Genomic DNA, 72,089 nt, shown 5'->3' with positions numbered 1-72,089 from the left:
CACCAGATGGGTTAAATGCAGAGGTGTATAAAAAAATGCTTTTGAGCTTTTGATGATTCTGGAAACAAAAATAAATAATAAACTCTTTTTTTCTCTCTTTCATTCTCTGTCTATTTCCTTGGAGAACATGTAGTGTACTCTCACTTATAAAAATATTCTGTAGAAATTTCAGTACAACTGGCAGCTGTTTGCCAGTACTGTAGATTTAAATTGATGTTATTTACTGACAAAAGTTTGTTTAAAGTTAAATGAACAATAAACATTAAGAAGTCTTTGTTATTACAGAATAAAACTAAAGTAACAGCCTCATGCAAAGCATTCTGGGAACCAAAATCTGAGGAAAAAATCTGAAAAAAGGTTGAATACTTTGCACTTCTATTTCTAAAAGTCTGATTTTACATTGCTCCTTTACAACATTGCTCCTTCCCTCTTCTGTCTCAGTTACTCTCCCATTCTCTGATGATGTTTTTTCATATTTTCTTTGCCTGGTGGTCTCTTTCTCATTCTCCTGCTGTTGTTTCTAGCATTATTTTTTAACCTCCTGGATATTCCAGGTTCATTACAAAAGTGGACAATTTTTTTTTTTAGCAGGTTATACCATTGAGCAGCTACAGGCTACAATCATTCTGAAATCATTTTAATACTGAGTTAACTGCTTTAACGATCTTTCACATGTTTACATTTTGACATAACGATCATAACTTACTGTAACCGCACTATTTTGGGTAGGATAGGTTAGGTTGTTTTTTCTGTATTTTTTTTATTTTAGTGCTTGCCTCTTAATATCCGGTACTATGAAACTAGCGCTGCTGGCTAGTGTCTATGAAAACAATCTCCTCAGCAAGACCTAAAACAAAACAAAAAAAGACAGAAAAACAGTAAAAATCCAGCAAAGACCAGCATAAGCTGATAGCTGATTTTAGCTGGTTTAAGGTGGCTGTCTCAGGCTCAGCCAATTCCTTGTTGTATTGTTGATTGGTTCCAGTGTATTAAAGAGTTTCAACAGGCAGGGCACTTTGTCCTTCTTGTTATCCATTTATTTAAGTTTCACATCAGTATTCCACAATAAAAAACATGAAGAAACAGGAGCCCAAATTTTGTTTGAAAACTGTGTCTCTTCCACTGGAATGCTCTGCCGGCTGATTAGGCTCAGCTGTTATATATTCTCCACCATGCAGTGACCGGTATGCCAGTAGATGGCAGCAGAGTACTCAGATTTTTTTTTTAAATATAATCATAAATCAGAATAGTGGCTAAGACAGTGGCAGTAGCTGGTCCAACCAGCCTGGCAAAGCTGGTCCAGCTGAGTCCAGCTATACCAACCTAAAAAGTGAACAAAAAACAGCTAGACCAGCTTAAAAAGTGACCAAAACACAGCTAGAACAGCTTGCTACACCAGCAATACCAGCTAAAACCAAGCTGGGAGACCAGCTTAAACCAGCTCACCAGCTTAAGCTGGATTTTACAGTAGGGTGAACTTGCCTGAAATTCGAGCTGTCGATCTTAAGGTTTCTTAAAAACTTCACGTTGCGTGCCATAATCCTCACTAACTAATCCCTGGCTGTTTCTGAATTCTAAGAACGCAAAGAACGGACTTGCGTTCTCGTGGAGATCGGTCTTGCCAGGCGACCTTAGAGGAACGAACTCAGAAGGTCGCGAAAACACAGAACGCACTTGTGAGAATTGAGATGTGTGCTATCTTCCTGCTGGTCACGTGATCTCCCCAGATTTCAACGCGCAAGTCTGCACTCGATGCATCCTCGATATCAAGAACACATCCGGGTATTTTCACGCGTCCTCTCTACTTGCGTTCTTGAGAATTGGAATTGAACTTCGACTGTTAATGAAGACGTGGAGCGAGGACACAGTGACGCAAGATTCCTGAAGAACGCATATTGAGAAACAGCCCCTGTCTGAGAAATCACCCCATAAAGTTAATCCTGATTGGTCCTCTTCTGTGCATTCAGAGTGCTGATTAGCTTACGCAGAGAGAACCTTATAGAGCCAAGTTAGAGTTCAACTTTGTAGATAGAACCTTTTTGTTTTTTTAATAAAACGTCCCAAAATGTACACAACTTTATAACAAAAAACTTCACATAATTTAAATACATTTATAAGAATAAGAATATGTGAATAACTCAATTTTGACAAAAATGTCAGATAGAACCTTATAATTCCAAGGGGATGATTGGCTTTATGTAAGACTGTACAACTTAAGAAATGTTTTATCAAGGATGCATTTCAAGAAGATCTCTGCTGCATGTTTAACATATTACATACAATTTTCAACTTTATACAACTGAATTAGAAAATATTAACTTTTTTATTTGCGGTTTTGTGTTAGGTTGTCAATTCAGAAGGAAAGTTTGCCATTCTCCCTCTGTTTACAGAAGGGAGTTAAGCTCGTGAACGCGCCAATGACGTATGGTGTCTGCGTGAACAAGCTGCGCCGTGGCATTCACATTACCCTTACGGATGAGGGACAAAAATGGCAATGTCAGACCGAGATCTATCATTGGTTGAAAATTTTTTTGTCCTATATGCCTTTCACGGATGACATAAATTTCTACAAATACATTTAAACAACTTAACATAGTGATTGCTATCAGGATGTGAGGAGACTTTTAACCAGCATAACTAAAAATGTTTCTGGATCAAATGAGATACCCTGCCTTTAATGTAAAGCTGCTTTGAGACAATTACCAATTGTGAAAAGTGCTATATAAATAAAATTGAATTGAATAAACCCAACTAAACACCATATCCAAAACCCCACAGATGTCAAATATAAATATAAATCTCACCATGTTGTTCTTGTGTATCTACAGTTGATCTTTAAACTCTCCTTTCTTTTTGTTTCTTCCCCAAATGTTAATGTTTTTGATAAACAGAAACAATAACCTACCTGTATATACATTTTAGAATGTTTCATATGCATTTTCCCTGTTTACAATCTGTTTTTGAACATATAAATACAAAAGAACGAAACAGATTGCAGATTCATGAATCACCCTTTTACAATGATGCAGGTGGGGTTTACGAGAAACCCTCATGTTTTAACCTGTTCAGTTTCAGTTTATCTAAAATGAAATAATTTTTGGTTTTCCTGCATAACTATAATTATATTTTTTTGGATTAAAACCTTTCAGTGATGAAAGTAAAAATAGCAGGCTTTTAATTGCTGTAAATGTATTGATATCCTACATAATCACTGCAATCTCATAAAATAATTTGCAAATATCATGCACAAAAAGGTTTGTACTCTAAAAATACTTTATTTGTAACAAACAGGAGATAAAGAATTTAAAAATGTGCGGAGAGCCGACTCAGCACTCGGACAGCGCCATGTTTTTTCTAAAAGCATTGGTAAATGGACTGCATTTATATAGAGCTTTTAACAGACCTATGGCCATCCAAAGCGCTTTACAAGGTGCCTCACATTCACCCATTCACTCACACATTCATACGCCGACGGCGGTGTCAGCCATGCAAGGCATTTATTTACTTACCAGACTACAGGTGAAGCAGGGCCTTCTAACGTCTCATCTGTGCTACTTTATGTCCAAGATACTCAATAATAATCTTTTACGTTTTAATAATTAGATTTTTCATATTTAAAAGCATTTTTGTGCTGCTGCGCATCCATGTGTGTGATAAGCAAACCCGCGTTGTTGTCCGGTTTATAGGCACGTATTTCTTACACGCTCATTAAATAACAAAATCAATATTTTGCGCCATTGACTTTAGACTAGGTTTTTGTTAGTCAATGGCACAATCTATTTTAGTCACGGCTACAATGCACCTAAACACACCTCGATTCTAGACCAGAATGCCTGTGGGCCCAAAATGGGGCGCAAATGCATTTGCTATTTAAACAACATTGCGCTAAATGTGAAAATGATAATTACATCGGGTTGAAACTAGCATAAGACACTTGTATAGAGCCCAATGTGTTAAAGTGATGTTCTCTCTCTCTGAACTTTTAAATTATAAACCTTTTGATCTGGTGTACACTTACGTGTTTAAAAGCATCTCACTTGCTGTTTACACTTAGTTTTAAGATGTGTTTTCATCAATCGGATGTTAAACATTTAATATTAAGAAGTCTTTGTTATTACAGAATAAAACTAAAGTAACAGCCTCATGCAAAGCATTCTGGGAACCAAAATCTGAAGAAAAAATTAGGAAAAAGGTTGAATACTTTGCATGAGGCTGTTAATTTATAGTTTAATTGTGTAAAGACAAAGACTTGTTAATGTTAAATGTTCATTTAACTTTGAACAAACTGTTGCCAGCAAATAACATTTAAATCTACAATGCTGCCTTATTTTTTTGTTGAATCAACTCAGATTTACAAGTCATGTCAACTTACTATTATTTATCTTGACAAGAGATTAGTTGCTACAACTTTAAAGTTGACTTTTCAACTATATTTTATATGTTATAACAACTTAATTATAGTTAAAACAACTAATCTCAAGTCAAGATAAATAATAGTTGATCAAATTAAATAAATAAATAAAAATGGGAAGATATTTACATGTAAGTTTTTATAGTTTTACTCTTTGTTTTATAATTTATATACTGCCTTAAATTTTTCTGTTAAGCAGTTTAACAGTGTTGTTTTTTTAGCACTTTGCACCTTGTGACAGTTTTCAAAGCAACAAGTGCTGTTTAAAATTAGCACATTTTGGCAAAACAACTGATCTAGAGATTCATTGCATTCAGAGAACATTAAAACAATCTACAGCAGAATCTATAGCAGCCAGGCATTTGTCGGTCCTGTACTGTAGCCACAATCCTGTAGAGTTTAGCTTCAGTTCTAATCAAACACCTAACAAAGTCTGAAGGTTCATGAGAGAGCTACAGGTTTAGGGTGAGGTTTTATCAGGGTTGGAGCTGAAGGACTCTCGCGTAACAGAGCGATCACACTAGTCAAACAAACCAGGCTTTGGGGGTCAAACGCGCCCGAGCGCGGTTTGGTTTGGATAGTGTGAGTGTGCCCTAAAGGAATCAGGCGTTGCCTACGTCTTGTAACCCAATGAACATATATATATATCCACATTCTTCTTGTAAATAGGAAGCATAAAATATTTCATTTATTTTGTAAATAGAGTTTTACATAATTTTGTAAATACAAGTAATCAAGTTGGAACATAAAGCACCAAAGTTGTGCAAGTACTTTGTAGTTCCTCTTTGTTGTCATCTATTTATAGATACTTGGCCATCTGTGACCCTCTAGTCTACGGTATAACATGAGGATCACAAACAACACTGTGACTGTATTTATCATCCTCACATGGATCTTTTCATGTGTGTACAGTTTTAGCATTGTGTTCAGGGGTGAACAAAGGTGGAACATTCATTATGCTGGTTTACTGGGAAGTTGTGCTCTGCGTTTTATAGGTCCCGTTCTTTCTCTGTTTTTGAAGCTTTGAATGTGTTTAAAGAGCCCAATATAACATGTGTTCATGTTTCATGTGAAAAATGCGGTATTGTGTTGTTTGTTTGGTGTGTTGTGATTCAACAGCAGCTTAGCTTAGCAGAGCCATTTGAACAAAAGCTGGTGACTGACGTTTTCCTGTCAGTGGAGTTTAGTCAAAAACTGTTTTATTGACGTCATTCAGTCAGGAAGTAGAGGGCTGTAGTTCAAACCGGCCGTTCGCTGTAGGCTTTGAAAGGGGACTTCTGTTAAAAAATATATCGCCTGGCATTGAACTTTGAACTTTATCATTCTGCAGGTTATATTTCAACCCAGCTATTATAGCAACATTACACACTAAAAGTTTGAAAAATGGGATCAGAAAGAACGTGACCTTTAACAGATAATGGGGTTTTATTTGTTCATATGACATTGGCTTTATGTAAGACTGTACATCTTAAGAAATGTTTTATCAAGGATCCATTTCAAGAAGATCTCTGCTGCATGTTTAACATATTTACTTAACATTTTCAACTTTATACAACTGAATAAGAAAAGATTTACTTTTTTTATTTGCGGTTTTGTGGTTCCAGTGTTAGGTTGTCAAAGCAGGAAAGTTTGCCATTCTCCCTCTGTTTACAGACGGGAGGTAAGCTCATGAACGCTCATGAATGGTGTGTGCGTGAACAAGCTCATCGTGGCATTCATATTACGCTTACGGATGAGGGACAAAAATGCCAATGTCCGTTGGGACCGAGATCTATGATTGGTTGAAAATGTTTTTGTCCTATACGCCTTCCACGGATGACATAAATTTCTACAAATACATTTAAACAACTTAACATAGTGATTGCTATCAGGATGTGAGGAGACTTTTTTACCAGCATAACTAAAAATGTTTCTGGATCAAACATACCCTGCCTTTAATGTAAAGCTGCTTTGAAATAATTACCAATTGTGAAAAGCGCTATATAAATAAAATTGAATTGAATAAACCCAACTAAACACCATATCCAAAACCCCACAGATGTCAAATATAAATATAAATCTCACCATGTTGTTCTTGTGTATCTACAGTTGATCTTTAAACTCTCCTTTCTTTTTGTTTCTTCCCCAAATGTTAATGTTTTTGATGAACAGAAACAATAACCTACCTGTAAATACAATGACCATTCATAAAAAAAACATTTTAGAATGTTTCATATGCATTTTCCCTATTTGCAATCTGTTTTTGAACATATAAATACAAAAGAACGAAACAGATTGCAGATTCATGAATCACCCTTTTACAATGATGCAGGTGGGGTTTACGAGAAACCCTCGTGTTTTAACCTGTTCAGTTTCAGTTTATCTAAAATGAAATTATTTCTGGTTTTCCTGCATAACTAGTTTTAATCAGTTTTTTAAGATTAAAATGATATTTTTTTGGATTAAAACCTTTCAGTGATGAAAGTAAAAATGGCAGGCTTTTAATTGCTGTAAATGTATTGATATCCTACATAATCACTGCAATCTCATAAATACATTTGCAAATATCATGCACGAAAAGGTTTGTACTCTAAAAAATTTTTTATTTGTAACAAACAGGAGATAAAGAATTTAAAAATGTGCGGAGAGCCGACTCAGCATTCGGACAGCACCATGTTTTTTTTTAAAGCATTGGTAAATGGACTGCATTTATATAGCGCTTTTAACAGACCTATGGGCATCCGAAGCGCTTTACAATGTTCCCTTACATTCACCCATTCACTCACAGATTCATACGCCGACGGCGGAGTCAGCCATGCAAGGCGCCATCCAGCTCGTCGGGAGCAGCTGGGGTTAGGTGTCTTAACTTAACAAAGTTAAGCATTACTTAAAAATGTTTCTCACCATATCCACAGGTACAGAATCATCATATACAATAAATCTGTGTGGTAGCATTTAAAAAAACATTAAGAAATAGATGCATTTGTTTAAAGCAAAGCATTTATTTACTTACCAGACTACAAGTGAAGCAGCACCTTTTAACGTCTCATCGGATTAAATAGACCCTTTTACTGTTTGTACACAATGATGACGTGGCAGCGTATGCGCGCGCATTTAGGCAACGGAAGTATCGTAAGAATCAAAAGTGAAGCAACACAAACAGTAAGTTATTTTAAAAAAGCTGACTTTATGAACATTTTCAACACAGCTACCAGATCCGTGTACTATAGGGGAGTGGATAGAAGACGTTAGCAGATGGCCAAAAATAAAGTTGCCAGATACATATATACGTATATTAGTATATTATATTTGTGCAACCAAACGCAACAACCAGACAATTTGATGCTGGGAAACCGTTTTAATAAACTTTCTGAGTTGCTACCACGTTAGAACCAATGGGGAATAACACCACTTCCGTTGCCCAAATGCGCGCGCAGGCTATTTGATCACGTGAGCTGTAAAAGGGTCTATAACAAAATCGTATAACCTTCAGAAGTTGCTTATAAAACAAGAAAAACTTTTCAAATTCTAGGAAAAAGATGACAATACTGAAAATGCTAAACATATATTTTTTATTTAATACTAGTAATAATTCCTGTTATTGCATAATTTTGATATGTTGACTATTATTATAAAATCAAATATAAGTAAGTGACCCTAAACTTGTCAGTTGTAGATGTGTGAAGAAATTGCGCCGGCTGCGCGCTGCGGCTCTGGGCGGTGCGGCTCTGGGCGCTGCGCCGGCTGCGCGCTGCGGCCCTGGGCGCTGCGCCGGCTGCGCGCTGCGGCTCTGGGCGCTGCGCTGCACCGGCTGCGCGCTGCGGCTCTGGGCGCTGCGCTGCGCCGGCTGCGCGCTGCGGCTCTGGGCGCTGCGCCGGCTGCGCGCTGCGGCTCTGGGCGCTGCGCCGGCTGCGCGCTGCGGCTCTGGGCGCTGCGCCGGCTGCGCGCTGCGGCTCTGGGCGCTGCGCCGGCTGCGCGCTGCGGCTCTGGGCGCTGCGCCGGCTCCGCGCTCTGGCGGCTGCGCAGATGGAGGTTGTGGCGGAGACGCCACCACCTCTTCCCTCCTCTTCTTCTTCTTCCGGTTCTTGGATACGGGACGTGTAGAAGGAAGAACAGGAGTAGGTGTGGGTGAGACAGGTGTGAGAGAGCCCCTCGGAGTAGGAGAAGCGGGAACCGAACTCCCCAGTCTAATCGATCCCATGATGAGACCCCTTGGAGCAGATGACTTTGGACCAACCATCAAACTCTCTCAGGGCCCTTGCTGTCGGCCGAGATGGTCCACCAGTTCCCAAAACGGTAAGGAGATGAGACCAGCTCGTTCCGAGATAGGAGGAGGGATATCGAGACCGGCCAGGAGGTACCTGTTGACCATACGGTCAGAGAAGAAAGCCCTTCTGTCCAAAACCTTCTGGGCATAGTCCTGCAGACTACGCACCCTCTGGGAAGGAACAGAGGTGTCAAGTAACGAAGTACAAATACTTCGTTACCTTACTTAAGTAGCTATTTTGGGTATCTATACTTTACTGGAGTAATTATTTTTCAGACGACTTTTTACTTCTACTTCTTACATTTTCACGCAATTATCTGTACTTTCTACTCCTTACATTTTAAAAATCGCCTTGTTACTTCTATTATTTCGGCTTGTTTGCTTTTTTCATTCCGGCTTGTCATCGTTAAAAAAACCTATCTTGATAAATTGCATCATCCAGATAAATGCGATTGTGGTTGGATGAGAAGTATAAACATGCACCATTCCGACACCCTATTGGTTTGTACGCAATCCCCGCCCCCCAGCTGACTGCAGATGATCAAAAGTTTGTTCGATGCTGCTGCACAGAGAAACATAAAAGAACCGCGAGAGCGATTAGAAAGCATGCGGAGCAGTTTGCTCTCGCGATGCTTTGATATCATCCGCCATCCGTTTGTACATTAACAGAACGCGGCATTCTGTCTTCAAATGGAAAAGTACGAAATAAAACTCGCGCATCACTTTCAGGTCAGTTCACATTCACAAGCCTGTGTAAATATATAGCTGTCTGCTGACACCAACTCATCTGTGTGATTTAAATAGTGTAACAATACCAATTTATATCATATAACTTCAGTTGTTCAACTTAAATGACATTGTGCTGCGTTGCGTTTTGAAGCATGGCAAAGATATCTATGCTTAAGACATCTGTTGTTTTGTATATGCTTATAACTACCCTAAATTTTATTTGCATTAACAAAACCTACTTAGCTGAATGCTTGAGTGTTAAATCAATCAAACACATAACCATACATACCAACTTTTGCTTTTGTTAATAGACATCAGCTGTTTCCTTAAACCTGACTTTTTGAATTTACTTACAAGAAAGACATTTAGTAATTCTCCTTAATTGCTTGGATTTATACTGACTAAAGTAAAGTATACTAAAGTCCATTAGCTACACAAGTACAGATACAGGAATATAGGCTATAATATATAATTGCATATTTGTATAATTGTAGTTTGTGTTGCTGTCAAAATAAAATTTTAAATGAAAACAATAATAGCATATTTCTATTCTCACGCATACTATAGTTGTGTGAGATTTTGTTGTTTTTTAACTAAAGAGGGCACCACTGTAGAAGTTTTGCCAGCAGCGGCCCTGCTCTGAAGTTTGACTTTTTGCACCATTACAATATTTATAGGCAACTAGTCATCATATCTTCCTCTCTATGGAACACATGTTAATGCTCAGTAGTACACATATGTGGTTCTTTAATGCAGTGGTTATCATTTTTTTTCGCGCCTCCCTTGAGTACAGTGGATTCCTTCGCGGCCCCCCAAAGAAAATGTATGACATAAACATTCTAAAACTTTCAATTTGAATTAAACAAAACATATTAAATTATACAATGTATTGCTTTTGTTTAGTAGCCTTATTTTTTAAGGTTTAATTACACAGAATTTATAATAAAGTAATGTATTTCATAAAATATTATAAAACTGGGGCCCCTGGCACCATCTCGCGGCCCCCAGTTTGAGAACCACTGCTTTAATGTATTTGTTCGCATTGTATTGAAATGCGTTCATTTTTAATGGGCATGTACCGTATGTGGTTGAAACAGATAGTTTAGTGCAGGGGTAGGCAACATGGAGTGCCGATGTCCTGCAGTGTTTAGCTCCAGGTCTAAACAAGCAGACCTGAACAAACTAATAAAGGTCTATAAAGTCACCTGAAACTACAGGTAGCCAAGGTTTTATAAGGGTTGGAGCTAAAATCTGCAGGACATCGGCACTCCAGGACTGATGTTGCCTACCCCTGGCCCTTGTGCATCCCAAATTGTTTAACATTAACATTTTTAATATAACACTATAGTTATTATGGCCTTTAGAAACATGTTTTAGAGGAGATAGGGTAGTGCAGAAAAGGCCCCTGTGGTGCGGCCTAGGCTTTTTTCCGTAATGACATTTTTTCCTTACATTACTTTTACTTTTATACTTTAAGTAGTTTTGAAACCAGTACTTTTTCACTTTTACTTGAGTAAAAAGCTTGAGTTGATACTTCAACTTCTACAAAAGTCTTTTTAAACCCTAGTATCTATACTTCTACTTGAGTAATGAATATGAATACTTTTGACACCACTGGGAAGGAAACATCCCCATTCCAGAACGTGAATCGGCGATGAGTCCATTCCACCACTCTGGATCCTCGGCTATAGTCTTGCTGGGTTCTGTTTAGGCATGTTCGTTCTGTCAGGATTTTTTAACACTCAGACACGGACCCAAATGCAGACGTTGAACAACAAAGGAATTTATTGGACAAACCGGGTAAAACAGAAAAACAAAACCCACGAGGGGGCAAAACATGACAGGGAAACACAACACTAAACTGACACTAAACTTAACAACACTAACAATAAACTTTTCCGAAACATGAAACAGACTAATACTAAGATATTTACTAAATACTTACAATCAAACCGACAGGATATGTGACAAGACGAACGTGCAAATACGTGGAAAATAATCACAAGTAAGGGATCAGGGAAAAAGTGACGAGACCCGGGAAATGCGTGGTCAGAATAAACCAATACAAAACCACGCATCTCCCACAGAGAACATATGTACTGTCAGAACCCTGCCATGCTAAACTAGATCCTAATACCAACAAGGATCTGGCAGAATTCTGACACACACTCTCAAAAAGGATATTTGTGTAATGATGTTTAACACATTATGTGTCATTTTGTGTTGATATATACTGTATGTTTTTGGGTCTTTGCAGTAACCTGCTTCTGTTCTATCCAGATATATTTGTTTCGCAATGCATGCTGTAACAATCATGTCAGGGCAATACTGTAAAATTTCTGAATGAAAATCCTTAAATTATAAACCTTCTGATCTAAAGGTGTATGCTTACATGTTAAAAATCTCAAGTTGAGACCTTCAGTTAAAACAAAAATATTTTTACAGGCAAAGTATGACAATATTGAAAAAGCTAAACATATTTTTATTTAATTCTAGTAATAATTCCCATAGTTTCATTTGGGTTTTTCCATAGTTTTGATATGTTTACTGTTATTATAAAATATGGAGAAAATCAATTAATCGATTAATTTGATTAATATTTATAAGTAAGTAACACTAAACTTGTCAATTGTAGTGTGGTAGATTTATGATGAAACTGCAAGTGGAGAGACAAAGGCACTTCCCAATCTTTGAAGGCACAAAAGTTTTATTGTAAATGGGAAAAAATGTAAGGTTTCATTTCTCTATAACAGCACGTCCCTCACACCACACCTACAGAGGGTTTGGTTTAGAGCTTCTATAAATGACTCTGAGTTTAGGATGTGCTTTGGCACTTGCTGAACAACCAAAGGTACGGCTACATTTTTGTATTTAATTTCAAATTCATTAGTATTATTATAAAGAAAACATTTTTTCTTAGGTAGCAACTTAAGTTACATTTTATGTATCTCTAGATTATTCAACAGTAACTTTGTATGGAGGGAAATTCTAATATAACATTTTTATCATTATTTACATATAGAGGAGACTGAGGTTAGTTGTCACATGGGGAAGGGCTATGTCTCAGTAACTTCAAAGCCCCAATTTTTGGTGTATTTTACTGTTTACATTTAAGCTTTTTTGTAAAGACATTTTACTATATTTGGATACAGAAATGTACTCTATCCTGAGATTTATTTAGGGTGTGACAAGTAGCCCTGGTCTCCCATAATAATTTATTGTAGTACTGCAAAATTTACTAATAATGTTAATCCTTTTTTCTATATCCTTTTGTTAATTAATCAGAGGGTAATTTCAACCATGGACATTATGACAATTGTAAAAATTAGCTTTCTCACATTTATGTTAATAATGATAATGAAAGATGGCTTCAGATTTGGAGATAATAACAGATTCCTCCTGTCTGTTAGGGACGGGATGGTTAGCGTCGAAATTATCACACATTCTACATTCACTTTTAACTTAACAGAATAAACTGGTCAAATAATGAACAAACTTGGATTCCTATGGCTTTGGATTTCATTTTAGGTCTAATGTCATAGTCAGATTTATACATCAATCTGTCTCATATGTTAAATTAATTAATGAATTATTTATATATATATATGTATATATACATATATATATACCTGGTTCATAAAAGTTGCAGTTGTCATAGAAAGTCCATGGTTGTAAAATTACCCACTGTTCAGCAGTGTCCCGAAGAGAGATTTTGTCAATCCGAAACAACACCTTGTAAGTTTTTTTAAATATATTATTAAAACACCATATGTGCACACATTTTGTACTTTACACACACACACACACACACACATATATATATATATATATATATATATATATAACTGATTAGAGTAAAACATTTGTAAAATAAATGTTATGTACAGGTGTTCGGTTGTCTGGAGCAGATATCTAGGGGCAGGAGAGGTGCTGAAACCTTGGACAAAACATCTACATCAAGGTAGATACATAAGGATCACATTTATGTTTTTTTGTAGTTTTTTATAAATTTGTTTTCATTTATTCTCTTTCTCTCTCTCTCTTTTCTCAGGACCTGTACCTCTCACTGCATCTCTGCACCATACTGGAAAACATCTACAGCAAATCTGCTCCATGTCTGCACACTTGATGTGTGCGTGACTTGACAATATTCAATCTCTCTTCGTGGGGAGTCGTGGCCTAATGGTTAGAAAGTCGGGCTTGTATCTCGAGAGTTGCCAGCTTGAGGCTCACGGCCGGCAGGCTACGACCGATGTGCCCTTGAGCAAGGCACCTATCCCCTATTGCTCCCCGGGCTGCAGTGACAGCTGCCCACTGCTCCGTGTGTTTTTATCACTCACCGGATGGGTTAAATGCAGAGGTCACCATATATTGGTCATTATGTCACCTTACATGTATAACAAAAAAATTAAAAATATAACACTTTTGATGATTCTGGAAACAAAAATAAATAATAAACTCTTTTTTCTCTTTCATTCTCTGTCTATTTTCTTGGAGAACATGTATACTAGTGTTCTCTCAATGATAAAAATTCAGTAGAAATTCCAGTATAACTGGCAGCTGATTCCCAGTAACTTACTGTAGATTTAAATTGATGTTATTTACTGACAAAAGTTTGTTTAAAGTTAAATGAACATTAAATATTAAGAAGTCTTTGTTATTACAGAATAAAACTAAAGTAACAGCCTCATGCAAAGCATTCTCGGAACCAAAATCTGAAGAAAAAATCAGAAAAAAGGTTGAATGCTTTGCATGAGGCTGTTAATTTATAGTTTAATTTTGTAAAGACAAAGACTTGTTAATGTTAAATGTTCATTTAACTTTGAACAAACTGTTGCCAGCAAATAACATTTAAATCTACAATGCTGCCTTATTTTTTTGTTGAATCAACTCAGATTTACAAGTCATATTATGTCGGAGTCCACTGCTTGTCTTGTAAGTAAACATAATAATAATAATAATAATTCATTACATTTATATAGAGCTTTTCTCAGTACTCAGCGCTTTACATATGAATGGGGGAATCTCCTCAACCACCACCAATGTGCATCATCCACCTGGATGATGCGACGGCAGCCATATTGCGCCAGAACGCCCACCACACACCAGCTTATTAGTGGAGAGGAGACAGAGTGATATAGCCAATTAGTATGAGGGATGATTAGTAGGCCAATTGGCAAGTTTGGCCAGGATGCCGGGGCACACCCCTACTCTTTTTCGAAGGACATCCTGGGATTTTTAATGACCACAGAGAGTCAGGACCTCGGTTTAACGTCTCATCCGAAGGACGGTGCTTTTTGACAGTATAGTGTCCCCATCACTATACTGGGGTGTTAGGACCCAAAAAAGACCACAGGGTGAGCACCCCCTGCTGGTCTCACTAACACCACTACCAGCAGCAACCTGGTTTTTCCCAGGTGGTCTCCCATCCAAGTACTGACCAGGCTCAGCCCTGCTTAGCTTCAGTGGGCAAGCTGTCTTGGGCTACAGGGTGATATGGCTGCTGGCTGCACATTGTTTTGTACATGTATATATGTTAGAGCTTTCTCTGATATTTCAGCGCAATTTATGAAATGGAATTGCGCAACTTTCACACGCTTGCAAAATGAAACTTCGGAGATCAGCTGCTTTAGTCAGAATCAGAAAAGACATAAAACAGTACCTTAGATTATATAAATAGGTGGAGAGAAGGCGGTCACGTGTGGCTGTTTGAACACATTCAACCACATTTGCGTTCCGCAATTACAAAAGCGATCCGATCGAAAGTGGTTTCGACTACCTCTGGATGTGGTTGAAACTTTTCGAAAGTGGACGAGCTCAAAACACTTTGAACACCGTTTACACCTGGCATTAACGCTTTCCACTTCCGATCGATGAAAACGCATGTTAATGCCAAGTGTAAACAGCCTCATGAACACGTTATATTGCGCTTGCTGCTTTGAAAACTGTCCCAAGGTGCAAAGTGCTAAAAAACAACACTGTTGCCTTGATTTTTTCGTTAAATCAACAAAAAAGTCATTTTAACTTATTATTATTTATCTTGACCACTAGATGAGATGTTATAAGTACAATTAAGTTGTTATAACATATAAAATATAGTTAAAAAGTCAACTTAATTTATAAGTTGTAGCAACTCAACTTAAATGACAGCGGAGGGACTCGCCCACTGTCTCGACAGACCGCCCCCTCACAGTATTCAGGACAGAAGCAGTCGAAAGTGGACAAAACAGACGGATTTAAATATCAGGTGTAAACGTAATGTGTCTCTCTCGTCCACTTGTGATCCGATCGATGAAAACACATCTTAATACCAAATACCAAGTGTAAACAGTATCCATGTTTCACATGTGAAAAAATGCGGTATTTTTCACACAATTTACTTAGCTTGTGTTGTTTGTTTGGTGTGTTGTGATTCAACAGCAGCTTAGCTTAGCAGAGCCATTTGAGCTAAAGCTGGTGACTGACGTTTTCCTGTCAGTGGAGTTTAGTCAAAAACTGTTTTATTGACGTCATTCAGTCAGGAAGTAGAGGGCTGTAGTTCAAACCGGCCGTTCGCTGTAGGCTTTGAAAGGGGACTTCTGTTAAAAAAAATATATCGCCTGACAGTGAACTTTGAACTTTATCATTCTGCAGGTATTATTTATGCTATTATAGCAACATTACACACTGAAAAATGGGATCAGAAAGAACCTGACCTTAAACAGATAATGGGGTTTTATTTGTCCATATGACATTGGCTTTACGTAAGACTGTACAACTTAAGAAATGTTTTATCAAGGTTGCATTTCAAGAAGATCTCTTCTGCATGTTTAACATATTTACATAACATTTTCAACTTTATACAACTGAATTAGAAAAGATTTACTTTTTTATTTGCAGGAAAATGTGTAAACGTTTTGAATGAGCTTTTCAAATGTTAAACTGAAAGTATGATTGGGAGTAATATGACAAGTACAATTACAGGAGATCATATGTCATTTATGGTTGAAAATAATAAACTGTAAAAACAGTAAAAAAAAAGTAGATACTGCAAGGCCTGATTTTTCACTCTACACTGTAAAAACAGTTGGTACAACTTAAAAAAGTAAGTTACCTGGTTGCCTTAAAAAAATTATTAAACTTAAAAAAAATTAGTTGACATAATTTTTTGAGTGAACTAATATTCTTAAGTTCAATAAATACCATTTTTTCAGGCAAACCAGGCAACCAGGTAACTTACTTTTTTATGTGGAACCAACTAATCTTTTTTATAGTGTATGTGTATGTAGGAGACATTCTTTTTTGTAGGAGACATGGTTTGTGCAAGCACCTTAATACGGCGTCAAGGTACGTGTAAGGGATTAATGCCCAGCTGCTTATACAAATAGTGGTTATACTTGTGTTAATCCATCAGATTTGACACATTTTATTTTCTGCATTTATAAATGTTCAAATAGTTTCATCAACATCTATTGTTTTAAAGATATTTCGGAGCATCTAACCCCACCCTTACCCTAAATCCAATTAGTTCTCAACCATGTAAAACACATCCTGCAAGTAAAAGTACAATCACAGGTATTTATTGCCGTTGTTCCCATTCGGAAAAAGAGAGATAAAGAAAAAATGCCAGCTCCATGGTATGACCGTCACACCGCAGCCCTTAAAAAAGTAGCTAGAAAAATGGAACGAAATTAGAGAAGCACAAAGTTAGAGGTATGGCGTGCAGCATGGAAAGAGAGTGTTAAACACTACAAACAGGCTATAAAACCCGCCAGATCTACCTATCTCAGCAAGCTCATTAAAGAAAATCATAATAACCCGCGTTTCCTCTTTAGTAGACTTGCGAAACTGACTAGGAACAAAGAACAAACAGAAATCGTTACCAAATTTCAACACAGTAGTAACAACTTCATGAACTTCTTTACTAACAAAATTACGATTATTAGGGAAAACATCGTAGCTACACAATCAGCCACCACTCTACACAGTAGTACATGTAATACTAATAAATAATGTTTTTATTTAGAGCAGAGTCCTGTCACAGGTGACGGTTTGTAAGGGCGGAACCAAAAGCGCGGAAGACGATGGTTCCGCCCGGACGCTTTACTCTGAACACCGGAATTCCGGGGTTTCCCCGAAGACGAAATCAAGCCTGATTTCGCCCAGGTGGGGATAATTTACACAGCGGTTGCTGATAGGCTGATGAGGAGAAGAGGTAGAGGATATAAAGACCTTTGAAGACATCAAACGGTGTGCTTTGTATGTACTTTGTGTGCGTTGTTTTGCTGCTTTGCAGACGCTTGTGCTGACTTGTTCGTTCCTTCGGGGAAGTAAAGGAAGGAGAGACAGCTAGCGAAGGAAGATTGGGAGAGTTTTTCACTCGTGAGTGAGCAAGATACAGAGCCAACGGGATTATAGATACAAGAGGCTATTGACAACAAAGAGTGAGTAACTGCCATTGGGTTCATCGTGTGATATTTCGAAGAGGAGTTGCTTGGTGTGTGTCTTTCTTGTGTTTGAGGTCCCTGGCCCCACCGGAGAGGGAAGAGTGGGCGAGCCGTGGGTTGACGGAAGCACGGACGAAACATTTGTATAGGAAGCGCCGTCTACGCATCGATCAGTGGCCCTGCGGGACAAGAAAGCGTGGGTGAGCCAGAGAAGTAACAAACAACACATCGGGGCTGTGAGTATTATAAGCCTACTCTCAACCGGCGATCAAAACATTGCCCAGCTATCCTCTCGAGGGAATCGAAGCCTGGTGGCTAAGTCCATATTTAATATCACGTGAAATGTGTACAAGAGTGTCGTGGGTGAGTTACACTTATCACTTGGTGTTGTGCCGTGCTTGCTGTGTGTATGCTGTGCTTGTAGCGACCAAACCGCCCGGCCTCGGACAAATCGTGAGAGGTTTACATCTGTTGTGGCCCGAGTCCTACGGAGAGAGTGAAATTCAGCCTTGGCCCCGTGTGTTAGAGAGAGCTTCACTCCTCGATAGAGCGGGCAGTGGTGAAACCCAGTGGTGGATAGGAGTGAGTATTTTTGGAAGTGCACTGTGCGGACTGAGGGTCATAGTTGTGTGTGTGTTCGACCTATCCAACAGAAGCTCGTGGTGGCGGAGCCTCAACGAAAGTTCGCCCCAACTCGGGACCCCGGTCGTGGAAACAAGAGGGGGAGTTCGGGAAGCGTTCGGCTCCGTGCCACTGGACCCATCAGTCCCTACGACGCCCGAGAAGTTGAGTGGACGGGTGAAGGAACACGGTGCACCGACGCTGTAGCGAAAGCCCACTGTCTGTGAGTAACTTACCTCTGTGAAGTATTATTGACCTGTGCTTACAGCAACCACTTACCTGTGTCTTAAGGAAAGCTCTGTGTGAACGAAGATCCCCAGTGTTGTGAGTAACTTACCTCTGTGAAGTACTATTGACCTGTGCTTACAGCAACCACTTACCTGTGTCTCAAGGAAAGCTCTGTGTGAACAAAGATCCCCAGTGTTGTGAGTAACTTACCTCTGTGAAGTATTATTGACCTGTGCTTACAGCAACCACTTACTTGTGTCTTAAGGAAAGCTCTGTGTGAACGAAGATCCCCAGTGTTGTGAGTAACTTACCCCTGTGAAGTATTATTGACCTGTGCTTACAGCAACCACTTACCTGTGTCTCAAGGAAGGCTCTGTGTGAACGAAGATCCCCAGTGTTGTGAGTAACTTACCTCTGTGGAGTATTATTGACCTGTGCTTACAGCAACCACTTACTTGTGTCTTAAGGAAAGCTCTGTGTGAACGAAGATCCCCAGTGTTGTGAGTAACTTACCTCTGTGAAGTATTATTGACCTGTGCTTACAGCAACCACTTACCTGTGTCTCAAGGAAGGCTCTGTGTGAACGAAGATCCCCAGTGTTGTGAGTAACTTACCTCTGTGGAATATTATTGACCTGTGCTTACAGCAACCACTTACCTGTGTCTCAAGGAAAGCTCTGTGTGAACGAAGATCCCCAGTGTTGTGAGTAACTTACCTCTGTGAAGCATATTGACCTGTGCTTACCGCAACCACTTACCTGTGTCTCAAGGAAAGCTCTGTGTGAACAAAGATCCCCAGTGTTGTGAGTAACCTACCTCTGTGAAGTGGGTGATTCTCACGAAAACTTGGTTGTAAAAATGTCAAGCATGAAAATGTAAAAATTGCTTAAATTTACTTTTTTTCCCACCAGACATTAGAAACAAAGTCTGAAGTATATGGGAACATTAATTTAAAAACTTTTACTTATCATTTAACACTTTTTGTAACATAATTTCAAAAATAAGTCCTAAAAAATCTCATTACCGCAACAGTCAGAAAACATCAACACTGTTAGAAAAGCTAATATATTTTCACATTTTTAAAACTTGATTATTAATAGTCATGCACAGTAAATTGAAATTCTGAAATAATATTTATTTTAAATTTAACGTTTTTTTATTTTGTTTTATTTAGCTCATATACCGCAACACCTTCCACTATTTACAACTATTTTTTTTTTATATTTCGAAGAAACCTGACACATTTTCAAAATGACATGACAAACCTGAAAGAACATAATTTGGAGATTCTGCACATGCATTTAAAATCAAAGTATTATGCTTCTATTAATGAAATTAACATTTAATAAGCATCTGTTGCGGTAATGATACATAGGTTTCGGAAATGAGGTTAATTATTTCGGTAATGAGAATACGTATACTAGCCTGAGATTTTGTTAAAAACAAATTTTAAAGTAGAAAGTCTGATAATATTTACAGCATCATGCGTTCGAGTTCAAAACTGTTTTATTGTGTAGTCTTTGAAAAAAATATTAAAGAAAAAACATGAGAACAGGAAGGCTTATATTAATATTCCTTTGTGTCATATTTAAGTCCCCATTTATGCATTTAACATACTGAAATAAGATGGTCTTGATGACATATGCTGCCTACAAATGCGAGCTCTGAAGGCTGCAGCCATCAGATTGAGAAATGGCCAGCTAATGTCAGCTGGATATCACAAAACATTTGTGTAAATAAGATGAAAAATATTTCCTTGCTGGATATGATTTGGTCTTCTGACCTTTTACCATTCTGTATCTGTTTCGATTAGAGAGAGAGAAAGAGGGAGAGAGAGAGATAGAGAGAGAGAGAGGCTGTATCCGAAAGTTTAGACAGCTGACTTGTTCCCTCGCTGCCTTATGAGACAATGACTTTGGCTGCATAATGGCAGCTCCGAGAAATGCTTTAGGACAGACTTCATAGGCAGCAAAATTGAATTCAGGTTGAAATGTAAGCAGCCCTCTCTGTGTTCCGGGATGTCGCAAATCTGCTTGAGGTGCGGAGGTCTGATCGACCCACCCAATTCACATGAGCTCTGTGTGCTCTGCTTGGGGCTTCTCCACCCAAAGGCGGCAATTGTTGGCTCAGGGTGTCCCTTATTGTGAGGATCTCCCGATAAAGGTGCTCAGGACCCGGCTCAACATCGCCCTTGGAGGTTTCTTACTGAAGTGTCCCACTGCCGGCAAAGAGCCGCTGGTGGTCGTCCTCCCCTCGCTCAACCGGTTCAGTTTGTCGCCGAGAGCCTGTGTCCTGAACCGGGAGCCGCCAGGTCTGTTTCCTTTGGGTTTCCGGCGGAGGAAGATGAGATGTCTCTGACAGCGTTGGATGGAGACTGGAACCAGGCTCCACGTGGTGCATCAGACACACAGCCATCCTTCTACAAGGAACTGGTGCGCATTCTCTTCAAAGCCGTGCAGGACTTGGAGATTGAGTGGAGCACCCCACAAGAACCCCAGAGAAGCAAGCTTGACTTTTGTTTTCTTCACTCAGGCCGCCCCGCTGATGCTTGGAGGAAAGTCACCGAAGCGTGGGCTACCCCTCCCCCCATTTTTTTTCTTAGGTAGGCTACCTGTGTATTCCCCCCATCAAGGACGCTGTGGCTGCTCACCTCTGCCCCTTGTCCACTTCCTTGGATGGTGTGGCACAGCTTTGAGGGTAGTGAAGCCTCATGATAGCACACCTGTCCGAAAAAGCATACCCGTGCCGAGAGAGGCTCTGTCTGTATTGCACACTATGGCGGTCCTACAGATCTTTTAGGCGCAGGTGCTTAAGGCTCTGGATGAGGGTAGCACGGATCTAAATACCTTCAGGGATTTGAGAATGGCTACGGATTTCACGCTAAGGGCCACGAAGACCACTCATGGTGGTCATGCACAGTCACGCCTGTTTCTCCATCCGGCCTGTTTGGCGACACGGTGGGCACAATCACGGAGAATTTCTCGAAAGCGGTGAAGAGCTCTAAGGCTGTGAGCCACTTCCTACCTCACCACCCTGTGTCTCATGGACCAGAACCGGTGGTGCATCACAAGAGTCCCTGGCACAAATCCTCCAGTATATGATGCAAGAAACTGGGTCCTGGGGGACTGCCGTCTGGAACGAAGCCGCTCAAAAACAGAGCATTTTTCTCCTCAGTTGGTTTTGTGTTGCTCGCCCCAGGGCCCGTCCTCACATAAGCGTCTACAACACGCCCCCCCACTCTCGAACACGGCCCACATGCTGCGAAGACAGCAGAGGCGGAAAGGGTTAATGCACAGTCCTAATGAATTGCGCAGCAACCCGCTTTCTGTCACAGCGCCGGGCGCTTTTAGGCCATCCTCTCTGGTGTCTGTGACTCACGCACTGCGCAGAAAGGAGGTGCCGCCTTTAGTCTCCCTTTGTACCTCGCCCCCAGGCAGCAATCTGACGCTGCAGACAGCGCACGTTGTGCGGTCGCAGGTAGCTGAGATGCTGGCACGCATGGGATCCAACTTTGTGGATCTTGTGATCCAACTGATGTTGCAGCGCCTAGATGCGTGGCGTGCCATCGCTAGGTTGTTTTTGATACCTGAAAGTGGAAAGAAAGCATAACATTAAATTAACATGTCTCACAACATGGGAGAAAAAAATGTATGTACACATCATCATATAGTATAGACTTATTGCGTTGTGTTGTGTGTGTGTCATGTACATTTCCTAACACTGTAGTGTGTTTTTTGCTAATTACACCTGCTAGTAACATCTTCAAACATAACCTCTCTCTCTCCTTCCTTCTGTACTCCTCGAGCCATTCTGGGTTGCTGTTAAGTTTCTCCCTGAACTTTGTCAACCTGGCCTTTGCTAAAGCTTTTTTCTCACTTGCTGACTGTCTACAATGAAGCATCATAAAGCAAAATATCAACAGTTATTACATTTTAAATTTATATTAAATTCATAAGAGATATTTAAATGTAATAAACAATATGGTTAAATTCTCATTTCCGAAACAGAAGTTCTCTTTACCGCAACTGCTATTAAATGGTTGCGGTATATGAGAATGGTGTTGCGGAGGATGAGGTACCCCAGTATGTTTTGCTAAAAATAGAGAAGCCACGTAGGCTTTGCTCATTTTTTATTCAGTGCATATAATTAGACTTTAATAAAGAACATTTTCATAAAAATTTTTAAATCAAAAAATTTTCGAAATGTAGAAAACTACCTGTTTCGGTAATGATAATCAAAATGTCGTGTAAGCATTCTGACAAGAGAATCTTTCAAATTTAACTGGAAAGATATAAAGAGATGATCTTACCTGGTAGCCATCTTGAAGTAACTGGTCCATGTGCTTGGTCACTCAAAATCAAACTTTATTAAAATTCTGTATGTGTGCTTAAACTGTTCTCAAAAAGTGTTGCGGAGGATGAGAACATCAGGCATGGACACATCAATTTCCTAATTTTTCTTCATTATTATTATACATGAATATTCAGTAAATTATTTTTCTGTCATCTAAAGTAGTCTAGCAAAACATCCATTTATTTTTTTTCTAAATATTTTTGTTTTAATATGTTTAAATTACAGCATAACGCATGTTCAAACACAGCCGGACGCATTGCGGTAATGAGAATTTCAGCAGAAAATGAGATAAAATTGACAAATTATAAATTCTTATGTTGAAATCACACATTGTGCAAGGTAGAACACAGTATTGTGTTAATTCTGAGGCTTTTTAATATTACTATATTACACATTTCATATCTAAAATCATTAGTGCCGTGGTGTTTCAATGGTTTCGTGAGAATCACCCAAGTATGATTGACCTGTGCTTGTAGAAACCACTTACCTGTGTCACAAGGAATGTTCTGTGTAAACGAAGACCTCCAGTGTTGTGAGTAACCTACCTCTGTGAAGTGTTATTGACCTGTGTCTACAGCAAACACGTACCTGTGTCTCGACGAATGCCCTTGTGAATGAGGAACCCCAGTGTTGTGAGTTGTTTCCCTGCATGGTCCACTAACGGTCTCTGCTTCCAGTAGAGTCCGCAGAACAACGAACCTAAGGCAGAGGAGAGAGAGAGAAGACGGGGAATTAGAGCAGCAGTAAGATCGCATCAAAGCACATTGTGATAACCTTTCTGTTCTTGATTCTGCCTCCAGGAAGAAGTGGAGTGCGCCACGGGTTCTAGGACCAGTGCCATAAGGAGCCCCTGTCCCCGGTCCTTGTCACGAGTGGCCCTGGAGGGCAGAAGAAGCCATATTAGTTTTTAACCTTGCCCTTTCCCTCTTTCCCTTTCTTTCTTTTTAAATATTTAAATAAAGTTTATTTTAAACGTAGTATACTCGTCTGTCTGGTCATTGGGGCGGTCTTGGGAAACTCCTTGAGGTGGAAGAGTTGAGAGGGGTGTGACCTTTAGTATATTTGGGTCCGCCCCTGGCCGTGACAGTCCCATTCGTTTGAATGGAGAGGGCGGGGTTTATGACTTGTACTGCAACCAGCCACCAGGGGGCGATCAAAGAGCCAGAGGCTTCACTTTTCAAGGCTTATGAGGCACACCCGGTATATTATTTTATTACGTGCACTTGACTTTCAGCTTCACGAACAGGCAGCTCAACAGAAATGATCCAACCTTATTTAATTAAAACCATACAATTATAGTTGGAATAAGCCTCGCCCTTTCATGGACGCAAACTTCTCTGCTTAATTGATTTGCGCTGTATATTTTCAGCTGTCTGGGCTGACTTAAAAAAAAACAGCTCAAACATTCTTTTAAATTTAATTATTTAACAAAAGCAAAGAAGAAAAAGTGTCTGACTGACACTGAACCGAACTTATAAATAACGATGGGGCCGCGTTTTTTCAGCACCGTAGACCGCTCAGCTGGTGGCGGGCCTAGATTTCACCTGAACCCTTTTTAGAAATCTACCCTTCTGTGTTTGAGTGCTGAGAATGCCCTGATAAGTTCATCTTTGTCCAGCAATTTTGTCGCCTCGTGCTCAATTAAAATCTGAACGAGAGCTGACGGCATCTATGTTCAACAGGCTATTATAAAAACAGGAAGATTTCCAAGCCACAGTAAAAAAATCACCCCCCCGTTTATCTAAAGTTCTTGGTCATTATGTTCATTTAATGGAACATTGTGTGGATGTTGCGGTAGAGGAAAATGCAGTCATGCACAAAATATATTAAAGGCAGTCAGTAAATGCACACAGATGTTAAACACATATTTTTTAATACAATGAAATACTGCATTAAGGTTAGTATAAAATCCAATCATATTATTAAAAAAAATCAGCCCCTAAAAAAATTTATTATTAAAAACCTGGAATCGCACTTGACAGCCAAGCCTGAACAGAGAGAGCATGGTCGAATTCAAAACTGCGTTTTTGCGCCCTTGAAGGGCACTTCTGATAGGGAACGCCGCTTAAACTCACTCCAGATAAAATGAAAATGACGTTGTTTTCATTTCTCTGTTCTCCAAGTGTATTTTAGCGGTCACAGTCACGCAATGAGAGACATAATTACGCAACAGCTATGATCTTCGAAGGGAATAGGGCATAGGGATGAGTACTTCCAATTGGTATTCTCTCCATTTGTGACGGTAAATTTGTCGGAATGAATGCGCACGGGGCTAACTACGACAGGTAACACAATTAAGAAATGTCGGTTTTCACAAAAATAAGGCTATTAAGCTCTCGTCTAGTGATCCCGATGCTATTATTAAACCTCTAGAATTATCCACATGTGCACGTTTTCTGAGAGTTTTTATGAAGCACTGTGATGCTGCTGTAAACGATTTTACATTGATTTATAAAAAACATAATTTAAATGACATAACCAATATTAATGCAGTTCTACAGTTTTATTGTAGACTAAATAATATACATTAATTTCATATTAATAATCCGATTTCTATCATAGGCTAAAGCGCGTATGAACGTCCGAGAGAAAATAAAGAGCAGAAATTAATTGATTTAAAATGAAAGATATGTGATTGCTTAACATCCACTGGCACTGACACTGTGAGCTCCCCCGTGCAGGAATCATAGGCCCCCGTTCAAACGTTCTTGCGCCGGGCTGGGGCCCTCCTTGGAGGACGGGGCCCGTTTCAATTGAAACGGTTGAAACATAGCTAAGGCCGCCTCTGTAGCCAACGAACATCGTAAGTTCCATCAGTTCTAACATCATTCAACAATTTGGTGTTTCCCGAAACCATTGTTCAAATTAACATTTGCAAACTGCTTCTCTAACTTGTGTCATTGGAGCTGTCGTTAGAAGCATAGTGTTATAAATGGGATGCCATGGACTAAGTTGTCCAGTAGAGGGCAGCATGGGACTGTTTATGTGACCTTTCTCCTCTTGCTACACTAGAGTGAGAGCAGGGTTGTCGAGTCAGTATGTTGTAACTGAGCACCGTGTTAAGATGCAGGTTGTCCGCTCTACATATGAATAAAGATTTATATTAATCTTTCTCCCTGGCTCCACATCTTTATGTACCAAAAGATATTACATAAGTGGCGACGAGGATAAAAAGGCACCAAGGAACCAGGCTGAAAATTGTACACGGAGTACAGAGCACGTGCAGAGATAAACACGATGGCAGCGCTGGTAGGAACGGTGAGCCCTTTTGATGGTGAGACACAATTATGGGAGGAATACATCGAAATGTTGGAGTTTTTCTTTCAAGCGAACGGGATTGAAGACGCTGGGAAAAGGAAAGCTGTGCTATTAAGTGGGGTAGGTGCAACCACTTATAGTTTATTGAGAAGTTTACTGTGCCCGATGTCTCCATGGGAGAAAACTTATGATGAGTTGATAAAAGTGCTCAAAGATCATTACAATCCAAAGCCGAGTGAAATCGTTCAAAGATTTAAATTTAATTCACAAAGTTACAAAAACTAGCACAACATTGTGAGTACGGGGCAACACTTTCACAAATGTTGCGGGACAGACTAGTGTGTGGTGTGAATGACGAAAGGATGCAGAGGCGGCTTTTGTCGGAAGCGGACTTAAACTTTGATAAAGCACTTAACATCTGTCAGGCAATGGAATCGGCGAACAAAAATGTAAAAGATTTGCAAGGAATGCTAACAGATGAGACAGTGCAGGCAACGAGAATGCTAAAGGGACAAACATCGGTGCATAGAGTATACTCATCAGATAAGAAAAGCCCGAAAAAAGACTTGGTGTGTTACAGATGCAAAGGAAATCATGCGCCCGAGGAATGCAGATTTTTGAACGAACTCTGTCATAAATGTGGGAAGCGAGGACACATAAAACGAGCATGCAAGTCGAAGCAAGCTGGGGCTTTTTCACCGAAAGCACGGTACAAAGGACCAAGAATGGAGAGGAAGGAAAAAGAGAAAGGTAGGAGATCACATTTAGTCAAAGAGGAGGAAGTGAGTGATACTGAGGATGCAAGCAACATCAATTTACAGTGTGTCACAAAACTTACCTAAAGTGGCTCCTATCACAAAAAGTTAAAGGTGAATGGCATGGAAGTGGACACAGGATGTGGTGTTACAATAATCAGCAAGGAACAATACTCCAAGCTATGGAAGAGAACAGACATGCCCGAGTGGAGTTCATGCAAACTGAGCCTGAAGACCTATACAGGTGAGAAGATGGGAGTGCTGGGTAGGGATGGGTATCGTTTCTTTTTAACATTTTAAACTGTTTTATTAAAATCACATTTATTTTCTTTAATTGTTATTTTAAATTCTCATGTATCTTTGTCTTTATTGTGATCTTATCGTGTAAATCTTATTTTTACATTTTCTTTTTCTTTTTTATATATTGTTTTCTCATTTCTGTGTAAAGCACTTTGAATGACCTCTGTGTATGAAATGTGCTATACAAATAAACTTGCTTTGCCTTGCCTTGCCTTGCCTTGCCTTGCCTATCGTTAAGATTTTAACGGTATTACTACTCTTACCGGTACTGCTTAACGGTCCGGTACTTTAACGGTATTCTTATCGGTACTTTGGCCAATGTTAACATTTGATCATGAACCTATGTTCACATGATTAAGTTAATTATGTGTCTGCATTTCATTATTACAAATACATTTTTGGATATCATTTCTAAATAATATACATATATTTGTTAATGCACCAGCGTGAAAGCTGCAGAAAAAATACTTTAAATAGGATTTTTATCTGTAGGCTATTTTGTAAACTAACTTGAATTGCTGTGCATTTAGCCAAATAAAAGTTTACATACTGAATTTTCTTTATTTGGGATTTTAAAACAAGTAGAAAATATGTTGAATGCATAACGTCATTTCTCCCAAAAGAAGTCAACAGAATTTCAACGTAAGGTAACCAATTAGGGATATTGTACATTTATTTTAAATGACGTGAACAACGTTGATTCAACATGATGTTAGCATACAGTACATGCCTGACAGGCGCGGTGGGCGCGTGCAGCAGGTGACGCAAATTATGGGTCCTCCGAGGATTAGACCGTCTCATTTCAGTTCTCTTCGCGGACTTCTCAGGCTGCCACCTTGACAGACCGAGTGCTCACCTTTTAAGGTCGTATGCTTAGAAGGTCGCAGCCCTTGAATTGGGACACAGTTTCTGTCTGCACGTAATGTACTTTTAAAAGATGCTTTGACAGATTGCTTGTGTTTCCGCTCTTACATGCAAACATCTTGTTGCACTTACCTGTATGACAACGAGCGTTGTCTGCATCAACTCTAGTAAAGTATAACCGCACTTTTGAACGTTTTGCTCTATCCGCCATTGTCAGTCTTGTTATTAGGCGGGAGTTTTCGTGCTGTTATGCGTATGCATGCGCCGCGCTCGTCGTTGTGTGTGTGTGAGTGTGACAGACAGCCTCCGCGGCGCGCATGAGAGATCTCGCAGATCTCACAGACAAACATCTTAATATTATCTCAAATTAGAAATGTTTGGTGAGACAAAATGTGCACGAAAACATAATTATTCAAGAATACATAGATCATTTATTTTTATCTTTTTCTCCAGGACCGAAAGCAGAACCGATAGCGTCAGATCTTACTGATACTACGGTCTTTAATAATTTAGCCCCGGGGCAAGTTTAGAACCGGGTTTCGGTACCCATCCCTAGTGCTGGGACAAGTCACAGGAACCGTGACATGCCCGGAAGTAGAAAAAAAACTGTCGATGGTCGTAGTAGACGGGGCAGGACCAAATTTGTTGGGCCGTGGCTGGCTTAGAGACTTGGGGCTGCTGCCACAGCTGGTAAACAAGGTAACAGCAACTTCAGCTCTAAAATTGTCAAATGTTTTATACAGGCACACGGAAGTGTTTAAAGAAGAGCTGGGACAGCTTAAAGGCACCACAGCAAATATTCATGTTAACACTGAAGCCCAACCACGATTCTATAAGCCACGACGTCTACCCTTCGCAGTAAAACCCCTGGTGGAGGCTGAGCTTCAAAGACTGGTGGAAGAGAAAATCATAGAACCAGTACAGTTTTCCGAATGGGCAATGTTGCGCCCATTGTACCTGTGAAAAAACCAGATGGCTCCATTCGAATTTGTGGAGTTTATAAACTCACAGTAAACAGAGCATCCAGTGTGGAACAATATCCTATTCCTAAAGTGGACGACTTGTTTGCACAGTTAGCTGGAGGGCAGAAATTTTCAAAGCTGGACATGAGCCATGCCTATCAGCAGATCATGCTGCAGGGGCGTAGCCAGTAATGGGCCAGGGCGGCACTGGCCCGCCCACATAACTCCCTGGCCCGCCCAGGCAAGTTTAACCAAAATACATTTTTAGTTTATTTTTATTATTCAAATGTATTTAATAAAATATATTAACATAAACCGGATTTATTATTGACTGGTGTGTGTTTAATTTGCTTTCTAAATAAAATGGAATTGTTGAAGCAAGTTGTAGGAAGCTTCCGAATTGTAATTGGTTGCTTGGTTGCTAGGAGTTCTGACAGATAGACTCTGTGGGGGGCGGCGGCCGGCGGGCTCTGGCAGTCTGCCAGCTAACTTTGCTAACTGCTTTTTTAGCTAATATTAACATTGCCACAATAATGGCTAAAGTTTCTTTAATGTGTTATTTAAAAAAGCAAGATTTGATGAAGAAGATACGCCACTGCCTCCATCTACCGAGTATTACCAGCCCAGTTCTTCAGACGCTGGTGGCGCCGGCTGCCGCTTGCTCCCTGGCGGCAGTTCCAGTGCTCTCTCCCGGTCAGTCTGACACAGGTTACCCGCCGATCTAACTGCAATTGATGAACCACCTTCACAACCCAATTTGCATCCATGAGTTACTACCCGCCTCAACAACCTTTTGTTTTTTGAAAAAGAACTCTGTGACTCTTTGGACTATAATGAGATCATTTCTGTTTTCAACATCAAACCCAGGCGTTTGCGTCTTGTTTTGTAGAATTAAAACAACAAAGGTAGGCATGCTGTTTAACTAATTTCCTTATTTTTGCTCGTGAAGTGATTTAACTAAGTGGTGTGTTGTGTATAGATGTATGCCAGCCTTATAGGTTAAACTTACATTGTTTAATTTAAATGAGTTGCTATTTTTGGCACAAAAGCTTAATTTCCAACAGGCTGATTGCACTGTATATGGTTGATTTAACATAACTTAGGCAGTGTGTTGTTATTTATTTCAAACCGTGCTCTGTTGAGAGTTTTCGTCATTTCAATTTATTTTTAGCCTACTTTATTTCAGGTGAACTGTTTTTGCACTGCTGACTAGCCTGAATAAGCCTGGTTTGTCCAGCCTTTATTGAGCTCTGTTGGTTTAACATGTTTAGACAGTGTTTTATTATTGACTTCGCCAAAAATTGAAAAGTAAAGATGTCACTGTTTTTGCAGTTTACTTTGTCTATTGTTTTTTTCCACTCTAAGGTTTATTTATTATTTAAGTAATTTTATTCTGATAAACTATAGGCCCACTCACTTTTGCTCCGGCCCGCCCAAAATACAATTTCTGCCTACGCCCCTGTCATGCTGGATGAAAGTGCCAAGAAATATGTCACCATCAATACACACAAAGGACTGTACACTTACTGTAGGCTACCATTTGGGGTAGCGTTGAGCCCAGCAATTTTCCAACGCACCATGGAGGGAATCTTGCAAAACATGCCACATGTCACAGTTTATTTGGATGACATTCTAGTCACAGGAACTAGTGAGGAAGAACATCTAAGAAACCTGTACGAGGTAATGTCTCGGTTAAAAAGAAGTGGGCTTAGGCTGAAACGGAGCAAGTGTGAGTTCCTGGGAGAGGAGGTGATATTTCTAGGTCACAAAATCAGTGCCGCAGGTGTGCAACCAGTCGCAGAAAAAGTCAAAGCAATCCAGGAAGCGCCCACACCGCAGTCGGTGAGAGAACTGAAGGCTTATTTAGGCTTGTTGAACTATTATCATAAGTTCCTGCCTAGTCTATCCACTTTGTTAGCACCTTTACATGTCCTGTTGAAGAAAGAGACAAAATGGACATGGGGCTCTGAACAAAAAGAAGCCTTTGAAAAGTCAAAAAGTCTTCTGCAGTCGTCAGCCATACTAGTACATTATGACATAAAGAAACCTATCATTCTGGCTTGTGACGCTTCCCCATACGGGGTTGGAGCCATGTTGTCGCACAGGATGGAGGATGGCACAGAGCGGCTGATCGGTTTTGTGTCACGAACGCTAAATGCAGCAGAGAAGAATTATTCTCAATTAGAGAAGGAAGGTCTAGCTGTCATTTTCGGTGTAAAGAAATTCCACACATACATATACGGGAGGCAGTTTACCATCGTAACGGATCACAAACCGTTTATTTCATTATTTAATTAAATGAGAGAAGTGCCACAAATGGCATCGCCACGTATACAGAGATGGGCTGTGACATGGGGGGATATGAGTACTCCATTGTTTACAAAGCTGGAAAGGAACATCAAAATGCTGATGGACTAAGCAAACTGCCTTTAACCGAGAAAGGATTAGAGACTCAAGTGGAGGAAGAAAGGGTACTCCTACTTGAAGAAAATGATGTGCCTCTTGTGAATGCAGGACAAGTGAGAAAATGGACAGACAAAGATGTAGTTTTATCTCGAGTACGAGAGCATGTACTCAGAGGATGGCCAAAGAGAGTGGATGAGTCCGTTTTTGGAGCATATACCAAAAAACAAGAGGAACTCAGTGTACAGGGAGGCTGTGTTCTGTGGGGAGCGCGCGTGGTCATTCCTCCACCAGGACGGACAGCTATTTTGAAACAGTTACACATCAATCACCCTGGCATCACACGAATGAAAGGCTTGGCAAGAAGTTACATGTGGTGGCCACAGATGGACGCTTAAATAGAAAGCATGGTAAAAACTTGTGCCACATGCCAAGAGAATAGAAATTCTCCCCCCTGTGCACCTTTACACCCGTGGGAGGTGCCGAATCTGCCATGGAGAAGAATCCACATTGATTATGCTGGTCCGTAGTTAGGAAGAGTTTTTTTGATCTTGGTGGATGCCTACTCTAAATGGCTGGATGTGTACCTGCTAAATAAGTCTACCTCTTCTGTAACCATTCAGTGCCTGAGACAAAGTTTTAGCCAACACGGTTCCAAGAGTTTATGACCCGAAATGGCATCAAACACATCTCCACAGCACCGTATCATGCAGCTTCTAATGGACTGGCTGAACGAGCAGTGCAAACGTTCAAAAGTCTGATGAAGAAGAGCACAGGAGATTCCATTGAGATAAAGCTTGCCAGAGCATTATTACATTGCAGTCGACTACTGGGAAATCTCCTGCGGAGCTGTTATGTGGAAGGAAATTAAGGTCTACCTTGGATCTCATCCATCCTGATTTTAAAAGTCAGGTACAGGACAAACAGCTGAAGCAAAAATTTTACCATGATCGACATGCTAAAAAGAGACAGGTGACTGAAGGTGATCAAGTGTACACAAAGAACTTTGGTTCAGGGCCTATTTGGATTCCTGGGACAGTTCAGAAACAGACAGGTCCGGTATCTTGTACTGTGGAACTTGGAAATGGCCAAATAGTGCGCCGACACATAGATCAAGTGAGGATCAGACATGTTGTGCCTGCGGAGGAAACGCTGGAGTTGGAGAAAACATCCGTGACAGAGGGAGTTGAGTTAACATCAATTTTGGGTGTCACGTCCTCTAAAGATACTAATATGGAGCAGACGGAGGAAGCTACTAAGGAGGTGTTAAAATCTGAAACTCCTGTGGTTAAGGACAATTTTGAGTTAAGAAGATCAACGAGACAAAAGAAAACTCAGATTTACTTACAGGATTATGAGAAGTTAGTAGTGAGTTCCCCAGCCACAGGGCAAGAATGCGTCCTGGAACTTACTGGGACGGAGGTAGTCTCTAGTTAGTTTGGTAAATGCACCAATGTGGTAGCACTTTATTTTACAGTGCGTGTACTTACCTTGTACATATATGGTAAATAAGTTGTACTTACCGACAAATGTGTGGTACTTACTTTTAGGTATCTACATGGTAATTAATTGGTATCATTACTGTACTTACCAGTGGTACATACTTGGTAGTTATTATGTAAATCTAGATAAGTACTGGGTAATAACAGATACATACTTATAGTGTAGGTATACTGTAACTAACGGGAACATTACTGTACTTACAAATAAATGTACAATATAAGTATTTAGTATTTACAGGCAAGTTAGGGTAAATGACAGATATTTATAGTGTACATATATGATAACTAATATCAAACACTTCTGTACTTAAAAATTGTATATACACAATAAGTGTGTACTAGTGAATGTACCCAGTAGTTAATGCATATGATAGTCAATAGTTGGGTTTGCCTCACAGTGACATGTATATGATGCTATATCTAAGGTGGTAGGTCCTATGTAATAACTGTGTAAAAAGCAACACTTTATTTTACAGTCCTGTATCCATGCAGGTACCATGGATGTACTAGTGAATGTACCCAGTAGTTAATGCGTATTATAGTCAATAGTTGGGTTTGCCTCACAGTGACATGTATATGATGCTATATCTTAGGTGGTAGGTCCTATGTAATAACTGTGTAAAAAGCAACACTTTATTTTACAGTCCTGTATCCATGCAGGTACCATGGATGTGCTAGTGAATGTACCCAGTAGTTAATGCGTATTATAGTCAATAGTTGGGTTTGCCTCACAGTGACATGTATATGATGCTATATCTTAGGTGGTAGGTCCTATGTAATAACTGTTTAAAAAGCAACACTTTATTTTACAGTCCTGTATCCATGCAGGTACCATGGATGTACTAGTGAATGTACCCAGTAGTTAATGCGTATTATAGTCAATAGTTGGGTTTGCCTCACAGTGACATGTATATGATGCTATATCTAAGGTGGTAGGTCCTATGTAATAACTGTGTAAAAAGCAAAACTTTATTTTACAGTCCTGTATCCATGCAGGTACCATGGATGTGCTAGTGAATGTACCCAGTAGTTAATGCGTATTATAGTCAATAGTTGGGTTTGCCTCACAGTGACATGTATATGATGCTATATCTTAGGTGGTAGGTCCTATGTAATAACTGTGTAAAAAGCAACACTTTATTTTACAGTCCTGTTTCCATGCAGTAACCATGGACATACTACTGAATGTAACCAGTAGTTAATGCATACGGTTATGGTTAAAAGGACAAATATATTGAGTACCAAAATGGCATATCAGTAATGTTTGTTCTTAGTTATAATATACGTATGGTATAAGTATGGTATAAGTATAACTTACCACACACTTATTTGTAAGTACAGTAGTGTTTCTTGTTAGTTACAGTATACATACACCATATGTGCCGGTCATTAGCTTACACTGGCCTACAGGTACCACACACTTATCATGTATATACAATTTGTAAGTACAGTAGTGTTTCTGGTTAGTTACAGTATACATACACTATGTATGTATCTGTTATTACCCAGTACTTATCTAAAGTTACATAATAACTACCAAGTATGTACCACTAGTAAGTACAGTAATGATACCAATGAATTACCATGTAGATACCTAAAAGTAAGTTCCACACATTTGCGGGTAAGTACAACTTATTTACCATATATGTACAAGGTAAATACACGTACTGTAAAATAAAGTGCTACCCTTTATGTACCAAAATATATTACACATAGTTCCTTGTTAATTTCGCCGCAGCTGGGCTGTGTTCTATTCAGAGTTGTCACCCCTATGCCCTATTCCTTTCGGAATTTTCACCATCCACTTTGAGCGATTTGGAAGACAAGTCGTGATGCTCAGATTGAGTTTAATTTACTTTTAATTTTATTATAATTTCAGTTTGAAACGATATAACAGCGTGACCATCGCAATTCTTCTCATTTTGAATGCCCTACGAAAGCATTATCTATGACAGTTGGAACGCTGCCTTGGTTTCGTTAGTGCAAAGAAAAGTTAGTTAGAAAGAGAGCATGTTTGTAAAAACATTTCCAAACACAAATTTGTCATATAACAATATTTGTAAAACAGTATGTTAGAGGATTTCAGTTATATAAAATGTTATCTGTATTGTACGTATGCCAAATCTTCAGTGCGTTGCTAAGGAAAAGTAAAATTCATACATTAACAGGCTACTTAAATATATTACACACCCAAACCACAGAATGTTTTTTATTTACATATAGTCAATGAATGTACCCAAATAAAAAGTCTAAAATGGTTCTATATTGATATGTTCTATAGTACAATATTCTCAAAAAATAGAAAATACAGTATCCAAACTGTAAAATATTAATCACCAAACATATTCTGAATTAAAAGTTGTTGGACTTCTGCTCCTGCAGGATGCATTCTGCCTTGATGTGGGTTCACAGGATCATGCTCAGAAGCAGCGTCTTCCTCAGCATGACATTTTCCCTGACTGCAATGTTGTGGAGAATTGCAGTAACCACAATAACAGAACAGCTTTTGGAGGGGTTCAGCTTCACTGGACTTGCTGATGCAGCGAAAACGTTGCATCCACAGTCCTATAGCCCTCTCCACTATAGAGCGTGTCCTTCCATGGGCCTGATTGAACCTTTCCTCTGCAAAGGTGGCTGGATGCTGCACAGGTGTCAAGAGGTATGGGCGAAGAGGATATCCACTGTCTCCCAGCAGCCAGCTATCACCAAGCCACCCTCTCTACAGCAGTTTGGCAAATTGCAGAATTCAGTGGCGAACCGTGGGTACTTCAGCTGGGCCTTCAAAATATGCAATGAAGTGCAAATGCCTCTCTATCCATAATACTAGGCTATTCGTATTTCGTTAAATCATACAGTGAACGTGTAAAAATTCTGAGCACGCAAAGTTAAATTACAGAATGGGCATTGTCTGCCTTTAAATGCAGTTTTAAAGTTTAAAATTACTTTAATCTAACTGATAAACACAAATACAGACTCTGCTGCTCTGTAATGACAGGGGCTCTGTAAATTTGCATTTAACAAGCTTAAATTATGTTCTTTAATTTATTTTTAATTTTTTGGAAATATATATTTAGCTGTAGGATACCTTGTTAGTCTTTTTCATAAGGGGAAATATAGCACCCTGCGTTCTCAGTGCACCTCCTTGTGGCTTATAACTGTTGTTATAAGATATCCAGGGCTCGCAAAATTGCTAGCCCGAGCCCCGAGGTCCCGGGGCTATTGCAAATTCTTGTCGGGCTACCAAAATGTATCTCCGCCCTGCCCATCGGGTATAGCGAGGAAAAAAATATTTGAATGTTTTCGCATTCTCTCAGATTTAGTTAGGAAATTATATTGTATGTAATTCGGCGTCGTTTGTCAGTCATTACTATCCTCACGTAACAAGTGAAACTGTCAGGAAGTAAAAGTATAATTAAACCCATTATTTTTCTCGTGTTCGCGTCATATGCACAGGCTCCTCTGCACGCGCTTCTTCCAGCTGTGCTCTTCACGAGTACGCGCTTAAGTAATTACGTTTTTACCTCAGCCCTATCAAGCTAGCCACAACGTCAATCACGTTTTCCGCCATTTACCTCAACCACTCTCACCGCAGAGATTCGGGCCATTAGACTGTATTAATATTAACGGTCTATGATCTTCGTCTTTATGCTGAGTTTACACCAAACGCGGTTTGGGCGTCAAAATCGCGTCTACCGCGCGTGGTTTGCCGCTTGAACAATTTGGATGCATTCGCGCGTGTAGAGCGGAGTAGACGCGCGGAAAAAGCAAGCATTTGACGCGCGTCCGAAGCAAAATCCGCTTCTTGTGGGAGGGGCAACTGCTGTGCGAGTGTCTGTTTGCAAGATGACTGATGTTACTTGTGCATTTATCAAGAGAGTTACCAGTTTTGTATTGGGTAACCTTACTATGGGGAAAAATAAACGGCGCGGGTAGATAAACGTCACGTGACTCAAAAGTGAAGCGTGTATTACAACTTACCAAGTTGCCCAAAGTCCTTACTGACACTCTTCCAAGCGAGGTCCTTTTTATTCCTGTCTCCACTATAGAAATAACAACTTGTGTCATATAGCTTCGAGTGATACTGCTTGAGTGAGTGACTCTGGGCGGGGCTGCCACCACAGCAGCAAGCAGGCTCCTGATTGGTTAACGCGGCGCGAAATTCCGCCAAAGTTCAAATTTTTCAACTCGGGCGTCAGCCGCAAATTCGCGTAAACCGCAAGATGCACAAAAAGCACAATTTGCGCTTACCGCGCGTACCGCGCACAACGCTCAATTCGCGCCTTTCGCCCGGAAACGCGTCTTCCGCGCCGCGCCGAACGCCTCTTCCGCGCCGCGGGACCTCCTGACGCGCGTCAACGCGTCTTCACATTGACTTAACATTGAAATCACTCGCGCTTCACGCCCTTACCGCGGTTGGTGTAAATGCAGCATTAGTGTTTTACGGCAGCTCGCATCCAGTTTGTTGCATGCTTAGGACTTCATGAAGGCTTACAATGTTTAGTTTTTTACCCGCCCACTTGAAATCAAAACGTGATTGGTCAATTTGCCCGTCACTCTCCACACCAAAACACATAGCTTGGCCTTCCCTGGGATTCATGAAGTCCTAACCAATGAATGAGCCAGATAACCGGGCCTTAATAGAGACAGACGATTCTGATTGGATTAGATGTTTTCATGACATGAACCTGACAGTAAGCTTAACGTTAGAACATAGATGAGAGAAAATATATTACATGTATTGTATTAAATTGAATAAAATAGAAATTTAAAAATGTAAAAACATATTTTTATTGAATACTATATTATTTATTATTTATTTATAAAAAATCTTTTTATTAATTTTTTAAGGCCTTCTCTGAAGGCGTAGAAGGCCCTGAAGGTTCCCCACTGGTAAAAATCCACAGTACTATACTGTATGTGTACATTACAGTAAAGTACTGCAGTTCATAGTGCATTCTGGGTAAATATGTTTGAGCGGAAAAATTTTACAGTATATTTTGGTCTTGATGTAACCTTGCTGTAGCCATTGCTGTAATGTGCCATGCAATAATACAGTGTTAGTGTAATCAAGTGTGCCAACGTCAAATCACACAGAGGGAGAGCAGAGCACAACTCCTGGCTGCAGCTGAAGGAGGACGATTGATTTCTGTCAGTTCGGTAAGTTTGGTATATTTTCTGTTTCATGAAAACTTAATTTTTAGTGTAAGAATTTTGTCAATAGTTTGTCATATTGTTTTAAACGTGCAATGAGAGAGAAAATGATCGCCAACAAAGTAAATTTAATCTCCCTCAGAAAGTAAGCTAACATTACACAGATGCCTACCGCTACTTTAACTCGCTTTACACCTTTATTAATGAATATATGGTTGTTTTAACTAAATTATGAGGGTTTGGTGAGTTTATATTTGTTGAAAGTGTGGTGACAATGAAACTATTTTTAACAAAATGGACAAAGACAACCCGCCAGCGCGGTCTTGCGGTCCTAGCATATGGTCGTTTATCTCGGTGTTTTATCTGTTCAGTTAGCGTTAGAGAGAAGTATTAAGTTCGACTGTTTGGCAAGGCTAACTCGTAGATTAACGTTAGCTGTGCACGTGAAAAAGCACAGTTTCATATATCAATCATTCATCTGTATTTGCGTCTTTTTCAAATGTGAAAAGTTGGATATAAGAATATCAACATAAACAGACAGGACTCGACACGCCGTAAACTTAATATTCAACACAGCATAACTTACTAGTAACCAACTCCTCCACAGAAGTGAAACCAAGAAACCTCATATTTAACTGGATATATGCATTGCAGTTGTAACAGCGGCCAGATATCGTTCAGACCTGGGCTCATCTTATTATCAGATTAATGAAAATGGTTGCTGCGCTTATTGTTATCATTACGGTATATCAGCAAAAGCAAAGCATATCTTCTTTAAAGCGTTTTACACGCCCAATAAGTTGTCCGATACATTTTGTATGGCATATTGTTTCCACCACTTCAGATGCATTACATGCAATATAAGTTCCCAAAACACCTCAAATCAATGCACATAAGGAGAATGGGCTCCGCATTTACGTAATAGCATGACAGGTACCTTTGTCTTCTCATCTGTCATCTGATCCTTCATCTCTGGATGTAAAATAGTCCATTATAACATCGTGTAGGACACTGGCATCAACAGGATTGCTCAAATTGCGGCGATCATGTTAATCCTTAAAGTGAGCAACTACTAACTTTGTAAAAAAAAAAACTTTGCGTGAAATAGCGTGTTACACCGCCGCCGGTCCGAGTTAAACATTAAAGGCGCTCTAAGCGAATTGACGCATTTTAGCCCATAAAACATTTTTTGTTACATACAGCAAACATCTCCTCACTATCTGCTTGCTGCCTGTCCGCTGATCAAACTGTAAAAAACGCGATCTCTGTAGACAGCCCAGGCCTCACAAACGGCAATATCAACATAGTGGCCAAACCTAGAACCACAAAACAAAACAAAGGGTTCCAGCCAATAAACGACAAAAAGGATTTGGGGGTGGGGGTTGGGCGCGTTCATGAAAGCACGGAAGGGAGGGGGAGGAGTTAGCTACGCTCCGTCTGTTTGAAAACAATTCAAACGTCAACAAAAACTAACGTCTCGCAGATTCGCTTAGAATGCCTTTAAATAGGCAGGCTTTTTACCTTGGCACTATAAATCGCTATTTCCTCACTAAACAAGATATTTTCAGACAAGATGTTATAGAATAATAATTTAATAAAAACCCTTTCCGACAAAAGTTACATTTGACTTATTTAGTTATTTTCTGAAAATCTTATTCGATGGGTATTTCCCGAATGCATCATAAAATAAACAGAATGCTTTCAAAATGTCAGCCAGTAACACATCATATCTTTTTGTTACAGCTCTAACGTTACAGTTTGCTCCACTTTGCTCTGAGGTTTATATGTTTTCTGTAAGTATTGACCACATTTATATATAACCATAGACTGTAAAAAAAGTACATATATGTATATATATATATATATATATATATATATATATATATATATATATATATATATATATATATATATATATATATATATATATATATATATATATAGTCTACTTATTTCTATGGCTAACAGATTTTGTAACATTGGTATTTTTTACAGTCTTACCAATGCTTGTAAGCTGGATTGAGTAAGATGGATCATCTTTAAAGGAACCAGGCAAGTACAGGATGTACAGTTACACGTTACTAGTCATGTATTTTTTCAACTGCAATAGTAAATGCTTTCACGTCACATGTAAAAGTACACAGGAATGTGGCTGATCACTTTTTATTTGTAGTTTACCTGACTGTCCTTGCACTTTTCAGGAGTTAAGGCAGATGTTGAGGCACACGGGTGACACCAGACACACACCAAGCACATTGTTTGGTAAGTTGACACTTTACCACTACAGCTTCTTTAAATACCCATGTATACACTCATACACAATTCCCACATGCAACACTGTCACACAACCACACACACCCACATAGAATAAGATATTGTATCCAAATCAGAAACAAGTGTACTTTTGTTCAGGACATTCAATCATGACATGATCCATGTGGATGCTGTCCATTGAGGAAAGAGTTTGTTCAGCGGTAAGTGAATCTTCTGTATTTTAATGTAATTAGGTGTGGAACAGTAGAATAAGAACAAAAGGTTTCAGAATAGGAGTAAATTCAGGGCTGAGTTTAGTTTTTTTTAAGAATCTTTTTCTATCTTGTATTTGTTGACTTAATGTTTATGATATTTCTAACAGGTTTCTGGACAGAATGAATCCCAAAGATGGGAAAAAGTGCACATCCAGACAAGGAGCAAGCAAAAAGACAAGGAACTTGGTGCAGAGAAAAGCTGTGGTCATTAACCCCCATGTGAACAGCTTCATGCAGCAGGCACGTGCACAGATAGGGCTCAACCTGTGCAGAACACATGCCCTTTTTGTCCTTACACTCCGAAGTGCCCTTTTTTGGAGGTGTTTTATTATTTTTTCAAATATATAAATTAATGCTATTGTTAAACATTTACGTCTGTCTGTGTGTTTTACAAATATATTTATCACATAAAATTATTAAAAAACTAAATATTTTTGGATCCGCTCAAACTGTCTGTCAAACCTCTTAACTCCGCCCCCTGAGTGCTGCGAGCTGAAGTTCCACAGCAGTCAGAGGCAGCTGAACGTCTTGCAACGGTAAATAAGTATCTTGTTGTTTGAGTACAATGCTGTGTCATTACGAAAGAAACACTAGTATGTATATAACGGCGCATGTTTTATAAATTTGAGCAGAGCCGAATTATCCATAGACGGGATTGGTCGAGTGGGCAATCAGGGGGCACTAAGGGCTCCAAACTGCAGCAAGGGCTGGCGCAAAATGCGACCAAATTGAGTTTTTGACAAAGCGCGAGCAGTTTTTAAACAAGTGTTCACCCATGTGAAGGGCACCCGTGACAACAATACGGAATGCACGGTCGGGTTTTTACCGTTTTTTTTTTTGCATGACGCGTATTAATCGTTTAACTAAAGTCAACACATCTCACGCGAGAAGACGCGCCCGCGCGGGTAAATGTTTAGCCTACATTAACACCAAAAACATATCAGATTAGAAAGGTCTTAGACATCAGATGCCCAGTTGGGAAAACTGGATAGAGACGAAAAACGTGTAAAGGATACAAGTATGTACATTATATTGCCCTGTCACTCATTACAGTATGCAATCTGGATATAATTTATTGTATATGCATGTATCTTATGCCTTGAATTAGTCAAGGGAGTTGTATGATTATTTGGTTCATAACTTTTTATTCTGAAATTAACTGCATAGAGTTAAGTCTATTTAGTATTTAGTATATTTTTTTAGTAATGCAGTTATTTGCAACTTCAAAAGACCAAGGTTCCTGGTCCTCAGCACCAGGTAGGCAGATACATGTTGAATATGCTTATGGTATGGCTATAGTATAGTATAATCTCCTATTTTGATCTTTAATATCCTATTTCCCCCTCTTCTCAATAACATACATAAACATGTTAACCAAATAATACAAATTAGCTTATAAAACCAAACAGAATACCTTTTTTTCTTCAAACATATTTTTATGTAACTTTATGTATGTAAGCAGAGGAAAAAATTTAAATTAATATATTCTACAATTAAATAAGAGCGAGCACTTCACAAACACATGACTACAAATAGGCCTAATAAAGACAAACACCCAGGATGTAAATTGTTAAAGCCAACTTACAAGGGCAGATATCCTTTGCACTGTATAATGCCAAGCTATCATAAAATGTCATTTTTCATTCATTAATAGTGATTTTTTTCAATCATTAATAGTGAATAAATAAAAAGCTATTAAGATGATTATTAAGTGATATTTATTTGGAGGGGGTGCCCTTTTTCAGTTTCAGCACATGCCCCTCAAAAGGTCTGTGCACGGCCCTGTCATGCAGTCCCTGATAGAGTTTGAATGGGCGACTTCAAACTAAAGGCCAGTGTCTGTCTGCCACAGTTTAATGCATTTATTTTTAGTGTTCAATGAAATTCAAATAGAATATTTAAAACTATGGGCCAGTGTTCTTTTTACCACAGTGAAATGTTACCTTTTAGTCGATGATGGACTTAAAACTGAAAACTTCAAACTATGGACCAGTGTTCTATTTGCCAGAGTTAAATATGTTACAGCAGGGGCCTCCAAACTTGTTTATACTTTATAATATTTTATTTTATTTTATTTGACTTGTTTATTATTGTTTATCTTGTTTTAAATGTTTTGTTTCAATTACATGTTTTTTAAATAAAATTTTTGATATAAACATTGCTTGGATTGCCTTTTAATTCATAATGTCATGTCAAGGATAGAATTTTTTTACTATATTAATAACTATAGATTTAAACCTAAATATCTAGCTATAATACATTATTGTATTAACTGTAATAAGTAATAAATAGTATTTATGGGTCAATATAGAAATTACAGTAAATTATTGTAAAAAAAAGGCTATTATTGTAAAAATACAGTAAAGTACTGATTTGTAACTATATGGTACTAGTTTGTGTACTGTAAAACTATATTACAGTACAGTACTGTAAAACCAAAATACAGTAACTTACTGGCAACCGTGCTGCCAGTACCGTACTGTAAAAATACAGGGAAATCGTTAACAGTGTATGTTACCTCTAGGAGACATTACAGGAAACTTAACATAAGTTTTCACTGCTATATGCGGATGATACCCAGCTTTACATCTTCTCTCATTCTAGCAAAACATGAGAGAGAACATGAGGAGAAGCTTTCAGTATCCACGCTTTTATGACCAACTCGTTACTCGGGGGATGCCATGCAAATCAGGTAAACAGGCTTCAGCCTGTGGCATTCATATTATGCTTACGGATGAGGGACAAAAATGGCAACGTCCGTTCGGACCGAGATCTGTGATTGGCTTAACATTTTTTTTTTGTCCTACACCTTTCACGGATGACATACATTTCTACAAATACATTTAAACAACTTAACATAGTGATTGCTATCAGGATGTGAGGAGACTTTTAACCAGCATAACTAAAAATGTTTCTGGATCAAATGAGATGGCCTGCCTTTAATGTAAAGCTGCTTTTGAACAATAACCAATTGTGAAAAGCGCTATATAAATAAAATTTAATTGAATAAACCCAACTTAACACCACAGATGTCAAATATAAATATAAATCTCACCATGTTGTGCTTGTGTATCTACAGTTGATCTTTAAACTGTCCTTTCTTTTTGTTTCTTCCCCAAATGTTAATGTTTTTGATAAACAGAAACAATAACCTACCTGTACAATACAATAACCATTCATAAAAAAAACATTTTAGAATGTTTCATATGCATTTTCCCTGTTTACAATCTGTTTTAGAACCTAGAAATACAAAAGAACGAAACAGATTGCAGATTCATGAATCACCCTTTTGACAATGATGCCGGTGGGGTTTATGAGAAACCCTTGTGTTTTCAAACCTGTACTTTGTTTCAGTTCATCTAAAATGAAATTATTTCTAGTTTTCCTGCATAACTAGTTTTAATCACAAGCATTTGTGGTTTGTTTAGGTTAGACGTGACAGACAGTGATTTTTTAACACATCCGCTTGTTTTCTAATTATCCAAATTTCTTACAGTCATTTTAAAAAGATATATTTATATGGCTGTTTTGTAACTGAGATCATAAGCCAACTTAATAGTAACCTTTAGTTGCTCTTATACATCCTGCCTTATTTAGTATCATGCACAAACTTTAGCAGCATAATCTGTTGACATGACAAAACACATTTGTTACATTCTGCTTTCTGTACGGGATCATACCAGGGACATATTGTTCAATGATGGTCTTCAATCTCAAAATACATTTGAAATTATGTAAATATGAAAACAAAAATGAAAATAATATAAATAATGAATTGAAATTGAAATTTAAACTTGTCTAGTCAGTTCATGTTGTTCATAAGTTGTGTCATGTGTGTCATCCACATTTATTTAAATATGCATGTGGACAGAAACAGGTACTCCACCCTGTTATTTGCAAAATTTGAATGCACAAAAGTCTTCCCTGTTCTTGTAACTAGGGAGCATATAAGGTTTCGTTTCTCTATAACAGCACCTCCCTCACACCACACCTATACAGATTGATTGGTTTAGACCTTCTATAAATCATCTTGACCTTCCGCATTTGTTTTGTGGTGGCGAAAATGTTTGAAGAACTCTTTCAAGAGGTATGACATTTTTTTAAATGTATTTTTAACTCTTTGGTATGATTATAGTTAACCAGCAATTAAGGTTACAATATATTATTTAACATTGTATGTGTAACTGCATTAAGAACTCTGTTATTCACAATACATTTGCTAATAATTTATGCAATATATAAAAAAATAACATTTTTGATGACAGGCAATGGATAAATAAAAATTCAATATACATCATTACATAAATATAAAGAGACGATCAGGTCTAGTTGTCAAATGAGGATGTTTCATAACATTACAATAATATATGACTTTCAATTTAAGAAATTTTATTAAAACTATTAAACTATCCTGAGAAACTAGAATAAAAAGTGTGGCTAGCCCGGTCTCCCATAATTAAAGGGATAGTTCGGCCAAAAACGATATTAAACCCATGATTTACTCACCCCCAAGCTGTCCGAGTTGCATATGTCCATCGTTTTTCAGACAAACACATTTTCGGATATTTTAGAAAATATTTTAGATCTTTCTGTTGATTAAATGTAATGTAACGGGGTCCAGCAATAGTCCACGACCTTCAAGTCCAAAAAAGTGCGTCCATCCTTCACAAATTAAATCCAAACGGCTCCAGGATGATAAACAAAGGTCTTCTGTGGGTAATCCGTGCGGTGTTGTAGAAATATCCATATTTAAAATGTTATTAACGTTATAAACTACCTTCCGGTAGCGCCGCCATCTTAGACTCAGGAGAGAGTATTAGCGTAGTGTACGCACTTTTCTTAGTGACGTATGACAAATTCGGAGGGCGGGGGCACAGAGCAGCAGCAGAGAAACTCTGTACGCTGCGTAAGCTCTCATCCTGAATGCGCATCACTCCAAAATGGCGGCGCTACCGGAAGGTAGTTTATAACGTTAATAACATTTTAAATATGGATATTTCTACAACAACACCGCACGGATTACCCACAGAAGACCTTTGTTTATCATCCTGGAGCCGTTTGGATTTAATTTGTGAAGGATGGACGCACTTTTTTGGACTTGAAGGTCGTGGACTATTGCTGGACCCCGTAACATTACATTTAATGAACAGAAAGATCTAAAATATTTTCTAAAATATCCGAAAATGTGTTTGTCTGAAAAACGATGGACATATGCAACTCGGACAGCTTGGGGGTGAGTAAATCATGGGTTTAATATCGTTTTTGGCCGAACTATCCCTTTAATGAGATGCAAACCCCTCCAAGTGCGTCTGACATCAGAGTCTTAATTGATTCTGCCAACAAACAGGTATTTCTGAACTGCCTGAGGATTTGGGAGAATTAAGCAGATTTGAAGCAAAAGTATTTGTGACCCGATCTGGCGAAATGAGTCGGAAGTCGCAACGTTCTATTTTAAGATATGAGCCGATAATATGGAAAAACAATGAAATTATCAAAAAAAATATTTTTAGCTAATTTCAAAGAACAGACATTAAAACATAATATCCCAAAGTTTCGTAGTCCAAATAATTGAGTAAAGGTGTTTAAATGACTATTAAAGTTGAAACAGTTTTACTTAATCCGCTGGAAATTGCTTTTCTCAAATACTCTCGTCACCTCCGAGCATTCCGGGGATCCCCTGAAACGTCACTATCTCTCCAAATATGGTGTTACACGTTGTTTTAGAGCCAATCAGAAATCTTCATAAACGCTGATCGTTTGTCAATGGGAAACCCCGGGGCACCTGATTGGTCCAGCCATCCTCTTGTCAGTCTCGCAGCACACTACTCTCCTATTTAACTCCTTTTTGAATTGTTTACACTGTTATTGTTAACTAGCCTACACAAATATATGATTGCATAGGCAAGCATTATTTGTTTTCTTTTTGCTTGTCTCTCTGTCTCTCTCATTTTCTCTCACACGCGCGCGCACACGCGAACACGCACGCGCACACACGCGCGCCCCCGCGCGCACACACACGCGAACACACACACACACACACACACACACATTCTGGTTTCCATGTTCTATTCCCTTCCCCTAACTCAAACCCCAACCATCACAGAAACCTTTCTGTTACACATTTTCAATAAACATCATTCTGTTTGATTTATAAGCTTGTTTCTTGGTTTACTGAAATAGCATTTATATTAATGTCTTTGGTCAAATTAAGCTGTAAAATAAATTGTTTATCCCTTTAAAAATGCAATGGATTTTGAAAGATATCTACAAAAAAGGGGCAAAAAACTTTAAAGGCGTTTTTCTCAGGTTTTCAGTTGGAAAAAGAAGACAGACAACCTTAATTCAAATGTCTATATCTTTAAAACCATTCAAGGTATGACTTTGACTATCATTTGAAAGCTTATTATCTCCTCTTTCCACTGATACCAAAATCTCAATTTTGAAATTTGGGTCACTGTGACTCATTTTGCTGGATCAGGTCACATTTGATGCACAAATAATATGTGCCAAGAGCTTTAGATTAATATCATTATCTTGTTTTTAACATAGATGGTGTTTAGAGGCTTTTTATTTGAGCTCCTTAATTCTTGGTAGCACTAATAACCTAATGCCAATCCTTTTTCTTTATCCTTTTTTTTCCTGTTCAGATGATTCGGAAAATGGGCATTTTCATTGGTGACACTTACAAGAGAATTGCAAATAATAAAATGCTAGAATGCGATTTTTTTGACCCTAAAAATTTTGTATGTGAAATAAAATGTAAAGATATAGAAAGAAAATACACAACACAAGGCCTGGGTTGTTATTTAAGATCTGGTCTCGTAGTGACAGCCTTTCATGTTTTAAAAGATAATTATGAAATATCTGTAAGGTTTTTAAATCAATCCTGTAATTTGTGGTACAAGGCTCAATGTATAAAAACAGATCAAAAGCATGATTTGGCTTTGATTCAGTTGCAAGAATCTATTGATGATCTACCATACCAAAACATCCTAATTAAAAATGAAATAGAAATAAATGAAAAGATATATTTTTTAGCTCAGGGACCTAAAGGCCTCCAAAAGAAGGACGGCAGAATTGTTATGATTCCCAAACCTAAACATACTATAGATGGTGTACTACAGAATGAATTTCTGATTTCTGAAAAAGGGGTTGAAGGGGACAGTGGAAGTCCTGTTTTTTCAGATTGTAAATTGATTGGGATATACCGTGCAGCTGCCAAGCCCACAAAGAAGAGACGGCCTAATGAAGAATATGGCATGGTTATGAAGATTGATGAATCTTTTCTAAAATTGTAGTCAATCATTTTAAATATTATATACTTCATCATTTTTTCATTAGAACCCTTTTCTTTGCAGATAGCCTGTACCACCCTTTGCTTTAAGAATGTTTCCTAAGAATGTTTCTAAATGAACACAAAAAAAATCCTAATATCCCTAATTTTAATGTTGGTATCATTTGCTTGGCCCATTCCTCTCTCTTCACCAAGTACTTTCCTACCCTCTCTTTACAATACTGTCAAGTATTGTAAAAAAGGCAAAAATGCACTTCAGTTTTAGGGGTCATGAATAAGAGTGATTTGACTCTGAGGGTAAGATGCAATTCTCATACTGTGTACTTGTGAAATTGCCCATTGTTCGCCACTTCCCGAAGAGAGATCTTGTGTCTTACCCAAAACAACATTGTGAGTCCTTCTTTAACCTTTTTTTAAATGTGTATACTTTTGGAGGAATATTTCACATTTCAATATTTATTTGATTAATTACTTTAAGTAGGTTAAATCATTTAATTTACATTTCAATTCACAGGTGTCCTGTGTCAATCTGGAGCAGAGAGGTTCTGAAATCTTGGGGGGAAAAATAGGTCAAGGTAATGACATTACAATCACATTGATGTCTTTATTTTGTGGTTTTAAAAGACAAAAATGCATATTTGAAATAATGTGTGTGTAGTTTCTTCAGGAACTTGATACACCTTTCATGTCACCTCAAGTTCAACTAAATCTGCTCCAGCCTGCACAAGATGACACTACGGGTCAAGCAGACTGTCTTACTCTCTCTTTGTCTCACCACCCACTCAAAAAAATATTTAGGCCTAATTCATAAGATTTATGTATTTTGATTACATGTAACATTTCCATCCATTTGGATAACATACTTTTAATCTAAAAAAAAAAACAAATAAACTTTATATGATAGATATTTTTTTGATATATGTAAATGAAACCATTAAAATGTATGTAATAGTTTTACTTAATCCAATGTGTTTTAAAAATTGATTATGTATTCTTTATTAATAAACCCAATTCACTTAAAATGCATTACATTTAGGTATCTTACTAATAAACCATTTATACATTTGTATATATTCCTCCCCCATTCACCCTCCTAAATCACAATATGCTATAACAAAATAGCACAAAAAAAGAATAGCCAGACCACTTGGTTTTACATTTTATCAATTTATTTAATACTTCAAGGCATTACTCATAAGGCAGCAAAAAAGAGCAGCTAACAACTAGCATGACAGCCATGGCTTATACACCTCGTATTGTGTACAAAAATAAATAAGTGTGTTTCAGACATTTCAGCCACAATCAACCTCATTCCACAAATAAGAGCAAACATTTTAACAGGCTGCAGAAATACAAAAAACCCTGTAAAACTCGAGGTAGACATAAATCAGGTAAATCAGGGACAACAACATTACTTTAACATTTTTAGAAATCTGTGACATGATGTTATAATAATTTAGAATGAAAAAAATGGCACATGGCTTAGTGTTTTGAGTGGCTGTGTGCCATTAACAATTTTCATGCATCTTTAATTAAATGTTAGATATACATCAATTACATTTTTCAAAAACTTTTCAACTTTCAAAATTGTTAAAGGAATATCCAATTTAATAAAACAAAAATCCCGATAATTTTCTAACCCCATATGTTTATGTTTTACTTTGTTCAGTCAAGAAGAAATAAATTTTGAGTTAAAGATTCCAGGATTTTTCTCAATTTAAGACTTTATTTGACCTCAAGTTTACAATTTCAATGCAGATTTAAAAGGGCTCTAAATTATCCCAAATGCAGTTCTAAACGTAGGTTCGGGAGGAGCCTAAACATTCAGGACTGTCAATCATCATCATCATGGGCGTATATAAGGCAGCCTTCAGGCCTTCCTGTCCAGCTGCTTTCTTTTCCGACATCCCTCCTCCTCCCCATCTCCTCCTTCACTCTCTCCTTCTTCCTCTTTGCAGTTCCGTTGCAGGGGGTTGAACTTGTGGCTCGAGCCCCAGCCTCAGGTTCGCTCTCTCTGAAGGTTCAGAGCTCAGGTACAGAGCTCCCTTCGAGGACAGCAAGCCAAGTTTGTTTACAATTAATCATTAAGACCTGAATGCGCAGGCGAACTAGTGAAATAAGGCATACGGGTCTTATCTAGCTAAACGATTGTCATTTTCAAAAAGAGGACTTTTAAATCACAACGTTTTGCACTAGCTGTGTGACACGCTAGCATGACATAATTGAAACTACCGCTCCAGTGTTTACAAGCGAGGAGAAAGAGGAGTGTTCAGATGTTGTTGTATGTGGAATGATACTAATTAATGTCTTTGGGTCCGTTTATTATTTAAAATGGTCCACAAATGTGAAACGCATTCAAAGTTATTACGTAGTCCGCAATGTCGCACTGTGTGTCACATGGATAATGCAAGACAAGAAGTTGTGTTTGCCAAAAATGATAATCTTTTGGATAGATAAAACCCTTATGCCTCGGTTGGGATCGATTAGAGCCCTTTAAAGCTGCTTTGAAACTGCATTGAAACTAAACTGTTGAGGTCCAATAAGGTCTATTAAATTAACCCTTGTGCATCCTTGAGGACATTTTTGTCCTTTTCAGTTTTGTTTTTTTGATAACTTTGCCTGCGTTAATGCTAACTGCATAAAATTTGCCACAGGTGTGCATTTTTTTGGAATTTTAATATTTCACCTTCATTTCCTTTAAAAAAATCAATTTTCTACTAGGTACACAAAATACTTCCTCTCAGGACCTTTTGGACAAAAATGTCCCCATTGAAACCCATAAAACTGCAATTTTTAATCCCGGTGCCATTCAACTATAAAATGATGCAAGTCTTTCATTCTGTTGGCAAGGCTTCAAAATTTAAATTTTTACTATTTTTTACCAGATGGTGCCATTTTTTTAGGTTTGGCATTTAAAGCAAATTATCGCTTTGTTGTTTTCTAATTATGCATATTATAGAGCCAATTAGATATATTATGAAGCTATAATTGTGTGGGTGTGTTGGTATGGATTTCAGAGTGTGGTTTGTATGTGTGTACTGAAAATTTTTATGTGTATGTGTGTGTGTACCTGGTAATTATCACGTTGTGGTGACCAATTGTCCCCACAAAGATAGGAGTACCAGTATTTTTGTGACCTTGTGGGGACATTTTGAGGTCCCCATGAGAAAACAAGCTTATAAATCAAACAGAATGATGTTTCTTGAAAATGTGAAGTAGTAGAAGGGTTTCTGTGATACAAACCAGCATTTGAAGGGTTAAAATTCTGAAAATTAATAAATGTTTGGTCATTGTGATTAGAGCTGATGCTGGTTAAAAATGGCATCAGTGAAAGTGGAAAAAAATATTAATCTATAATATTTTTATGACACTTTTTTGACATGGACATTTTTGTCCTTTATGGACCTGAGAGGTAACTTTTTTGTTTAATCTGATACTGCATAAAAAACATGAATGCATAAAAATTTATGTTGTTGTTCATCATTGACATATCCAAGGCTGCAATACTCAAAGAAAAAAATCTGCTTAGCATTTAGTAAATTGAAAATAATTTAAAATTTTATTTTTATCATAAAAAACAGCAGTGGCATTGTGTAAACAAACCAGCATTTAAAGGGTTAAAATTCTGAAAATTAATGAATGTTTGGTCATTGTGATTAGAGCTGATGCTGGTTAAAAAAATGGCATCAGTGAAAGTGGAAAAAAATATAAATCTATAATATTTTTATGACACTTTTTGGACAAGGACATTTTTGTCCCCTGTGAACCTATGTGTAACTTTTTTAAATTGATGCACAAGGGTTTAGAAAAATCCTGGAATGTTTTTCTCAAAAAACTTAATTTCTTCTCGACTGAACAAAAAAGACAAACATCTTGGATGACAGACAGTAAATTACCAGGATTTTTGTTTAAAGAAAGTGCAATATTCCTTTAATGTTAAAAAGTTCACTTATAAATGTACAAAAATTTACCCACTTTGAGGGGGATGCATCAGTGTGTCTGTCAGGTATTCACTGAAGCATCTTTCAGTGATTGCTTGGTTGCTCAAGTTCCATTAGGATTTTTTGAAAGGTCAAAGGTGCACTTGAGGTTCTTCAGGTAGTTCAGTTTAAGTGCATAAATGAGTCCAAAAAACAATTTCACACCCAGGTGTAACACCAAGTAGGTTTTGCAAAACTTCCACTGTCTGTGCAATCCCCAACTCACCAATTTCACAATTCTGGAGAAGAACAACAAAAAATCAGTCCCAATAGCAGTCAAAGTGATATTTTCAAAAATGTGCAGGCAAATTGTTTTACAAACTCTGATATTTAAAATATGTAGACTGATTCAAACGTGTAAAATAATAGAACATTAGTCACAAAACCATCAAAAGACCGGAAAACAGATAATCACCTTGTTTAAACATCTAGTTATCCAGAAGATATTTATATACACAATCATATACACGTACACGTACACATACATACAACCATCCATACATACATACATACATACATACATACATGTATAAATAGATAGATATAAAAATAGAGTAGGTTGACATACACTTACCACATATTCTTTAATGTGTCTCTCCGTGCCTTCTTTGAGGTAGATACAGATGTCTTCAACTAGAACAAGACAAAAAACCCACATAATTTAATGATTTTCTTTAACAATATTTTATGTAGATAATAGTTTTTATAGAGACAGATAAAGATTTTGTGAGACGAAGAGTATGTATTTTTCTGTTTCAGAAATATTGCGTCCCACCATGTGTGTACACCATTGGTGAAATGTTTGTAAAGAAGTCTCTTATGCTTATCATGCCTGCATTTATTTGAAAATAAAACCTGTTTCCAATATTGACAATAAATCATCATATTAAAATGATTTCAAAATAATCATGTGACACTGGAATGATGAAAATCCAGCTTTGCATCACAGAAATCAATATCTTTGTAGCATAACTTACCCTGTCTAGCAGGTTGTCCCACCATATAGACGATGAAATGATGCTGTAAAATAAAGTTTTAGTTACACACACAAACAACATAGTATAATTGTAACATTCTTTTGTTAATAAAGTCACAGAGATTATATGATCATTTTATTCTGATTAGCCTACAGTAGCCTATGACTTTATTTATTTATTAGCTTTCAAACATTAAACCACAAAAAATAACCAATAATAGCAACAATATTATAACCAATAATATTCACCTCCTGACTGGAGTGTGAATAGACGTCATTTCCGCTTCTACTAAAGTCAGTTTCCTGACACTGTATGTAAAGCAATCTCATATAATTTATCCGGTTTGTTTCACGTCTAACTTTATTTAATTCATATTCATACATTTTAACTGATTAAATCTAATAGTTTTTACATTGAACAGATTTATATATATTCTAATAAATCGGATTACATATATATTTTGAAAAACGAGTATTTAAATAAAATCTAAATGATCCAAATACTTAAAAGTAAATATTGCCAGGATTCGTTTTTTTTTTTATCCGATCGACGAAAACGCATGTTAATGTGTAAACAGCCTCTTGTCATATCTTGTTTCTAAATATTTTACAAATGTCTTGCATATGATAACTATTCAGAAATGTGCTTTATCATTTTTAATATGTGTTTGTAAGACTTGGTTCTGCCTTATTTACAGATATATAATGTCATCATGTGGTTGGTTACAGCACTTCAAATGAGGTTTGAAATCATTTGATAATTTGTAATGAAGGTGCTTCACGATGCCATAGAAGAACCATTTTTGGTTGAATTCAACTGAATGGTTCTATGAAGAACTTTTAACATCTGAAGAACCTTTCTGTTTTACAGAATGTTCTTCGTATTGATAAAAGTTTCTTCCGATTATAAAAAGGTAAGAAAAAATGATTCTTTGACTGAATGTTTCTTCTACCTATTGCATCGCTGTGAAGAACCTTTTAAGCACGATTACTTTTTAAAGTGTGGGTCATAAAGTAACCACATGATGGCGCTAAATATCTGTAAATAAGTCAGAACCATGGAGCCTTACCTCCACAGCTGGTTTATGACTGCAGCATCTCTGCATTTACTCCACATGTGCGTGCAACTGACGCTTATGAAAACACCTGTTTTTAATCTGATCCGTAATCCAACTCTAGTCTCTTTTAAGGAAGTGGAGGACAGATAGAGGTGAAATGATGACTGATTGCTCTATAGTCAAAGGATGCAAACTCATATTGTGGCTCATATTCAGTGAAGTGTGTTTTTGTTTAAAGACAACATCACAATCTAATTCATTCAAGACAAACTAATGCATTCCTCTCAATGACAGTACAGGTTGAAGTTTAAGAAACAATCAGACATAACCCATAGGGAAACAATAATCCAGTAGTGTGTAATATAAAGGGAGTAAAGCTGCACCCTTCTCACATCACCTGCTGTTCACAACATCATCATTTCTGCCAAGTTTTGTGAAAACCACAAAATCTCCTCCAACCAGATTCAAAGCTATTTCTGACCAATGCGAGACGATAAATCACTCTTGGTGTCCACACGGTTCTCTGTTCGTGTTTGTAAGACCCTTTGGTCTCATGGGCATCTACAGAAGGCCCAGTGTGAGTTTGTGAAGAGAGAAACCTTACGCTGACCCACGCAACACGCTTCACCAATTAGCAGTCTTACTACAGGATCAAATGGAATTGAAAACATTCACTGACGGTACTGCGGCGCATCACAATGGCCCATTCATGAAACTCCGGGCTGCTGACTTTTTCCTCCCTTTCTTGCTTTTTTCTTTCTTTCTTTTTTGTGAACGGCACTAGAAGCTGACCTTTCTCTCGCACGCAGCTTACGGCGGCTTTATGAGTCAGAGTTTGGAGCGGATTCACACTTGGCACTGGTGTAGTTCACAATGGTTTTGTACCTGAGATACTACGATCTGGCCATTTGGTCAGTGATGATGTTTCCCAGCTACAAACACAACATGAGGGTCTGGTTGTGGACCTTGGATAAAAGCTTTTCCTGAATGCATAAACGCTGGCCCTAAAAACATTTTATTATATGTTTATTATAATACCAGATCGCAATTGAAATGCTACAAAAACCTTTTCTAATGGTTGTCGGTCAGGATGATGTCTGTGTCAGAGCTTTGACCTCTTTATAAATGGCCTCTCTGTTTCTATAATTAATTGTTTATTTGTATTGGGTGGTACTTTTGTCGGGTTTTAAAGACAAACCGGTGTCTCTGCTTGTAGGTCTTTCCATTGGAGCTTACGAAAACTTTACTGGGACCAGGTGTATCTAAAAAAAAGACACAACATAAACACACACACACACACATTCAGAATAAAAGCATATGTAAGAAAAATCCAAGGGCCGCATGCATTTTCAATTATCTCCGTCCGCTTGCAGATCTCAACTTTCCATAAAAATCAGCCAAGTCCCATAGCCTCTGCTCGCATGAAACCATCTGATATAAATATAACTTTGCAGCTTGTCGGGTTACAAAGCCATAAATACGACTGGTTGTACGCAAAGACCTTACTTTTCTCATCGCTACAAAAATATAGAGTAGCTGTGGAATAAGATATCACACAATGGATATCGAGAGACTGCTACTGTATAGCAGTTAACAGTACAGGACACGTAATGTTTTAGATTTCTGTGCTTCAGAAAAATTTAATGATGGATGAACAGGTCCTTATATTTTGCAGCCTGCCTCCACCCAGTGAGATACATACATTACCAGCATACTAAAGATATCTTAAAGTGAATGTATTACGTGATCGGACAGTTGTATGTGCTCACATGTGAGGAAGGGATTTTTGTCCATGTGTAATCTGGATGTTTATGAACACAAAAGCAGTTTAATAGGAAGTAATATTATTAAACCTGCCTAACACCGCGTAATTATAATAATTATAAATGTACGCATTAATATTTAAGTTACTTTTAAAAAAGTAATGCAAGTTACTTTTCAGTTTTATTAATAGATTTAAAAAATGTACTAAATTTAACTGAACGTAGTCACGTAAAATAACAGACTATGCATGCGCGCCTGAGCAGGAACAGTTTGAGTCAGAAACGGAGATGGCAGGACAGAGCTTCAAATGTCCGATAGAAATATACAACTTCTCAGTCATAAAAAAACACCTACAAGGCCTGAAAGAGATTAAATTTCAGCCAAGTAAGAAAAAGTAACGCATAAGTAACTTAAAAGTAATGTAAGTATTACTTTCCATGAAAGTAACTAAGTAACGCAATAAGTTACTTTTTGGGAGAGTAACTTAATATTGTAATGCATTACTTTTAAAAGTAACTTTCCCCAAGACAACACTTAAGGGCTCGTTATAGTTTTGCGTAGGTCCTACGGTGTAGCCGCGATGGCGTAGGTTCCGCGATGGTTTTCATTTATACTTTTGCGTCGTCGTCCGCTTCAACGTGCAAACACACGTGCAGACCGCTGGTAGGCAGTATCCACGCCTTTAACCACAGTAGCAGCGCGACAGTCAAAGAAGCAGCAGCTTGGCAAGTTAACCCACAAACGAAGAAGAAACAGCAGCTTGTTGTTGTGTATTATTTGAGAAGCCCAGCTATAATGGAAGTAAATAAACAATGACTTTTGTTGCAGTTTGAGTTAAATCACTCCTCAACAGAGTATGTGAGCGGAGTGGAGTGGAAAGAATTTGCGCTCCGCGCTCAAAGCATTTCATAATTACTCCGCTCAAGCTCCGCTCTGGGTATACAATTTTCCGCTCCTCGCTCACTCCCCGCGCCGTCCTTACTTACGTATCGCTCCGTTTTCGCTCTACGGCAAATTTTTATTTAAAAAAAAAAAAACAACAACGAATATGCAGTAATAAGAGAAGAACATCATATACTTTATTGGAATTTGAAACAGTAGCTAATATTAGCCGAAATTAGGCTATTATTTAGCTCACTTTTAAACAAAGCAAAACAAAAAATGTGTTGAAATTAAATAAATTATTAAATGAAAAACCTCATATAAAATAAATAATCAAACGAAAAACATTACATTAACTCAAAGAAAGAAACCACAAACTGAAATATTAATGTAAACAAATAGCCAAACGAAAAAATATTGGGCTACTGCCTTCACTTTATGCCAACTTTTATAGGCTATTAATTACAGAACTATTCTGAACAAAACAAATGCTGGATGGTTGAACATATTTTTTATTTTATAGGCAGTTATTAACTGAAGAACATCACATACTGAAATAGCTAATATTAGCACAAATTAAGCTATCATTTAGCTCACTTTTAAACGAAGCAAAACAAAAAAAATGTGTTGAAATTAAATAAATGATTAAATGAAAAACCTCATATAAAATAAATTATCAAACGAAAAACATTACATTAAATAAAAGAAATAAATCACAAACTAAAATATCAATTTAGACAAATAGCCAAACAAAAAAATATAGATAGTCTACTGCCTTCACTTTAAGCCAACTTTTATATTAATACTAGAACTATTCTGAATCTGAACAAAACAAATGCTGGCTGATTGAACACATTTTTTATTAAAGCTATATCTCCAATGCTGTATTCACTTTAAGAAAAACGAGCTTTTGCCGAGTCGCAGGTGCCAAGCACTTGCGCTGAATTTCTATCCGCTCTTGCCCTGAGAGTGTGCACGCAATTTATATCTCTTCAATCACTTCCATGCAATTGTTCTATATTTCCCGAAGTGTGTATGCGCTCAGACTGCGTCCTCTTGTGCATTCGCAAATCCATCAGCCCTCGCGCGCTCTCTGGAAGGTGTCCAGTGTCGCATAGATAAATGTTTGTGAAAGTACTAGTAAGACAACAATACAAATGCAAACGAATGCAAAATATGTTAAGAAACATTTTAAGTCCCCCTCCCTTTTTTTTCACAGTGGTTTGGTCCGGAGTCTGACGAGTCCTGACTCGTAATTGAGCGATAGTGGAGCGTTTTCGGAGCGAGAGAAAATCACAACGCTACGACATAAAAAAAAACGCTCCTCGCTCCTGGCAAAATTACGCCACTCCACTCCTCGCTCCGCTCCCACTCCGCACCGCTCACATACTCTGCTCCTCAACTTAGCTCATCTTTGTTTTTAATGTCGCAAATGGAAATACCCATGACAGCATTTTACCTGACGAGAGGGGTTCTGGTGGACCAATCACAGCGCTTGCGGTCCACGTAGACCTGACGCACTGTTAAAATTTTTGCGAGGTGCACGTCAGGCTACGCACAGGCTACTTATGATGTCATAAGGGGATTTTATTTTAATAATACTGCCCCTTAATCTGCACTATCCAACCACGGCTCTGCCATTTAGTGCAGAAAGAGAGAGTAATTGACAGCACCATTGAGTTTAAATTGCAACAAATTGCAATTTATCTGCTCATTTGCATTTTAAAGGACACACCCAAAACACCACATTTTTGCACACACCTACAAAGTGGCAATTTTAACATGCTATAATAAATTATCTATATGGTGTTTTGAGCTAAAACGTCATGTATGTGCTCTGGGGACACCAAAGATTAATTTGACATCTTAAAAAGTCTTGTGACATGACCCCTTTAAAGGCGATTTTCTCAGTATTTAGATTTTTATGCACCCCCATATTCTAGATTTTCAAATTTTTGTATCTCAAATATTGTGACATTCCAACAAACCATACATCAATGGAAAGCATTATTCAGCTTTCAGATGATGTATAAATCTTAATAAAAAAAAAATTAGTTTTTGTGTTCCAGGGTAACAATTATGGGAAAGCATTATATGGAGCTAGAAGAGTCTCAATAAAGATAAATGCACACACTACATTCACATATGCACACACAGGATTCATAAATACACACACAGGATACACAAATGCGCACAAAATTCACAAATGCACACACAAAATTCACAAATGCACACACAAAATTTAAGCACAGAAGATTCACAAATGTACACAAAATTCAGAAATGCACACAAAATTCATAAATACACAACCAATTCAGAAATGCAAACAACATTTACAAATGCACTCAAGATTCACAAATGCACAGGACAAGATTCAGAAATGTATTTCTGATGCACACACAAATATATCTTGGTTTACAAACTGTTTTGGTCTGTGAAGTTTACTGCATTTGTGTGTGAATTTTGAGACTCCCCTGACTTGGCTCGACACACAAATGCCTTTTTTGTAAACTGGGAATGATCTGCAACCAAGGAGATAACTAGCTAAACACTTTAAGTTCTACATACCGCTCCCCTGTGGTTGCCAGAAGCCATGTTGAGGTCTCAACCAACCAACTGACAGACAGAACTCCACCGCGCTAACATTAGCTCGCGCCCGCACCACGTGCATATCACGCTGTGTAAACTTCTTCTTCTTCGGTTTTATTGGCGGTTGGCAAACCAGCTTAAAGGTCATGTGATTGGCTTATAAGTAAACAATCCCCCACGTGGGGTGCGTTGTTGTGATTGACTAAAACAAGGGAGATATCTGATTGGTTGCAGATCATTCCCTGTTTAAAAAAAGGCATTTGTGTGTCGAGCCAAGTCAGGGGAGTCTCAAAATTCACACACAAATGCAGTAAAGTTCACAGACCAAAAAGAGTTTGTAAATCAAGATATATTTGTGTGTGCATCAGAAATACATTTCTGAATCTTGTCCTGTGCATTTGTGAATCTTGAGTGCATTTGTAAATGTTGTTTGCATTTCTGAATTGGTTGTGTATTTATGAATTTTGTGTGCATTTGTGAATTTTGTGTGCATTTGTGAATCTTCTGTGCTTCTTAAATTTTGTGTGTGCATTTGTGAATTTTGTGCGCATTTGTGTATCCTGCGTGTGTATTTATGAATCCTGTGTGTGCATATGTGAATGTAGTGTGTGCATTTATCTTTATTGAGACTCTTCTAGCTCCATAGCATTAGCACTGTGAAATATAATACAAGATAACCCTGAATTAAAAATGACCCAAGGTTAACAATTCAACAAAGCATGAAAATCTCCATTAATTTAATAAGTGTTTTCTGTACAGCCGGTCTTAAATCTATACTGTAGCACATTTTTTAAATGTAATCTTTCCTCACCTGTCTATTATTTTAGAGAAACCCACTCATTAATGGCACAGTATAAAGCAAATGAGTATTTCAGCTTGTTCTTGTAAGTGCCCATGTTTAACAACAGCAGCAGGTTGTGACCTGTGCCAAAGCCCTGATGTATTTAGGCAAAGTAAAAGTGTGCCTCATTCTCTTTAAGGCCCCTGGCCCGGAGAGGAGCCCCAGGTTGGATATTTAAGCTGTGAGGGCACAAGGTGAGTAATAGGGCAGAAAAGGGAAAGCATTTGTTTCCTCGAACTGGTGAATATGCCAGCTATTCGTGAATGGATGTCATTTTGCCCTATGCAAATTTCAGAGTCGATGGCTGGTATCAGCTGCGGCATATTAGTGTTGTAGTTGGCGCGGGCCGAAAGGCAGCGCGGCAGAAAGACATATTGAAAATGTCCCGCAAAACTCTTATGGGATTAACTTACAGACACTTTCCACGGCTGAGAGGCGCTGAATGAGACCATTGTACTATGGGACTCAACCCAGGAAAGTAAACTTTGTCAGTACCCAGTTCATTAGCACCTAGTTTAGTGTTTAAAGCTTGTTGTTTAGACAAGGCTTACGGGGAAACCCCGCTCAGGCTTATATATACATATATATGTATGTTCCAGACGCTCTGAACCCTACAGGGGGATTTCCACAGCAAATTGCTCCGGTGACCGATTCTCTCAATGAACTCCTGGCACGCTGCTCGGTATCAATAGCTGAGACGTCATTTGGTGAATATGAAGTGCTAGGACGTTCTCATGACGTGACACGTATATTTTTCCTCTCTCACACACACACAATCTCCTTCTGCTCTGTCTCAATAAGTAAAATGGCAAAACAGAGGGAATACCCCCTCACAGAAATGGCAGGTAAAAAAAGAGCGCTCTGTTCGGTTCAGATTAAAGGGAAGCTTGTTAGCACCTGTTTTCCGACTTCTGAAGAGCAAATGTTTAGAGTTTCCACTTTGACTTTTTCATTTCCAAGTTTACCCGAAAGCCGAGTTTGACAGACGTCACAACCAACCTCGTAGTTACGCGCGAATCCTATAATCTGCTTTTAAACAAGCGTAATTATGTGTATGAGAGTTTTGGAGTCCCTCGATGGGTGTACGTTTCCAAAAAGCAACTGTAATGCGGGTTAGTGTTACAATGTATCATGCAATTGCTTACGAACGAATGCACAGCAACGTTTTTAAAGCTAATTAAAACAAGGAAGAACCTGAGAGAGATACTCTTATCATCCATAAAGTTTCATTGCCGCTGCTTATAGGTAAAGCCAAATCTGATTTGCGCTCTAATCCTTTTTAGGAGCAGGAACACAGAACGGCTTTGTTATAAATATCTTTTCCATGACTTGAATCATTCAGCAGGCCCTGTGTGTTCCATCCAAAGATCTTCTGAAATTGAGATTATCCTTTTTCGTACGCTTCAAAACATGCAAGGCTTCCCAAATCTGGGTATTGCATTTCATTTTAATGTTGACGAATATGGAGTGCATGACCTGAGCTGGAAGACTCAGAAACCTGCTGCAAATGATTTTAAAATCTTCAACGTTCGCTTTCGGTGTTGCAGTAGCGTGTTTGTTTTTTGCGACATCGCCTCGCTCTTCTGGTCAGACAAAAATGCCATGTTGAGCAAAACCAACTCTCACTTTTTTTGGCCTGTGTGGGCCGACCTATTTGTACACGCTTAAACAAATTAGAGGTGCAGCTGTGCGACTCGCTATCCGTCTTGGCTTTCTGCGATAAAAATATGCTCTGGTAAAAGCCAGCCTCTCTTCTCCAGAAATACTCTACTGTTTCTCGCTGTATTTACAATCAGCCTTCTCTATACTCGGACCCTTGAGAGCATGAGAGAGAGAGAGACCACCTATGCAGATGTTTTCCAGACATGGAACATGCTGGATGCCAAGAGGCACCTGTTGAATTGCAGATGTTTTTTTTGTATTTCCTTAGATATAATAGCGCAACACAGATGCCTGTGCACACGTAAAGGAAATGACCTCAAACTTGATCTATAAGAGATCGGAAGAAGTGTGTGCCAGCTAACGATGAGTGTGTCAAACTGTTTTTAGTGGTGTGATGGTTTTCACGCAGCGTTTATGACGCAGGTGCATGAATCAGCCTGCCAGGGCGTCGACTGAGGTGTTCCCCGAACCTTCCTCAATATTTCCAGATTGACGCTGTTCTCGCCAGGACAAACTCTCTCAACACAGGAAGGCCGTTTTGGGCCGTGGTAAAGATACAGCAGGTCCACATCAACACGAAGACACAGGCGGTCTCTGTGACGGCCAGCTGTGTGTCTGGAATACATGTCATGTAATTACGTGGAAAAGATGGGCAACGACCGCCAACAAACAAACAGAGTGCCTTTCACCTGTCGCATGACCTACTTCAGGATGGAAAATATACTGCGGGGCTGCTAGAAAGCAGGTTTTATTCTGATTAGTAAACTTGATGGAGAATCATATATTTGTATTCTTACAAAATACATAGAAAAGCAAGACCGACTTTAAATGAAACATGCTTGATGTTATATATCCAGAGTAATAGACCAGCAGTAATGTTTTTTTTTAAACAAAATATGGTCCTACTATCTGACAGATATCACTGTTCAACCTGATCTCATTAACTGTAAAATGTCAATTTTTATGTTATTATAATTAAATTGGCTTTACAAGTAATTTCACCTTATAGCATTTTAAATTCTTACTATTTGAATGACTTCATGAAAATAGTAAAAACATAGGGAGAGTTTCACGTTTGTGCTTGGGGGGCACCTACTGGCAGACAAGGCAATACTTTAAGATGAGATAATGCGGCTTTGTGGTTTTTAAATATGGTTTAAATGAATTAAAACTATTTTAGCCTCAAGTAACTCTGTATACACATATTAAAATATTAAGATTACACAAATAAAATATGAATTTTCATTAATAGCTCAGACAAAATCATAATCGGCTCTGGTCTGGGTGGGGCAATGCCCCCCAGTCCTCCCAAACTCCGCCTATGAAGTTTCAACTTAAAGTTAGATCATCACTAGTCAAAATGTAAAATAACTGTAAATTTTAAACATACAAATAGCAAAACTATTTGACAGTGTGGTAAAACATAACTATTTTATGAGGTAACAATTTCAAAGGTGGGTCAAAAATTGACAAACCCTAACCCATTGGGTTGTTTGCAAATCTTTGCTGGGTTATGTCAACCCAAAATGCTGGGTTGTTTTTAACCCATTGTTAGGTCTAATATAAAATTTTTTGGGGTTAATTTAACCCAGCAAGCTAGGTTTGTCTCCTTTTGATCCAATGTTGGGTTGAAAATAACGCAGCATTTTTTTGAGTGTGATTATTACAAAAAGCAAGAAGGAAGCCTAATCCCAGCATTGCTAGTAAGAAAACAGATCATAGTAAACCATACGAATGAAATACAAATTAATACAAATTAGCCACCTTGTGAAAGAAAGTAATAAAGTACCATGAAATTGCTACCCAGTCTCACGAGATTTCGCGATATAGTCGCAATATTATCACGAATTTCCGCATTTTTTCGCGATTGTATATCTAATTCCTGTTTTTGTGTGATTATCAGGTATTGGTTACTCAACTGCTTTGTCCTATTTTTAAACCATTGTCGCTTCGGTTTAGGGTTAGATTTGGTGCTTCCATTAGAATGTCACTTTATATATTGGTTTGTACTATTTTTTCAGATTTATTTTTTTTATATGTCGCCTGGCGTTAGGGTTAGAGTTGGGTTTGGGTAGGGATGTCATTTTATTTTATTTTAATCTAACCCTAAACCGAAGCAACAAAGGTAAGAAAATAGGACAAAACAGTTTAGTAACCAATACGTGAGAATCACACAAAAACAGGAATTCGTTATACGATCACGAAAAAACGTGGAAATTCTAGATAATACCCCCAAAAAAGAATCAAAAATTTACGTGACTATATCACGAAACCTCATGAGACTGGGTAGCAATTTGATGGTACTTTCTTTCACAAGGTGGCTAATTTGTATTTATTTGTATTTCATTTGTATGGTATACTATGATCTGATACTATCAATGCTTACGTGACTATATAACTAAATTTCGTGAGACTGGGCTGGAAATTGTGTTGGTATGCTTATACTGCTTTATAAGCTTGACAGTATTAATTGTCAGTTTTCTTTATATGTAAAACATATGAAGAGATCAGATTTAAAGATGGAGTTGACATTCAGTGGCTTTTTGTGTTTCCAATTTAAAAATTCAGAATGTTTGGAATGACAAGTGGGTGATGGTAGTAAAAACTTTTCTTGTAGGAGTGCAATGTGCATTTAAATGCATTTAACAGTCAACTCCACACTCAAGCATGGAGCATTTGGTAAATACAAGAGCAAACATTATAGACGAGAGTCACAACATAGAATCATGGTAAGATGTATGGCAAAGTCTAGCTGTCAGTCATTTCCTCAGGCCATAGCTTTGTTTTTCAGGAATCCCCAATTGACCGTGCCGGCAACCTGCGCTGGGCTCAGTGTGGAAATGTAGGCCACATAGCAAATATTTGGCTTGGATTGTTCAATTGAATTATGCTGGCATGGAAAGTCAGGAGTAAAAAGAGCATCCTTGGGAGCCATTATGCAAAGTGAATGAGGGCTTCAAACTAACTGCTACTGGTTTTCATTTGGACAGGAAAAAATTCCTCAGTTGCCTAAATAAACTCTTCCACCAAATTGTAGTAGCTGTTCAAGAGATCAGCATTGGGTTTGCTTGTGGAGATACCCATAAAGCAATAAAATCCCCAGGTGGTGCTAATAACCAGGACTCAGGACTTCCTCTCCCAAATTCCAGTTCACTAAAGGTCTATTGAATCTATGTAATGTCATATTCATTCTATGTTGTGATGCTACAAAGGTTTCATCTTCATGTTTGGTTTCAATTTAAAGGTGATGGTGCGATGGTTAAAAAGGTCTAATTTCTATAATTCTAAGAGAAAGTGTATCAAAGACATAATCTGTACTCCTGCGAGGGGTGTCACATCATGAGAAGATCTAGATTACAGATGGTTAACAGTCCCATTTGGTGCTCCTCTTCAGGTCACGAGAACCGACCAACCAAATCCTGTTTTGAGATTTTATTATTCTTTGTCTCATTCTGTGTATATAAGGTGGCTTGGCAAGAGACTCTGGGAAGTATTCTTTAGCAAGAAACTTCCCCACACTTTGTGTGTGTGTATTCAAACATTATGGGAGAAATCTTTAACAAGAATCTTCCTACACCATTTTGGGTATATTATATTCATGATGGAAGTACTCTGTAGCCAGAGTGTCTATTGCCAGGTATGACTTTGTAACTGTTGATCATTTTAACGAATTGGAATTGAATCATATTCTGTATTATATGATATTCTTTAAGCTGGAACCTGCCTGGTATAATAAATTGTTACATTTGTTTCATCTGAATTCTTCAGACATTGTATTGATTTATTTTAATTCTTTCAGAAATTATTATTTCCAGTAGATTAGAAGGAGTCTGGTATTACCGCAAAATAAGTATGTCAGGATATGATCACACTGGTTTTTTGATGTTGAATGGAGCAGGTAGCACATTCACCAGGATTCTCAGATTTATGTCTATCACCTGACTTAGCAAGTTGCATAATCGTGACTAAAATAACTATTTTTATGATCGGAGCAAGCATGGGGCGGCCAGACGTAAAAATATTAGTTTACCCGGCAACCTCTGACTAAGATCAGACTGGCAATTTTGTGTCCGTGAGATGTACGCAACGGCCGGCGTATATCCTGTGCGATATCGGGTCCCTAATGAACGAATAACTAAGACTATGGGAATTTATAAATAATAAAATATATAAATTATGATCAACAGATAATTGGAATAATACACTAAATTCTTACTATATTAAATTGGAGTCAGATTATAATTTAAATACAGAGGTCAAAAGAATTTTAATTAATCCTGATATGGAATAATTCTTCTAGAAGCGCTGAGGAAGGAACGAACACGAGACCCCTTCGCCCACTCCACTTGTATCTGTCGTTGGGCTTGTGGGTGGTACCTTACAGCTTGGTGACCCCGACGTGATGACGTATACCACGGGACGTGATGACGTAGTACACCCGAACAAGTGACGTGGTACTCCAGGAAGCTTTCCAGCGCGACATTTCAACCATAACAGAGTATTCCATTCATCGCAAAATAGGAGGTTTAAACGTCTATTTTTCTGTCTGCAGCTGTGTTGGTAAGTTGATTTTATTTGCCTATTAGAAATGTTGAGGGTGAGCATAAACGCACCCGTATGTTGTAGAATGGGACGTTAAACTCCCATTGAAGGTCCGGAGAAATCCGGTTAGGCATGAAAATTAGAATAACAACACAGCTGTCAGAGAAATAATAACATTGCGGATAAGGAAATAATATATTTCCTCGCGTCCCAAATTAAATATCTTCTCCTGTGTTTACACTCACTAGGAGTGAATATTACATGGACTAATGACTAAATGTTATCGTGGTATTACGCAAAGTCGTAAATTTGAGTCTAAAAGTGGAAACATCGCCGTGGCGATTATCTATTTGCTTCGTGGAACGATCTCGCAACTATATCGGAAACCTGTAAAGTATTAGCGAGTCTCCGTGAATAATAAAAGTCCAGTCGGATGAGAAAACTCAGTGCCCAAGTCGATGCGTCCATGTATGTAAACAAACCTGCGCGAAACAGGCGATAATAACTCTGTTAATGGAAATAACGTTACACAGCATGATAACAGCAGTGTAGATGAGGACAAACTCTCTTTTTAGCAAATCAAAGATCTTTTGTTTGTGAAAGCAACAAAAGATTAACTTAAAATGGAGTAACATCAGCCAAAATTATTCTGGTTCTCTAATAAGGGTAAACATTGAATTAATACAGTAATAACTACATTTGAACTCCCTGTATGAGATTTTATGTTGTTCACAGCACATGTGCAACATTTAAAGGAACAAAATCCTTCAGAGCAAGAATTAACTTAAATAAAGGGATGTTAAATACATTTAAATTACAGTGTAAGTTAAGGCGTTTGCATATGAGAAGTGAATTTCAGGTTTACATAATTGATATGACAAGAGCAAATGTTTGTTTTAATCTTGCAGCAAACTATATAGTTTACATTCTATACATGATGAGTTAAGGAGATAATTGTAATTATGGAGAATGAAGGAGAGATGGAAGTGTATAAATGATTGAAGCCAGCATTGTTGGGGTTAGAGGTTCAGTGCATGCAGAGTGGAACTAAATGTTGGATATTAAGCAAGTAGGGAGATAGAGATTTGTAACAAATCGATTGATATGGATTGATTAGGAGTGATTTTGTTAAAGAACACTCAGAACTGGATAAGTGTAGATAGAATGGAACCAGGAAGTTTTATTACAATTCCTTAATTAATGCAGGATTTCTCATTGTGTAAATAAGGGAAATTGAGCTAAAGCTTTGACTGATGCACAGCAAGATATGGATGAAACTGCTAAAATGGTCAATAAAACACCTGTGATCTTAACTTACTGAGAAAGTTTCACCACTGAGACCCTCTCAGAAAAGATCTGCTGTTTCTCCTTGTTTCAAGGGAAATATTTTAGCTTGGTTGTAACAAATAAAATACATCATTATTTTCTGTGAATCAATCAAAGTGATTTAAGGCAATGATTAACAACATGATATACAGTACAGCGGTGTTAAAAGTTCTAGGCTTAGTCCTTTCTTGATGAGATTATGGGAATTGTCAAATAAACAATTTAGTCCAGTTGTCTAGAGATTGTTGAAGCTGAGTCTTTGTTTCTCTATGAGATTGTGGAAATTGTTAAAGAGCAATTTGTTGTCTAATTGTCTAAAGATTGTGAAAGTCATAAAAATAGAGCTTATAGCTGAGTCCTGAAATCACAGCAGGAATACAGAATTCCTGTTTAAAGTGAATCAGTGGGAGCTAGTAAAAGTGTTTTTAGACTTCTGTATGTCTTCAGGTTTAATGTTTAGGACTTTTAAATCTAAAACAAAATTTGTGCCTTACGCTCTATTCATTGATTACTTTTCATATTCAAATAGAATAACATCTAAAGAAGACTTAATGAGACCTCAGCTAAAAACATGAGAATATTGTGCCAATTCCAGAGGGTCACAAAAACTCCAGCTGAGCAATGAGTTAAGTCCTGTACCCAGCATGTGCTGCGGTTTATTGCATGCTAAAAACAACAGAGAGCAGTTGGTGTTAGTGGACATGTTAATGCAGCTGCTACTGCAGAGTCAATTCACAGAAATGTGTTCTCAATTTTGCAAATTCAATATCATTCTAGAAGCCCTTGAGACCAGTTATAAAATTTATTTTAATCAATATTATTTTTAATATAATGTAATTTATATTATAATCACATTATGATATATATTATATTATAATGGCCAGACAGGCCTCAGATGGTGAAAAATTACGCATTTCATGCATTTCAACCTAAAATGGTTCAGACCTACCAAAAGGCCCTGAGAACATTCAGATTCAGATTATTTGGTCCACTATCTCGTGCCAAAACGGGGGTATGTGTATGCTTTTGCTTGTTGCTTTGTTTTTGCTTTGTTTTTTGCTTTGCAGGAACACTGAAAATACTATGGCACAAGATAGCAAACCAAACAACTTTTTTATAAGTTTGAAACATCAACTTTAACTGAATCTGATTAGTCAATTGACTTTTATAGTTGGTTAAAACTGTGGGAAATGTTAAATCATCAGAAATTACAGTCCTACAGGTCACAAAGATGTGAAAAGTTTAAAAGTGTGTACCATAAACAGACATCACAGCAGTTAAACATGTGAGCTGACGGTACTGAGAACAACTCAGAGTAAAGCCATTTAAGTTTAAGATTAAAATTAAAGTTAATCCAAAAATTTCCCCAGCAAAACTGGGACTTCTTATGCTCACAGTTTAAATGCAAGTGCAGTTTATGGTGCTATACACATAGACTACACTGAAACAACATAGTCAAATATAACAGAAAATTCTCAACTTAATCTGGCCTCTGAAATTAATTTGCAGAAAGTAATGATACAAATCTTCTTAACAGGAAGAATTAACAACATGCTGTCATTGACAGATGTGTGGTAGTGACATCATTGGAAACTAAAGATGATGCCATGCCTTAATGCAAATTGACCAAAGTTTAGAAATGCATGTTTCTTTGTCTGTTATCTTAACATCTTTCCTTTCAGGTGGATTACTATGACTCCTTAAGAGTCCAGATACTAGAGTTGTGTCTGAGCCTAAACACAGACACAAACCTGAAATGCAGGAGATGGGTGTGATAATTCTTTAAGGGGTCATACACATCTCACAGAAATAAACTACTATATTAATTATATGACCTCCCGATGTAGCATCGGAACTAAAATTGTGCAACACAGATTGCTTTAGGTTAGAATCCACCCACTCCCAGGCATGAACTTATAATGCACATATTTTCACCATTGAAACAACATAACACTGTTACCTGGTATAAGTTTTAAAACTATCCAGGCTGAAAAAAAACACACATATGTATGATTAATGACTAAGAATCCAAACTCTAGAGTTTGTCATACATGCAAAACCATTTAGCATCTCACACATAGGAAATCAAAGAACTACTCATGATGCTAATTTAATTTTTAATATAAAAACTGTGTTTGCATTTTTCTTTTGAACTACGTGAAATTTTACAGTGTACGTAGGACATATGCATGGTTATAGTCACAAATTAAGGTTATTGTCTCTGATTGAATAAATAAAAGGTAGAAACTCTACCTGAAAACTCTAAATAAGACCTATTTGAGAATAAGATAAGTGAAGAATTAAGCCATTTGATGTGGTTGCAAACATGTCTAATGACATTCCAAACTTTAAAAATGGTTAGATCTGAAGTGCTGCATTTCTATTGATCAACCAACTGATTCTCAATCAGACTTCTAACCATTGAATGTGACTTTGCCAACGTTTATGTATAGAATTTGTGAACAATGGTTAAATAAGAAATTCAGAATCTGTTTGTGTAAGTTATTCTAGGTATGTTTTAATTTGCTTTACTGAAATCTTAGATCTACATGGTTAACTTGCATTTCAGTGTTCTCAACTAATAATATGATTATTAAAATATAGTCATATATCATATAGATATATCATATTATATATACCTTAGTATAAATATCTGTATTTATGTACATATAAGTACATTTATTTGTATTATATATGAATACTATTGTTATTATATGCTTTAATGATGTATACCACTGGTAAATATGTCAGTTAAAAACTTTTGCCACTCTTCCTTTAAAATACACAGATTATATCAAAATTCCACTCTATACAAGAGATGCATAATAGAGAGGAAATTGGTATTTAAATGGGATCACCTTTTGGGACAAATTACTTTGAAAAAGGAAATGAGACCTTATTTACCATTTGCACCAATATCATGAAACATCTAATAATGTAATTTGTTATTGTAACCTTGCACAACCATTTTCTTCCAATGAAAGTCAAGTTTATCAGTGTTCAGCCATTGCATGTCATGTGGATGATGTTCAGATGTCCCACATACAGTGGTGCATTCTCAGTGTGAGGAATTCCTTCACCTATGGAGGTCTGATTATTCTACGAAAATACCTCCTGCCAATAGGTAACAGAGGATTGTTCAAAGTGTCAGACACATTTCAAGGAAAGGATCCCACTAGACACACGTCTCTCCGTGGTGGGGAGACACCTTGAATGAACAGAGCACATGAGTTTTAACTGACACAATGGACTTTGTACAACAAACTTCAACCAGATACAGGTGCTCATCTTTCAAAGAATGTTACAGTTACACATGATGTATGGAGACCAAAGATGTCCAAACAGAATGACCCCTTGGGTACTCTGAGAGTGCCCCAAGTGGTCAGGGGTGGAATTGTAGTAGCTGTTCAAGAGATCAGCATTGGGTTTGCTTGTGGAAATACCCATAAAGCAATAAAATCCCCAGGTGGTGCTAATAACCAGGACTCAGGACTTCCTCTCCCAAATTCCAGTTCACTAAAGGTCTATTGAATCTATGTAATGTCATATTCATTCTATGTTGTGATGCTACAAAGGTTTCATCTTCATGTTTGGTTTCAATTTAAAGGTGATGGTGCGATGGTTAAAAAGGTCTAATTTCTATAATTCTAAGAGAAAGTGTATCAAAGACATAATCTGTACTCCTGCGAGGGGTGTCACATCATGAGAAGATCTAGATTACAGATGGTTAACAGTCCCATTTGGTGCTCCTCTTCAGGTCACGAGAACCGACCAACCAAATCCTGTTTTGAGATTTTATTATTCTTTGTCTCATTCTGTGTATATAAGGTGGCTTGGCAAGAGACTCTGGGAAGTATTCTTTAGCAAGAAACTTCCCCACACTTTGTGTGTGTGTATTCAAACATTATGGGAGAAATCTTTAACAAGAATCTTCCTACACCATTTTGGGTATATTATATTCATGATGGAAGTACTCTGTAGCCAGAGTGTCTATTGCCAGGTATGACTTTGTAACTGTTGATCATTTTAACGAATTGGAATTGAATCATATTCTGTATTATATGATATTCTTTAAGCTGGAACCTGCCTGGTATAATAAATTGTTACATTTGTTTCATCTGAATTCTTCAGACATTGTATTGATTTATTTTAATTCTTTCAGAAATTATTATTTCCAGTAGATTAGAAGGAGTCTGGTATTACCGCAAAATAAGTATGTCAGGATATGATCACACTGGTTTTTTGATGTTGAATGGAGCAGGTAGCACATTCACCAGGATTCTCAGATTTATGTCTATCACCTGACTTAGCAAGTTGCATAATCATGACTAAAATAACTATTTTTATGATCGGAGCAAGCATGGGGCGGCCAGACGTAAAAATATTAGTTTACCCGGCAACCTCTGACTAAGATCAGACTGGCAATTTTGTGTCCGTGA

At 37.9% G+C, this 72,089-nt stretch overlaps 4 long non-coding RNA genes across 4 annotated transcripts in view; all 4 read left to right on the top strand.

The window, feature by feature from the left end:
* Window positions 1–102, top strand: part of LOC135738346 (uncharacterized) — a 14,444-nt gene extending 14,342 nt beyond the window's left edge. The window contains exon 4 of the long non-coding RNA XR_010528688.1: window positions 1–102. This exon is cut by the window's left edge and continues 252 nt beyond it. This is a non-coding gene — a long non-coding RNA (uncharacterized lncRNA).
* Window positions 103–12,207: 12,105 nt separating this feature from the next.
* LOC135737879 (uncharacterized) lies at window positions 12,208–13,861 on the top strand. The gene is made up of 4 exons (XR_010528610.1): window positions 12,208–12,237; window positions 12,672–13,121; window positions 13,274–13,347; window positions 13,438–13,861. It is a non-coding gene; the product is annotated as an uncharacterized lncRNA (long non-coding RNA).
* Window positions 13,862–40,406: 26,545 nt separating this feature from the next.
* On the top strand, window positions 40,407–40,978 carry LOC135738530 (uncharacterized). The gene is made up of 3 exons (XR_010528714.1): window positions 40,407–40,470; window positions 40,621–40,682; window positions 40,844–40,978. It is a non-coding gene; the product is annotated as an uncharacterized lncRNA (long non-coding RNA).
* Window positions 40,979–44,794: 3,816 nt separating this feature from the next.
* LOC135737878 (uncharacterized) lies at window positions 44,795–49,104 on the top strand. Its single transcript, XR_010528609.2, has 4 exons — window positions 44,795–44,823; window positions 47,384–48,420; window positions 48,545–48,605; window positions 48,689–49,104. It is a non-coding gene; the product is annotated as an uncharacterized lncRNA (long non-coding RNA).
* Window positions 49,105–72,089: the final 22,985 nt, after the last annotated feature.

Source organism: Paramisgurnus dabryanus, chromosome 12 (assembly GCF_030506205.2).
Source record: "Paramisgurnus dabryanus chromosome 12, PD_genome_1.1, whole genome shotgun sequence".
Lineage (NCBI taxonomy): Eukaryota > Metazoa > Chordata > Actinopteri > Cypriniformes > Cobitidae > Paramisgurnus > Paramisgurnus dabryanus.
This window is presented reverse-complemented; position numbering and strand designations above follow the sequence as displayed.